This window comes from Euprymna scolopes, chromosome 2 (assembly GCF_053919585.1).
Source record: "Euprymna scolopes isolate OS-2025 chromosome 2, ASM5391958v1, whole genome shotgun sequence".
Lineage (NCBI taxonomy): Eukaryota > Metazoa > Mollusca > Cephalopoda > Sepiida > Sepiolidae > Euprymna > Euprymna scolopes.
The window spans coordinates 154,167,212-154,239,300 of NC_136483.1; the positions used below are offsets into that span (position 1 = coordinate 154,167,212).

The window sequence follows — 72,089 nt, forward strand, 5'->3', positions numbered from 1 at the left end:
AAGTAATCTGCTAGGTAATTCCCCAACTACCTTATTAAGGATAATTCAGTAGTCACAGCAAGCAGCGATATTAGGAGGCATTTCGCTCTTGAAGATTATCAAAAAATTGTTTTCAATAATTATTATATGATTTATAATCACACTTGCGGCACATCCATAGACAGACTAGTCTCAAATCCCCTTTTCTCGGTACATAAGCATACACGTAATGTCATGCACTATGACCTGACGTCTCTTTGTTTTACTGTACTTTTTGTCTCGTTAACTTTAGGTGATATTTTGCTGCATATTTCTTGAGAATTCGTTTCCCAAACTGCGTATATCTTCGATTTGCACTTAGTTTGATCCTTATCAAAATTAATATTACCTTATATAATTACATAGGGTTATCCATTATGTACAGTTTGTCCAAAAAGTCACTGAAGGGTTTAGAACTTAAATAACTTCTTTATTTTTGATGATATCATTTTGCAATTTAAAAATCCTCTGACAAAGAAATTGGGAAATTAAGGAAATGCAAAACAAAAACAATGGTTATTAATGAAAAATCATGTTTTTTTAAATTGTGCCCATTTTCATCTTTCCAAAGCATTATTCATGATAGATTGCAGGATCTGTGTATTGCGATTTAACCCCCTTATTTCGTCCCTGTTGTTCTCTTTTAATGTTTGCAGGGTTTGGGGTTTGATAACATAGACACTTCCTATAAGATATCCTCACAAGAAAAAGGCGTTTCGGATTGTGTTATGGCATAGGCTATATCTTGCATGACGATGCCGTCGAGAAGCTGTTTGAGTCAAAACAATTGACCCCTGATTTTTGGTGGAACAATTTTAAAACTTACTTCAATGCTATACTTAGCCATAATTTATTTCCAATATATTATCTGTAAAATATCAAAAATTGAGAACAAAATATGATCATGAATTGTGAACAGTTCAGTGGCTCTTTGGATACTGTATAACACTATTTTGGGTTACACATTGAATAATAAAGACGTTCGTTGGGAGTTCAATGTTAACTTGGAGAGAGATAACTTTTCCACCTGTTTTGGTAAATATCAGACAGGATCTTGAACAGAAGCGTGCGTTATATCCCAATCATCATCAATGGACCTGAGTTCATCTCGTCAGCATCAGACAAGGCCAAAGTATTTGTCAAGAACTTTGCAGCTAATTCTATCCTATGCGATAAATCTCATCAATTCCCCGTATTTCCTCCTCTAACAGACAACACCCCATACAACATACAAATATCTGTGCGTGAGGTCGCCAAGCTAATGACGAACCTTGTTTCCACTAAAGCAACTAGCCCCGACGGCATTCCAATTATAGTGTTGAAAAAGCTTCAACCAGAACTTGTCCCCATACTTACAAAACTATTTAAGCGTTGTTTTTAGAAGAAGTGCTTCCCCCACACCATTGAAAACCTCATCAGTATGCCCTGTATTTAAGAATTCAGGTGGTAAGTCATCTCCCTCTCCGTACAGACCAATACGTCTCCTGTGTGTTATGAGGAAGTTGGAGGAATCCATATTAAATAGAGAGGAAGTCAACCACCTCAGCAGAAATAACATTTTTAGTGACATGCAATATGGTTTCCGGTCTGCCAGATCTACAGCAGATGTGCTAACGGTTATATCTCATAGGATTAGTGAATCTCTTGACAAAGGCGCACAGGTCCACTTTGACCCGGAGTGGTAGCGCATGTTAGGGTCCCAACTATGGCTTAAATAGAATACGACTTAGAAAAAAAAGCAAATATACTATATTAAAAAAAAATCTTTCTTCAAAATAACCAGAATCGGCATTAAATAACCTGAAAAGGTTTGATATGCCGTAAAACAAAACAACCAACCAAAGAACAATTTATAGAATGCAGCACGTCACTACTTTTGCCAATCAAATACATCTCTGCACCAACGGCATTTTGACTAGTTCAATCCCTTTTATGCTTTTAAAATATATTGATACCTACATCCCATTCTCGTTTACAATATGCAAATATTTATTTATTCATTTGAAATTAAAAAAATATTTGAATTTTAACGTTTTCCCAAAACAGTCTGTGTGCTTATTCAAATTTGTAAATTTTAATGTTAATTATACTAAAACTCTTACAAATTTTAATGTTATAAACACTACGGCGAACATGCGCCTTAAAAGCTCAACGAAGAGTTCTAATAGAATCAGGTGTGTCACCACCTAGCAAAACAATGATCCAACCACAGGAGAGACAGAAGTATAACTTGTGAGGAAAAAAAAACAAAAAAAACACACAAGAAAAGAACTCTTTCATTCTCTAATGAAATATATAATACTATCCAAAATTAATAAAATGTTTCATTTGATAAAAGTAAGAAAATAAACTATTTGCATCTTACTGTGTTCTAAAAACAGTTTCTTCCAAATTTTTAGTTTATGGTCTGTCATAATTTTAATTTTTTTTACACGGTGGTCACCACTTATCAAGGCCCGGAAGCCACTCAGGGATAAGGGTTATTACAAGTACAGTACGTTAGTGTGGAGATTTGATGAAGGGGCGGTTCATTAGAAATTTGTTTACGTTTGAATTGAAGACATCCAAGTTTTAGTCTGGTGGGAAGCAGGCAGACGGAATAGAGTTCCACAGGCGTGCAGTTTTAAGAAAGAAGCTTTGTTCATGGAATCCACGTTTTGATTTAGGCATAGATAAAGAGTGGGGGAAATTGCTACAATTTCGAATAAAATAAATGGAAATTGATGCTGCCACATATCCTTGTAAAACTATTTGGTTTACTAAATTTAATAGTTGATTGACAGTAAAATATCAATGTTTTAAAATGGGCAAAGGAAACCAATAATATTTTAGAAGTAATTACAATTGCATTAGCGTATTACGTGGAGCTCTGACCAAGTAGATTTTTTGACAATACTCATTTCATCTTCGTGTAGTTGATTCTAAGTAAACTAGAAATATGAACAAGGGTCAAGTACGTAACAGATGAAGTATTTTATAATTTACTGTTAAGTTTCACCTATCTGGAGTTTGAAGGATCATTCTTTATATACAGAGTTGCACTCATGCTTAATGCAAGGCTAGCAATATATCCCCATGGATTAGATAAATGATTTCATTCAACGTTCATATTGCTTTCCAATTCTGATTGGGAGATCTCTGAGTTCGATAGAAATATTTCAGAGCTCGGCAATATATGCGTGGATGAAGTCAGAGGATACATCGATTAAAATGTGAAAAAATGCACTCAAGATATGTAGAGTAATACAAATAATACGCGTTATCAATCCTCATCTCCAAATTTCAGAAATATTATGTTATTTCCAGTCTGCCTATTTTGCTGTGTAAGTTTACATTGTATTAGATATAAGACAAATATAAAGAAATGTAGTAAACAAAACAGATACCAAGGGAAAGAATAATCGCACCCGTGTGTCAGTATGTTGTAATAAAAATGAAATGTGTGTCATAAAAAAATGATGAAGTTAGAAATTTGGTTACAAAAATTCCGGTCATGCATGGATGCCTTTTATAGGTGCAAATTGTAAGAAATTCATCCCAAGCTAAAAGCGGAAGTCTAGCATTTGGTCTAAGGATAACCGCGATTTCTTTTTAGGGTTGGGTTGCAAAATACTTGCTCAGGATACAAGGAACGTGGCAGAGGAAAGCAACAAAGAGAAAATCAAATACGAAGTAAGACATATTGTGTAAAAAATTGTGCATACTTACATAGGTTAGCTTAATCTGGCAAACAGCCACTAATATCTTTGTCTTACATTACCGTTTTTATTCCGATTAACGTAACACTACGAACACACGATATCCGCACAAAGCTATGGCGCAGACGTTGTCTTGGCATATCGCGGTGTTTTCTGTTGCAATCGTGGTTACCGATACTTAGACTAGACGATTGAATAAAAAGAATCGTAGTTGAATAATGTGGAAAACACTGAGATATTATTTTAGCATAACGATAAAATATCCTTCTGATAAACAAAGCGAAAAAACAACAGTATATATATATATATATATATATATATATATATATATATATATATATAGTAATTCATAAAATATATATGGCGATTAAGCTACACTGAATATTCGGCGTTTCATCCACTCTAGGACTCCTCAGGCTTATGCGCGAATTCTGTGGTTGTTTATCGTTTATATATGGTCCTCTTCTATTTAGGATTTAGTTATCCAATCAGCTTTCTAGTATCCACCGCGCCCCTTCCTATCAGCCAATGGGCATGCATTTTATCTGACAAAGGATCTGTTTTAAAACAAGGTTAGGGTTTTTTTTTTAATTGTTAGTTTATATATAAATATATATATATGTGTGTGTGTGTACATACATATATGCACATATATATACACACATATATATACATACAGTTTTAAAACTAACAAAAATAATAGAAAATAAACAAATAAATAAATTAAATAAACGTGAATATACATAAACGATCACGCATATATGTATAAACTTTTTATAATCATTATACCGCAGCAAGTATGTTTAATTGCTTGCGAAATAGATTTTCTTTATAATTTATTTAATATCTTAAATTAAAAATGGTCAAGTTTTACGACGTGATCCAGCGTCGTGTAACCCCTAAAAAAATGGTCAATGTCAATTTATTTTCAACTCCTCAAAAAACTTGAAAATGACGACTTTTAATAGTTTTCGATAGTGCTAAACATATCACATTTAAATTTGGGCCAGATAAGTCGTTTTCATGATATGAAAAATTACTTTTTCAAAAAATGGGGGATCACTTTCCTATATAAAGTTAATATAATATGGGCACTCACTTTCTAACCACCTAATAATTTCTTCATATCATAAAATAAAGTACACCCCCTCACCACAAAACAGTGTAAACATAAAATAACGATAAATTTAATTAATTTTTATGAAACCATTATGTACTTTCACCTAACAATTTTATAAACAGAACGAACCCCAACATATTTTACAATATAGGTACACAATATATTATTTAAACTTTTACAATTTACAAAACTAAACTAACTAGCCTAACTAGTATTGAGGGAGGGGGTGCTCCGCCCTCCTCGTTTAGGTAGAGACAGAATTATGTGTCCTCACGTCATGATGGATCGTGCAGAAAGAGAACACGCTCTAGAAATAGAATCATGGGAAGGCATTTCTTTGTATACTACACCCATAGCCAAATCACCACTCGGCCATGCTGTAGAGTGTGTTAGAGACTGTGGCAATGAGAAATAGTACCACATATATATTAATAAATATATATATATATTTATATATATATAATATATATATATATATATATATATATATATATATATATTTTATGTGTGTTATTGTGAGGTCGTGTGTTTGGGCCTGTGTCTATGTGAATGTGTTTTAGGGGAAAATATACTTCTTTAATTATATTTCATCAAAATTAACTATAACAACAGTATATACAAATGAAGATCACTACAGATTCATTATAAGTTTCAAGTCTTTATTTATTTTACCGTTTATTCCGCAAATTTTACACACCTGTTCCTTACAGGTCGGTTAATACGCTTACATCATTGTTTATACAATAATATAGCCATGCATTGATTTAAGGATCGGTTGGTTGGCTGTTTTTGTTTTACGGCATATCAACCCTTTTCGGGTCATTTAATGCCGAATCCAAAGGTTTTATAAAACAATAACGTTTTAGGGGACATGATAGGGGTCAAAGTTTAACAAAAATGACCGCTTTTTTTTGTTCAACATACAGCTCCAAACACCCGGGCAACGCCGGGATGAAATACTAGTATATATATATATATATATATATATATATATATATATATATATATATATATATATATATGGAGGTGTATGTTGAGAACAAAAAAAAGCGGTCATTTTTATTAAACTTTGACCCCTATCATGGCCCCTTAAACGTTATTGTTTTGGGCTCAAATCAAGTTATTAAGTTAGATCCATGTCCACGTAGCCTATCTCTAAAATTTAAAGTGTTTAGACCCAAAATTGTCGGAGTAGTTTAGTAGAGTTCTCAAAGGTCAAATCGTTGAACTTGGACCCTTTAATAGGAAAATTTCTGACCGAAAACCAATCACAAAGATTTTCCAAAATCTCAGTACGCTGTATCTCAAATTTCGTGTCTGTGGAGTAAAAATTGACAGAGTTACTGAGTTGAGAAATGTACACACAGATACACAGACAGACAGACAGACAGACACACAGACACTTTCACTTTTATAGATATACTAGCATTTCAGCCCGGTGTTGCCCAGGTATTTGGAGGTGTATGTTGAGCAAAAAAAAAAAAAAAGAAGCTGTGAATTTTTTAAGCTTTGCCCCTTATTATGACCCCTTTACCTTTATTGTTTTGGGCTCAAATCAAGTTATTAAGTTAGATCCATGTCCAAGAAACCTATATCTAAAATTTCAAGTTTGTACACCCAAAATTGTCGGATGAGTTTGGTAGAGTTCTCAAATTGTAAAATCCTTGAACTTTGACCCCTTCATCGCAAAATTTCTGTCCGAAAACCGATCACGTAGATTTTCCCAAATCTCAGTACCCTGTATATCAAATTTCGAGTCTGTAGACTAAAAATTGACAGGGTTATTTGATTGGGAAATGTACAGACACAGACACACACATACAGACACTTTCACTTATATATATATATATATATATATATATTTATATATATACTTGTATATATACATATATATATATATATATTCATAAGTTTTAGTTTCGGTTTCGATTACAGATGATGCACCCATGTCATAGGGATATATTTTTTTTTTGAAATTGCAATTGATAATGCATAAAAATCGATATAACATTAACTATAAAATAATATATACGAAATCTGCAGGGCTTAACTGTACGCCGGGCGTCTCTACTACCTTAGATAAAAGCTCCCCTAATATCAAAGCGTCTCCATTTACGCTAAACATCTACAGAATGCCAACATTAATATATTACATACGAATGAGTCCCCTGCGGAATTTCCACAGTTCCCGCTAGTGTATTATTAAATAGTTAGATATCTATTAATGATGGGGCAATTCAATAGTATTTCCGATCCCGATACAATTACCGATTGCCTACTAAATGGTGGTTCTGATATATCACTAAATATTTCACTATAAATTTTTTCCATGGCCGTAAAACACATGTTATATGAGCACATATTGGGTCAAGCGTAAAAATAGACTTGCAGTGGTTGATCTATAGATTTAATTTAAGTCGTAGTAGAAAATCAATAAATATTCATTATTTTAACCTTACTACAAAACGAATAAAACGGACAATTAAAAGAATCGGACAGTCCAACCCCATTTTTCTGTTTCCGATAAGGATCACGATACCCACAAAAGTTCCGATTGTTCTGATTGCTTATTAAGTGTCCCCATAATAATATCTATATTATATTTCTCTTAGTATATATGTCTGAGTAACTTTACCTGGGAGACTATTAGACGTATCTGGTTGAAATTTTGTATGCTTTTCTCTTATGATAAATTACAGCAAACTATGCATTATGGTATCCGGTCGGTGCAAAATTCGGGATTAAAAAAGATTACACACCACAAAACAGGATTTACTTTAGAAGTTTACTCGGAAACTACAGATCCGATCTGACTAAAATTTTTTATTAGTCTTCGTGATGATACGGCTCAGCAAAATAAGTATTATGATATCCGATCGATGCTCAGTTAGAAGGTAATAGGGATTAATCACCACAATACCACACTTACTCTAAACGTTGCTTTGGAAACTACTTAGACAGTCTGACTAAAAGTTTTGATGATCTTTCTGCTTAGAAGGTACAGCGGACTATTTATAATAGTATCCATCAAATTCACAGTTAAGGATTAAAAATAATTAACTGAGCACAAATTGAACCATATTCGACCATGAATTTGGCGTAAAACATATTCTATATGGACAAGCTATAGCTCTTGTCTGTAAAAACGGACAAAAAAGTCTAGTATAAAGACACACCTATAAATATATGTGGGGGTGAGGGGGTGCGTGTGTGTATGTGTCTGTGTGTGCAGGTGTCTGTATGTGTGTGAGCACAGCAGAATCCACTTAATTCTGAACGGCATAGAAGAGGATCACGTTACCAGCAATGTCCATGTTTTCTTGGCATGCCCCCACACGCTAAACGGAATTCGCGCCATGACGTCGAAATCACCTCAGGTATAAATTATAATGAATAGCATCCGCTGCTGCGCTCATAACTTTATTCACACATGGAAATTCCGTTAAATGCCACGGCAGATGAATTTTCCCTGCCAGATTGCCGAAAGGTGAGAGGAAGTAGCTGGAACGGAGCTGGATCTTGGCAAACAAGAATAGAAATTATCAGAATTACAGAAATCCGTGGAAAATTGCGCGGTTACATAATGAACTTTTCTAGGACCGTATCAATATATTTGTATTAAAATTTCAGGAAATTCCAGAGTGTTTTCCCTTTAGTTCACCGTTTTTAAATAAACTCTTCGACTTTGGGGCTTACGCATTTGATATAGATTATGTGCATAGGTTATGCAACGTTCTCTGAAGATGACAGAATCCGAGGGCAAAGCTCGAATATATGAAATGTCTCAAATCAGAATATATCTTGACATTTGAAAATTCGCTAGGATATTTTGATAAATCATGCAATCAGCACAAGCACACCAAGACACACACACATATTTATATATTATCATCCACAGATATTTTCTGAAATCACAGCACATACATGTGGCTATATCAGAACCTATCTCAAGCTCAGGATGAAACCAACTTCTGTGAAATCGCAGCTCAAAGCAGGAGGCAACCAGAACAGGTAGAGCTAGTGAAGATATCTAACAACGTCTTATACAATTAACGATCCCAACTCTTTCTGTGTTGTATGTGTTTATATACGAAAAGATTTGTATTACGCCAAAGTAGTAGCAAATGATATCATTACCAAGGGTGCTCATCCCAAGAACGATGTCTTATATATATATATATTCTAGGGTTGAACAATAAAAAAGACGACTACCTACTAGTTGGCCAGTTTTGTATAAATGCAAAACGCGATAAGAGTTTTCGCTCATGTGTGAAACTGACACAATTTTCAACGAGATACGAGATGACCTGCTGTACACTCATGTTTTCTACCGATCCAAATGATAACAGGGCAACGTCCAGCACCCTTAACCTGCATCGGTGGACTGCCACGAATAACAAGGACGCGCCCGAATTCGGCTTGAAAGACAAAAACCAAAGTTACCTGAATGTGCTGTAGAGTGTTGTTATCACCCGGTGAAATCAGGTGACCGCTGGAAGATCGTAGATGTAGTAGCAAGTCTTGGAACTGGACCACAATACAACGAGACTTAGGTTTGTCTTCAAAAGAAGTGCTACGAATCTGTAGCTCTCTATCACGAGCGAAACTCGCTAGACCACTTCGTTTAGTGATACGTCGAGAATATCACAATTCTGGAAAACGAATTGACCTACTCAGTTATGACTGTATTAGCTTTCTCTTTCCCTTTACATAAAATATTTGAGTCGATTTTTATGAAATTCCAGAAAAAAAGGTACTTTATGTGCCTGGAAATGCTCTTAGATAGGTTTCGTATAAGAATGTGTTCGATAATATCGATAATCGATAATTGAATAATCCGAATTTAAAAAAAAATAATTGAAATAATCCCATGAAAAAAAACAAACCGGCGATTTTAGTCACTGGCAATTCTTCCCTCGTTATCAAAAACATCGCCCCTTGAATGTGAGGACTAAAGGACAAAACATTACAGGAGTCACGCTGCTCCAGAAAGTAAATGAAGGATCCACTTTATACTATCCTTAATCTGTTAATACACACACACACACATATATATATATATATATATATATATATATATATATATATATATATATATATATATATATATATGTGTGTGTGTGTGTGTATGTGTGTGTGTGTGTGTGTGTTTGTTTTTCTGTCTGTGTGTGCTTGTGTGTGTTAGTGTGTACAAAAATGAAATAAAGAGAGAGAAAGACGAAGCACAAAGAAACTAAACAGAAAGATGAAAATCGCATTAACAGGAAATCGTCTGTCGGTCATTATTAAATTGAAAGTCTCTCGGGAAACATATTTTCTCTTTTATTATTAGTTTTCTATTTTGTTTTATTTCAGTTATTTCAGTTAAAGGCGTAAATTAATGTTGACGTAAAAAAAGTGCCGTTCTGATCAGTCAGTGTCTCAGTGGGTGGATTTGCTTTAGATTTGCTGGAGCCGACCTAATCAGTTGGCCGTAGTTTTCAACACTTCTTTGAATAACTCTAGGCCAGTCTATTTCACTAATAATAACCCTTATCTAGAAAATATAATTTATCAAAAACAATACCCAGCTATTAGTCTATCTATATCTCCATCTATTTCATACGGCTATATCTATCTGTCTGTCTGTCTGTCTATTTATCGATCTGCCCTCCTTTTTGATTCTCCCCCTCTCTCTAGAAATGTGTGACGATATCTGCTATAATGTCATATATAGCGTATACTGCAAGGGTAATATATATATATATATATATATATATATATATATATATATATATATATATATATATGCAATGACGTAATATATGTAATGACGTAATATATGATGTATGCGAATAAACTAACAGTGAGAAATAAACCTTTATAATATCTCTCTCTCTCTCTCTCTCTATATATATATATATATATGTATATATATATATATAAATATATATATATATATATATATATATATATATATATATATATATATATATATATATATATATATATATGATTAGGTTTTTTGGGGGAAAAAGAAATCCAGCAGAGTGCTCAGTAAAAAGGAAAATCTGAAAGAAAGAGCGTATTTATATATTGTATTTTGTGTACAGAAAGTTGTTAGATGAGACAAGTCATTGGTACCGTCAGTTTCAAGCCCGAAAATTAGGACCGTTTTAGATATCCACATCAAGCTCTCTTCAGCTAATACTCATCATCAAGAGATGAGTATTGGCTGAAGAGAGCTTGATATGGATATCTAAAACGTTCCTAATTATCGGACTTGAAATCGACGGTACCAATGACTTATCTCATCTTACACTCTTCTGTACACAAAATGCAATATATACATATATATGTATGTATTAGGTTGTCCGGAAAATAATGGCCAATTTTAGAGAAAAAGGATGTATTAATCAAATAGGTGACACTAGACATTGAAATTAGTAAAAGTATGATCGTTGAACAGCCATGCATTTTTGTCATCTATCAACTGGATCATTTATGCCTCGTTGATAAAAAATACTTTGGCTTAGATGCTAAGAAATCTGTGAAAAACGATTCAACCTCTGCATTAGATCTGAAAGATTTGTTGCTTAAAAAAGCGGCTAAATGCTTGAAAAAATAGTAGTCCGTGGGCAAAAGATCTGGAGAATAAGGAGGATGTGGCAAAGTTTCGTATCCTAAGTCTGTGAGTTTCTGCAGTGTCATTCTCGCAACATGAGGCCGTGCATTATCGTGGAACAGGATTGGACCACGCCTATTCACTAATGCAGGTCTCAATTTTTGTAAATGATGATGCATTTCTTCAAGTTGATTGCAGTAAACCTCTGCCGTGATTCTCTGATTAGCATCCAGAAAGCTGTAATGAATAACACCAATTGCACACCACCAAACAGTCAGCATAATCTTCTGTTGGTGAAACTTTGGCTTTGGAAAATGTTTGGGTGGTTCATCACAATCAAGTCATTGACCTGATCGTTTCCGATTATCATAAAGGATCCACTTTTTGTCACAGGTGACTATTCGGTAAAGAAATGGATAATTAATGTTTTGTAAAAAGAGCATCGAACACACTTCAAAACGTCGAGCTTGTTGATTTTCATTGAGCTCATGTGGGACCACTTTGTCGAGCTTTTTCACCTTGCCAATTTGCTTCAGATGGTCCGACACTGTTGAACTGCTGACACCAAGTTCCCGAGACATTTCCCTGACACTTTGCCGTGGGTTTTGCTCAACAATGGCTCTCAAATTTTCATTGTCAAGATTAGATGCCCGTCCTCTACCTTCTTCATCTTTAAGGCTCTCATCACCATTACGAAACTTTTGAAACCACCTTCGTACTGTTCTATCACTTGTGATGCTTTCTCCCCATGCCCTATTGATATTTGCAGTTGTTTGAGAAGCATTGTTACCAAGCTTAAACTCATGCAGGAAAAGTGATCGTAAGTCTTCTTTTCTCATATTCCAAATCATGGGCTCATTCGCTCATAAAACGTTTTCTGAAAGAAAACAGTAAGAAATTATTAAAGAGCACATATAAATCAATAATCATGTTGATGTTTACCTGAAATATAATAAAAATCCTATGATAAAATCAAAACAGACTTCCTGAAATGGCCATTATTTTCCGGACAACCTAATATATATATATATATATATATATATATATATATATATATATATATATATATATATATATATATATATATATATATATATATGAGAGAGAGAGAGAGAGAAAGAGAAAGACAGAGAGACAGAGAAACAGAGGAAAATGAGTTGGAATACTTTTTTGTATGTGGCATGAAAACGTAGGTGTCAGAGTACCTAGTCGAGCAATAAGTGACTCGGATTTCGAATCCTGAATCTGGAATTATCGACTGATAACCCTAAACTAGGTCATCCGAGTCTAGAGCTTCCAATCTGTGTCTCCCATGATTTGTGTGAACTGCAGCGCAGTCTGATCAGATTGTTGAAATATATATATATATAAGAATTCATTTTTCTCCTCTAATTTTGACCTTTATAGATTAAAAATCAAGACATTTCATGCAAATGTAATACACAAAAACTGTAGCACAATATCTGAGGTGTGTTATTGGCCTATTATCTATCAACTTCCTCGATAATCGTAGATTCCTCTATTCTATCTGCTGACAGTTCACAGCAAAAATCGGTTAAGATCAATGGAAGTTGTAAAATCGTTTCTCTCTAACAAATTCCTCCTTCGCCCGCCACCACTTAACACCGTTGCGCGATCGTCCACAATGGACAGTTACGAAGGAACACCGGTTTGAGTTTTCTTTACTTCGTAGTTGCTTAAAAGCCGGGAATGGAATTTTAAATTTCCTGGATGAAACGCACCATGGAGTTAACTGAATCGAAGCGTTATTTATGCCATTTTTTTCGCTTCATTTCGTTTTGAAGTTGATTAAAAAACCTTGAATGGACTGGGTGAAAAGCACCATTGAGTTAACGGAATCGAAGGGTTATTTATGACATTTTTTTTCGCTTTTCGCTGTGGGTTTTTTTTTTTTTGGTTTTTGGTTTTCCAAACACGCCCATCATTTTTCCCTGATTTATGCTTTCTGTTTTCCGATTTCTTTTTTAAAGTAGTTTTACATTTGTTCGCTGTTTTTTTTTTTGTTTTGCCGAATTTTTAAAGAAGTTTAACATCGTTTTTACTTTTATTTTTATTTTTATATTTATTACTTCGCTTATTATTTTCTTTACCTCCCTTACTTATAGACACACCTCCAGACAACGGGCAACGCCAGGTACCGCCGCTAGTATATATATATATATATATATATATTTCTTGTAGATGTTTTAAACGATAATACGGTTATATAGCGTCTTGACCATGAAAATCGTTTTACCCCAAAATCGCCCATATTTTATTTCGACGTAAATAAATAATATTTGGATTATTATTTTTATCATTTAAAAAAAACCCAGTAATCTACGGACATGTACATTCCGAGCTTCTACATCTCCTCAGCGTACCTTGACTGTCTCTTTCAATGAGCGATTTTTTAATTAAAAAGATCTTCAAGGTAAAAACACTACTTAAACGTATTATCATTTAAACAATCAACAAGAAATCTACATGAGTTTATAATCGATTAGCAGTATAATCCGACCTTAAGTATTGTATAAGCAATGTGGTTTTCATAAGGAGTGTTTTGTTTTGATTAGCTAGTCATAGAAAAATCATTTTTGGTAAGTTAATGAAATTGTATTTGTATAAATAAATGTTATTTAAAGTGTTAATTAAAGTCAAGTTAATGAAAAAATGGAAGGACTAGTTTTTCCAATTAACGACACAGCAATAAAAAGTTACGTCGTCAAATAAAAAAGAAAGAAAGAAAAGCATGCTGTAATGGTGGTGTGTGCGTGTGTGCGCGCACTGTAATGTGTGTAGTAGTAGTATTAGTAGTACGAACAGCTCCATCACAGAAATACTGTGTCAGCGTCGGTCTGGCTCGTCGCTAAGCAACGACCTAGAAAAATGGCCGGTCATTTCCATTTGCATACGTATAACAATACATAGCGAATATCTTTTGCCGATATTTGTTGAAAATATTTCGACCCCAAAACCTAGCTTAAAACACCTCCAGGCACACCAAGTACTTTTGGGTGAAATTTCATAAAACTCAGTCCAGCCGTTTTTGAGTCAATAACTCATACACAAACAGACAAAGTTGCATTTATATCATTTTAGAGATAAAGATAAGCAATCATATTATATAGGACTTCGAAGCGTAATGGATAATGTGCCGAACTGTAATGCATATGGTCTGGGTTCGATTTTTAATAAGAGACACTCAAGGAATGATCAGGGTGTGTAGAACTTCAAATCACGCATGTCTGTAGATTACTGTATTTAAAATAATGAACAAATAGATAAAAAAATATTATGTGTTTACGTCCAAACAAACTGTGGGCTATTTTATAAGGAAAAAAAAACAATTTCAATGGGAAAACGCTACTTAACCGTATTACTGTTTTAAAAATCTACAAATGATCTACATATGTTTATAAACGATAAAAAATAAACACTATAATTATCTAGGACATCGTAGCGTAACGGATAACGCACCGGACTGTAATGCATATGGTATGAGATTCGATTCCTTGAGAGAGAGAGAGAGAGAGAGAGAGAGAGAGAGAGAGGGGGCAGTCAAGGTACGCTGATGAGATGTAGCACCTCGAAACATACTTGTCCGTGGATTACCGTGAAAAAATAAATGAAAATAGTATTTGTCTATGTCTATATCTAAATAAAACCTACCAACCCTATGCACGCTGCTATCGTTTCACGTAGACTTACAAAAAATTGGAATGATAATTTAAGTTAGAAATTTTGACGAATTACACCGCTAAACCCATAGAGTTGGATAACCAAATAATCACTTATAACTTGAAATCATGTATACGCTCACACTGTTGGATTTACACGTGTAGAGTTAACAAATATGGCAGGATAATCAACCATGAGTTCCGAGAGGGTTTGACGGTTACACCGTAAACCTTCACCAAAGGAGTAGAGGCCCCAGATGTATCACAAAAATTAGAACGCTATCCTCGCTCACGCCATTTGATGTTGTGCCTTGATAAATCCACCATTCGCGTTCGAAATTGATGCTTCTGATTTGTACTAAAGTGAAAGATATATATGGCATTGGTATTTTTAAACCGTCAGCCAAGCCATTATATACATAATTTTATCAAATCAACAATAGGTTTTCGACAGTGCAATGCGGCCTACTCTGTATTGTGGAATATGTAACTATCTGAAGGCAGATGAAGGTTCCTCCACGTTCACCGCGATGGGTCCCTGGCTATAGCAGATAATCAATCGATTTGATTGAAAATTTCACTGATTTCGATGTAAAAAAAAAAAAACTATTCGAAGTGTCGAACGTTCGTTGATCCTAATTTAAGCTCGGCCAACGCCGAGTATCTCTGCTAATACATATATATATGTGTGTGTGTGTGTGTGTGTGTGTGTGTGTGTGTGTATGCGTGCGTGTGCGTGTGTGTGTGTGTTTGTGTGTGTGTGTTTGGAGGTAAAGACTTATATATAGATTTAAATAAAATATGCGGAAATTTCTCGAGAGCTCTATCGGCTATAATCTCTTCAGGAGAAAATCGATAGCAAGCAGAACCAATAGTATTGACGAAATTAAAGCGCACTAGGGGGAATCTGGATGTGTTAATATTTAAGGAAAAAACGATTAAAAGGAAGATTTTATTCTGTATATACAGCAATTAAAAGCGGCTAAAAATTGGTACAACGAGAGGGCAAAAAAAAAAAAATAAATAAAAAGGGAAAAAGTATCAAAATTCCCTAAATAGAAACAACGTTTTGTTGCTTCCTTTTGCCGGCTTAAAGAAGGTTTTCGAACTGCAATAGAGACAGACTCCAAAGTCTTTAAATGATTTCTGGAGTCTGCACTGTGTAATACCTCAAACCACTCGGCACAGTAAAGATTGTCGACAATATGCTGACCAATAGTCCAAGGATATATATATATATATATATATAGTGAGAGAGAGAGAGAGAAAGAGAGAGAGAGTGAGAGCGAGAGAGAGAAAGTATCAATACAATTAGAAAAACCACAAAATAAAAATATATTCTAATGCATATAGATTTGTTCCTTTATTCTGTAATGATGATGTATAAATTAGGTAGCATATGAAAAGTAAAACTTTTTAGGGCATGGTATTTTGAAGTCTTATGTTTCTCATCAGTAGATGAAAGAGGGTGCTAGGTAACATAATAGGGATGCAACGTCTAGAGATTTCGTTATGAACGAATTAATTGTGCTTTGAGAGATAAATATTGAAATTGTTTGGTGAGGGTATGAGAGAACTAAAGTGATCTCTTTGATAAAGGAGGAATCTAGCGTTTATTATATAATAAAGGTAGGTGCATACCATGTATTCCATAGTGGGTTTAATATATGATGCATATGGCATGTAAATTCTCAGCAAGAATATAGGATTCATAATTAGAAAGTTTATTTAATCATATGTAATTATGGCTTATAACTTGAAAGATTTACTTGAAATAAGGGATGTTTGCAGTATCCGGATATATTAAAAGAAGTATCGGAATTACAACTTAGTATTTAAATTAAGTATTAATTATTATAAAAAAAATAAACAGTATAAAATACAAAGTTTTTATATATAAAAAATAGAAAACTATCTCGATAGGTCTTCTCTAAAAGAATCGATCTTATTCCTAGCTTTTAACTACTCCGTATATATATATATATATATATATATATATATATATATATATATATATATATATATATATATATATATATATATATATATACGTATGCCTACTATTTTTATCGTCTGAAATAAAAATCGAATTTTCCCACAGGTCGATATCCCCGTAAATATCAAGTTTCAAATCTATGAACTTAAAATGAACAGGGTTTGTTAGGGACCGTTCCACAGACAGACAAGTCCACTTATATATATATATATATATATATATATATATATATATATATATATATATATATATATATGTGTGTGTGTGTGTGTGTGTGTGTATACATATATATGCACACTTTTTTTTAAATAATAGTTAAATTATTATTTCCATACACATATGTTTTGTACTTATAGAATAATCAGTGAATGGCCATACAATTTGAAACCTTGATGGCATTAACACATATGGAGGTTTTTGTATGGATAACAGTAAAAACACTTGTGCAATGTTCTTCTCTTCAGAATAATGTAAAACATGGACTACACACCTATACATCTATATATATAAAAATGTAATTTTTGGTTCGTTATAAGTGAATAAAACCATATTTCTACGTTACCAATTTATTTGAAATTTTCAGACAACCAATCTTTAGAGTCGATGGATGTTTTCATGTCATTAAAATAAATTTACCTCGCGAATTATTAAAATAGTAAGTAAAATAAATATATTTTCGTAACCGTTAGTGCGAACCTGTTTTGTTTATAAAACTGAATTCCGGTTCGATTCATTTCACAGCCACGAATTGACGAAACAAAGTGAATTTAATTTTCTGTTTACTCGACAAGTAAAAAAAAAACAAAAGAAAAACATAATTCATTTGTTTATCTTCCAAATTTTTTAATTTAAACATTTTTTCTTTATTATATAAGGCAAAAAAAAGTTTGTCGCTTGCTTATTTGGTGCTAATGCAAAGAGCGGTCCGCGCTATTTTTTAAATCGTATTTCCTGTTTAATTAAAGTTTTATTATATGTTTTTATTCAATTGTAAGGTTAAAATGCAGATTAGGTACAAAACACCCTCGCCTCCCCATGTTAAGAATGGCTTTTTAAATAATAACGTTATTATTTCAGCACGGATCACTCTCTGCATGAATACCGATTAACGTTTTGTTCTTTGCTTTTTTACCGTAATTTTTTGTTTTTTTTTCAAGAAAACCTTTTTTTAACAAAGATTGAAAGTGCACGTTTTTTTTACAGAAGTTGTTTTTATATAAGAAAATATGAATGCTTTTAAAGAAATTGGTTACTCGTGCACTTATTGATCCGTGCTGAAATAATAACGTTATTATTCAAAAAGCCATTCTTAACATTGTGAGAAGAGGGTTTTTTGTACCTATTCTGTACTTTAACCTTACAATTGAATGAAAAAAAAACGGTAAATTTTTAGATTAGGTCCACCTCCACAATTTTCTTTTAAATGACGACTTTTGAAGGTTTTCGACTATGCTGAATACGGAAATCGCATTGAAATTTTGCAGAAATAAGTTGTTATCGAGATATTTAAAATTTGTGTAATGCATTGTAATATCTGGGAGCCGTCTTTTTTTCACGCTTGCGCGTGTCATAAACAAATCTACGCGCGTAACAAAGATGGCCGTCAGAGAATACACTGCATAAAACAACTATCTATATCTCGATAACTACTTATTTCTGCAAAATTTCAATGCGATTTCTGTATTCATCATAGTCGGAAATCTTTAAAATCGTCATATGAAAGAAATTGTGGCGGTGGACCTAATCTAAAAAAAATACCCAAAAAACATACACCTTTAATTAAGCTTGGAAATACGATTTAAAAATATAGCGCGAATCAGTAAGTGCATTAGCACCCATTAATCAACTCACGTGACCTTATTGTCAAATAAAGTCCGGCTACAATGTTGCACGCGCCGTTCACATTGTTTTTTTTTTGTTTTTTTTTCAAGTTAAATTCAACTTTTACAATATCTTTTTATTTTTTTATAATTTCACAATATCTTTTTTAATAATAAATAGTTAGTTAAAAAAGCACAGAATAGTTACAAAATACCATCCCCTCTCTATGGTAAGAATGGCTGAAAAATATTAGGTACTCATGTAGAGAGTGATCCGTGCTGAAATAATAACGTTTTTATTTATAAAGCCATTCTTAACATGGGGAGGGGAGGGTGTTTTGTGTCTATTCTGTACTTTAACCTTACAATTGAATAAAAAAACATATAACACTTTAATTAAACTTGGAAATTTGAAAAATATAAACGGTGATGGACACTGTTGATGATGTTAAGTTTGAGAAAATGATTTAAAACGTAAAAACTATACAAAATACTATCAGAAACCCACCGAATATGTAAGCCTTTGTCACAATAACATATAATCAGTAGGTGTCTGACATTGTTTTGTATAGTTTTTAACTGGTTTTCCCAAACTTTACGTATTCAACAGAGTCCGCGACAATTCGTCTTTTTCAAATACATAGATAAACACTGCATTTTTTTAAGCCGATTAAACATTTTACATTAAATAAAAACACTAAAAAATATCCAGTTAGATAGAAACGTAATTTACCTTACCTTTGTTTTCATTTATTCGTTTTTGAACAACTTTTTCGAATCTGTGTATAGTAACACCCCCCTCCTTACCCAAATATTAATTAAAAACTCACATTTTTTAATACAATAAAAAAGAAAACTATTTAGCGTTTCAATGGTTTAGCAACTTTCGGCTTAATCCACTGAATGTTGGTCGAGCCCAAGCCATGATTGATGGTAACTCCCGAGGATCCGGATCCAATTCTGCAAGAGTACCATATTTTTTTTCATTTTCGCCTTTTCTTTTTACTTTTTGGAGTGGATTGCTGTACTAAGAATATAAGAAACATGCATTTTCTCTTTTTGTTAGAATTTTCCAATACACGAAATTAAGCCAAAGCAACGCGTGGCAGGGTACAGCTAGTATGAATATATATATATATATATATATATATATATATATATATATATATATATAGTGAAAAGAAATCCTATATAAAGCTTCCTAATTAAATCTAAGTTGAACTTAATCATTGCATTAGGCCTAACCCCGATTTCGATATTATTTTCCACTCGGCGACGAGACTTGTAGTAGGATTGCAGCTAATTGGTTGACCAATTTAACATTTCAATTCTCTAATTAATTGGTCGCCATCATCGTCTTGCTACATTTGTTATTTTGCACCACACATTTTAAAAGTTCACTCGAGATTTCTGCACATCATATTTCTTTTTAGCGTTTATGTTTTACGTTTTATATCGTTTTGTTATCCGTCGTTATTTTATTTTTTGTTTTCTTTTTTCTACAGAGTGGGGATATAAAAGAAAAATAATTGGGAAATAGTGATTAATTAGGAAATGTCATTAACCGGATGTCTTTTCACTTGATGAAGGTAGAATATAGTTTTCTTTTTTTTTCTTTTTTTTTTTAAGTTTCGTCTGTGACTGGAAGCAACGGGAAGTAGTTATTTATTCATTAATCCCTCGGCATGGCGGACTTTTATTAAGACTGTCTCAATGAGTTAATAAAAAGATTAGAGTTTTTGTTCATTTGCTATACAAATACACGACCATTGAGAGGTTTATTCTGTAGAAGAAATATATTCTGAAAACACTAAAAAGTCTTACAAAAAAGCAACTTATTTAATATTTAAATTCTGTTTCCAAAAATAATGAATAGCGAATGTACAATGGTGAAAGGACTGTAAGATGTATCCTAAGATGTCGTGCCGCTTACAATTCTGTGATCTTATCGCTTAGAGAAATTGTCTTCTATTTACAATGAAAAGTCACTTTGAAATCTAGTGGGATATGATTTTTTCTTCGTATTATACAAATATTAATTTATTTGTCTGTGTGTTTGGTATCACCAAAAACATTATCATCCTAAACATTTATTAATAAGACACAAATTATCTCCCTTTATATTCGCTCTTTTTCAGTTAAAAATCATTAAAACAATTCACTATCCAAAATATTTAAGTACCATTACTATCTACTTACTGGCATGTGAAAATTAGTACACATTCCAAGGCATTAAAGATGAAAACATTATTATTTACATGTCATGTGGAGATATTTATAATCATATAGTGCTTTTGTTGATTAGGGATCTATTAAACTTACGTATTTAATTATTGTCCACTTACATTTTATATTGAAATAAGTACAAATTGCAACGTATCTTAGGTGAAAACATCATTACCTACTTAAATGTCATATAAAAATAGGTAAACCATGTCGTGCCTTTTTAGAGTAAGGATGTCTTAAACATACACATTTAAGGATAAAACATTATTAATTTAATGTTACATGTAATGTTTAAATTAGCACGAATTTCTACGCATTTTAGGTGAAAACAATTTTACACAGTTAAATGCCATGTCAAATAAGTAAAACTAGAATGTGCTTTTGCTGATTAAATATTTTTAAATCTACAAATTTCAAGTGAAAACATTATTGCCTACTAATGATATGTAATCTATCCCAGTATACGCCGAAATGCTGAAAATCGTATATTTCCTGTGCAAGTTGGTTAGTGTAAAAAGATAATGCCAAACTCTGTAGCTAAGGTTCAGAAATAGCACCTGAAGTAGGCCATTCGGTTTGTGTGAAAGAAAACGTGGGAAAAAGAAAGAGATACATCATGGAAAAAGAGAGGAAGACATTTTATCGCTCGGATGCAAGTGGAGTCTGGCTTCCGATTTTGGGCGAAACAGGCGTCACGAGTAAGAGGCAAAAGTGCGTCGAAGAAAGAAACGCAAATAGGTTTGAGTCAACCATACGATGACTTCCCAGTTCACTCATAGACGAAATAAAGTAATATGGGCCAGAAAATCGGGGTGATGTTTTCGTCTTAGAGTTTTACAGCATCGACCAGTGGTGGGAAGAATCGTATCTCAAAAAGAAGACCAAGAAAACAGAAAAAAGGCATGGTGAGTTTTATCGCGCGCACACACACACACACACACACACTAGATGCATCGCGATCATACTCACCCACACGCACACACACAGACACACATACGGAGACACACACGCAGACACACACGCACATAAAAATATATATATATATATGTATATATATATATATATATATATATATATATATATATATATATACGCCAACACGTAATAATAATGAGACATAATCACAAAAGACAAAATCCCTGCCCTTGGAATGTTACATATATGTTTGGTGCTGCGATGACAATTTTCGTGACTTCATGACACGAATGAACCTGGGAACATGCGAAACAAAATGAAAGAAGAAAACACAGAAAAAAAGAAAATGTGAATATGTCCATATAACTATAAAACACACACACACACAGTTAAGAAAAATATGCGATCAAGGGTATTTAAAAACGCTCCACCGCGTGTTTACACACCCGACTGTATAAACATCTATAAAAGCCAAACTCTTTGCCAAGATCTTTGCAGCTGACTCTGCTCTTTACGCCCAAGGAAGCCAACCCCCAGTATTTCCTCGTAGATCTGAAAACACGCTATACAACATACACATATATGTACGTCATGTTGCCAAGCTAATAAAAAACCTGTCTTTAAGTAAAGCAACTGGCTCTGACAACATTCCAATTATAATGCTCAAAAAGCTTTCGCCAGGACTAGCGCCCATAGTTACAAAGTTATGTAAGCGTTGTCTTAAGGAGAAATGATTCCTAACACCTTGGAAAATCTCATCAGTATGCCCTGTATTATAGAATTCATGTGATCGCTCATCTCCCTGTCAGTTCAGACCAATAAGTCTCCTGTGCATCATGAGTAATCTGCTGGAATCTGTTAAATAGTGAAGTAGTCAACCATCTCAGTAAAAATAACCTTCTTAGTGACGTGCAATATGATTTCCGTACTGCTAGATCTACAGCAAACATAGCAACATATATACATTCCTTTATTTAATTAGTACAAATTCTGACGCATTTCAAGTATATTATAAACTTAACTGTTATGCCAAAATAAGTAAAACCAGTATGTGCTTTTGTTTATTAGGGTTCTTTTAAAATATATATTTCATGAAAAAAAATTATTACTTATTTACATGTCATGTTGAACATAGTATGAATTCCAACACATTTGAGATGAAAACATTATTGCCTCCTTAATTGTTATGCCAAAATAAGTAACATTATAGAGGTTTTTTTATATTGGATCTTTTAAACCTACGCATTTCAGGTGAAAACATTATTACCTACTTATATGTGATGTCGAAATATTCTGGGACACTAAGAGGAAGTTGAGCATCGACATTTACTTTAACAATGTGTTATTACTAGGGCTACGACAACAGCATATACTTTTCCTTGTTTTGATTCTGAGATCTATATCCGTTGATATCTTATATGTTTTTATGTAGAGTAATGTGGTTCTCGATTGATTAATTGTGTCTAACTCTGTCGGATAGATAATCGAGAGTACAAAACAATAAAAATAATATGCTGTTGTCATACTGCTAGTTATAACCGTTGTATGTTTGTGCATTTGGAGAAGCAAAGAAACAGAGAGGGAATTCAAAAGTCTATTATTCTGGACGAATAAACAATTAGAATATAAGATACTCCGGCATCTGCCGACCTCTACAGTTTATGCAAGTCAGGTTGGTCGGGTTGTTTACATAGCGCAGGCTACAGGTGCTATCAGCTCCTAGGGACACATTCTAAGAAAGTATTTTCTAAATAAACACTGAGATGCGACGTTGGGGTGATAGGATAATGGCAAGAACTACGTTGAGTGCAAAACCTATGAGCTTGTAAACTCGTTTTTGAATCCTATCTCATGGAGAGGCTACTTTTTTACGTAGCGGCCTATGTTACAACAATTTTCAATGCACGGAAGAATAGTGGCTTTATAAAGGATATTGCCAGATGTGAGATATTGTACAAGTATAGTCAATTATTTTAACTTAAATATCTGCGCTTCTTCACTGACAGGCAAGACGTATTATCACACAATGTGTGGTTCACAGGTTTATCAGTTATTATTGTATTTTTCTTCGTCTTAAAATTGAACTTTTTTTCACACTACAAAAATACTTGAAAGCATCTCAACTCATTTCCAGCTGGCAAATTCGACCCGATTATTCACCCCGGCCTGATTCTGCTACGTCAAACATGTCGTATTTCCCATAAGCCAGGGACGAATAAGGAATACAATTTATCAACACTAAACCAAGGAACACATACGGTATCATATAATAAGGAAAATATGCCACAAACGCGGAAACACCAACCTTGGAACTAACCGAACCTCTAATCTTTTCATCATTTTTTTTTAGGACAGGTAATGTTTTTGTCCTCCATATCTCTTGATAAAACGAGCTCTTACTTTGAATTTGCAAATCTTTCTCACTACCATTAATAAGAAACTTCACTGAACCGCTACACAGGGAAAACTTGTTTGTCGTTGAACACGAGCCTAAATGCAATCTGTTGTTTGCTTGTTGATAAATAGCTTATGAAACTGGTCCATGCATCCAGGAACTTAAGGACAATAATATTGACACCTGCAATCATTTTCCTGACCTAGAGATTTTATCTTCCGGGATATTGTTTACCGAACTCTCTGTTCTGCTGGCTAAACCTATATATATATTTTATACCTTTGTGCCTCACTTTTGTATTTGTACCCTAGTTCTTCAACTCTGCCCCCATTTAACTACATTTTAGTTTCGTTATTAATTTTTTCATTTTATTTTACTTTTTATTTTTATTTATTTTATCCATTAATTTAATTTATTTATTTACTATTATTATTAATATAAATAGTATATTTCCCTCTATTATCCCACCATGTCATACGTCCATATCCTAATTATTTTTGTCTCTTTATCTACATCTATAAACTTGGCTCCCCTTTTCTTTATACCCCTGCCTTTTACTTCAAACCACTCTATGTACACACAATAACAAGGCAACACTAGGAGTACAGGGTGACCAAAAAAAAACATAGGACATTCAATTGCTTTTCTGAGCATTTTACAGTCAACGGAGAAAAAAAGCCCAAAGACCATAGTGTTTTGATGTGATGTTTTGAATATAATAAACTAGTTATGACCAAAGTTTCATTCGAACAAAACACTAAGAAACGGGGCCTAATAAGAGTTGGGGCCCGTTTTTTAAGGGGGTGTCATCCTTTATTACTACATATTATATAATATATATTATCTTCGGAAATTTATTATTATAATCTTACAACTACCCGCCCATACGCACCTCATCACTTACTCTTTTAACCCACCTCCAGACATTCCCTTGCCTTACAAAATTAAACACCTAATACATGACGATCCATGTAATCCAATCCACTACTTTCATTAATGCTCATAACATCACGCTATAACCATGGGCTTCTCATCAGTAATGCTGTGATAACCGTTACTTTTGTTTAATCCTACTTAATTCATCATCATAATATTTCACCTGAAATTAAACAACATCTCAAAGTGCTGTTGTCATCTCGGTTACATGTGTCGATAAAAAACACCTACATAGATATTATATATCTTATATGCAGAAAGAATAGAACTACCGCCAATTCACCCGTATATTTCCCTTTGAGTTTTAAAACATAAACTACCTACATTATTTTAGACTATGATAGAAACCCTATGCACCATTTTTACATTACACTTTAGCTTAGAATTCAATATAATTCCCCCTAACAATATAAATACTTTTATTGATTTATTTCGTTCCTGATGAATCCCACTCCGGACGTCGCATCCCCAGTATATTATCTAGCATTTTCTCTACTCTTCTGATGAGAGGCATTAAGCTTTGAAATACGTTCGTATAAAGAGTCCCCTATATCCCCTAACTAAATGTTTGTATACGCTTATTTAGTTAATGAATCATTCTATATTTACTAATATATAGTTTTTGTGACTTCAGGTTCCACTTCTATTGTCTCCTATATAAGCTCCAATGAAATTTGTTGAGCTTTATATTATCCTGACTATTCTCTTCTTATAGAGTTGAATTTATTCTCTTTTTCTAACTCACTAAGCTCTCCCCCCTCTCTCTCTCTCTCTATATATATATATATATATATATATATGTGTGTTTGTGTGTGTGTGTGTGTGTGTGACAGACTGAGAGAGTATGTGTGTATGTATGTGTGTAGGTAATAACCAACAATACTTCATACTCCCTAAAAAAGCAAATATTTTGATATGGGCAATAATTTTTTTCATCCATTCCTGTAATAAAACAACAATTATCTATAGAGAATATTATATTGCATAATTGATGCGTGTAAAGAGAGAGATGATCGCAAGGGGAAATAGACGCATGCGGGCAAACAAGTCAAATCTGCCTTATTCAAAATTGCATTTAATGTCTGCTTTTCCATCTACGGTTTTATTTTACACCTACAATTCTATATCTATGATTGTAACATGCACACTCTTTCTTATCCAGGATTGCATTTGGCCCTGTCGGTGGGGCATTAAAATACACCGACTGCCCCCTTGCAGAGGGTAAAAGTCCCTCAATGGGGATCCTGGATATGACCTTAAACTATATCCAGTGGTGAGGCCCCAGCTTGTGGGTTTTGGGGAGTGTGGAGCCACCCTTTAATTACCATTGCTCTCAGGTCCACTCTGACCCGGAGTGGTAGTACCTGTTAAGGTTCCAACTATGGGTTAAATAGAAACCGACTTGAAAACAAAAAATATATTCTATTAAAATTTTTTTCTTCAAAATCTTTGGATTCGGCATTAAATAACCCGAAAAGGGTCGATATGTCGTAAAACAAAAACAACCAACCAACCAACCAACCAGGATTGCATTTAATATCTAACTTTTTTGTTGACGATCATATTTTATATCTACATTTATATTTAGCTTTTTTTCTCCCGCTCTTTTTCTCCTTATATTTTTTGCTCACAGTGTGTTATTAATTTAGTTCGCCTTTAACGTATCACGTTGGTTGTGGTTTCAATTTATTGACCTTTGTTGTTATCCATTGTCTGTCGAAAAGAAAAATCCTTTAAGGAAAATCCAAATAAAATGTAGCTGTTAATCAATCATATTAAACTCTTCTCACCCACTCTCTCACTATCTCTCTCTCTCTATCCCTCTACATACATATATATATATATATATATATTCACGTATGTATATATATATATATATACATGCATATATACAGATACGTATATATATACATATATATATATATATATATATATATGAAGGCTTCCTTCAGTCTTGACAGACTATGGATACCCACTGTAAGGGTGCCTGCGCGTGAAATTTGTGTGGCAAGACTTGCGCAACCTCTAACCACGCCTCTCCTGAGTCAACATTGTTGCATACCAGTGGCAAGTTGAGGTACAAGACGACTGGAAACAATGCCAAGACAAGCGGAGAGCACATGCAGCGCCTAGAATTCCCAAATGGTCACCCATCTGGTATTAGCCAGGCTCAACGTTGCTTAACTTCGGTGATCTGACGAGAACCGGTGTGTCAACGTGATTATGCCATATATATATATATATATATATATATATATATATATATATATATATATATATATATATATATATATATATATATATATATATATATATATATATATATATATATATATATATATATATATATATATATATATATATATATATATATATATATATATATATATATATATATATATATATATATATATATATATATATATATATATATATATATATATATATATATATATCAACGTGATTATGCCGTATATATATATATATATATATATATATATATATATATTAGTTTTTTAATATTTAAATTTCATTCAGAAAAATATAATTTTTAAAACATAATTTCTTCAAAGTATTTTCCTTAACACACGGATTTTCGATGTGTATCCCAGTCAGCTATAGTGTATCGATACACTGTGCGGTGGAGAGGTACATCTGAAGACTTGTTGCATTTCAGTTTTTTCTTAACTGATACAACCGAGTGATCAAAAGATCTCGGACGAGATAAAACGGAACATGAACATAGTTCAGGGGAAGTTGTAAGAAAAAAAGTTCTAGAAGGCTTGCATACTGACTGGTAGTATCTGATACACGGGTGGGTTCGTGAATGATCTGAGTGAGGGGATAAGCAATAGACATGGCATGACGGAACCTCCCTTCATCATCTGTCTTGTCTGAATGGGTCAGCCATTCCCCATTGTGGACATTGAAGTCACCACAGATGTGAATGTTAGCCGAAGGATAAGCAGACAGGATGTGGTCAATTATCTCAGATATGCTCTTAAAGATAGTAACTCCGCTGTTGTGCGGGCGATAGAAGGCAAATATAAATGCAGTGGTCTAAGCAAGTGCAACTCGGAAGCTCATACAAGGTAAATCAGGGTCTTGTCTGGAGATATCCCTACCACCCGGAAAGCCATCTTTAATGTAGGCACAGATTTCATCTTATTAGTTAATATTCGATTGGATTCAAAATACTTTAGCTTCTCAGCACATACAAAGAAAATATATTAAAGATTAAATTATATATATATATATATATATATATATATATATATATATATATACGCCCTAAATATACAATATATATATACGTACATATATATATATAAATATATATATATATATATATATATATATATATATATATATATACACGTCTAAAAGACAGTACTGTTTATCAAGTGGTCTCACGTAGTTCACGTTTATCAGTGACCATGGGTAGTCAGCTTTGGGCTAAGGGCTAAATTGAATAAGTGAAACTTTAGCAGCTAGTGCACATACTCTGCATGTTCTCGTTTTTTCTTTAATGCTCTTGATCATGTTTTTCCAATACACGTATTAACGCATTGAACTTTTCATTCCGGTGACGCCAGGGTGTCCGGTGTGAAAATCCTTGAATGTTTTTTTGGGGGATCGCTGGAACTATTTCGCTCTCCTTATAGCTGGCTGCATGTTAAGAAAACCCCTGCTGCTTCTTACTCAGTCTGTAGTTTTTCATTTGTTTCTCTTATAAAATGGTGGATTTCAACTTCTTTTCTTATATCATCAAGAGTAACGGGAAGTTCCTTCACTCTCTGATCTTAGTGATGCAATCGTCGAGTCTTCAAATGGTTTGCCATTCCTTGGTATTAACGGGTATAGCTCGTCTGCGTGTCCTAAATTTTTTGACGGAAGGAACTTCATAACAAAGTCGTAATTTAAGAGGATTTTTCCCCAATGTGACCAAAAGGGTGTGGCGCCAACATATCGCCGACTCCTAACGTCGTGTGTCGTGGATTTTTCGTTCGATTATTCCTCTTATTGCCGGATCATCATGTCCTCGCTGGCGACTCTCGATGGGAACACCCGTGGTTTCAAAAAGTTAAAAGATAATAAGCCGTGGCACAAAGAAAAGAAAAACAAACGCCAATGTTTTACGTGTAATTGACGGTTGGACTTGTGAGTGTGTGTGTGTTTTCGCCCCCGTTCTATTGATGTTACGCTCCTTTGTCTGTCGCAATTCGTCTCTAATTCTGTTCGCAGTAAACTCTAAAAACTGTCCAATCGTTGTCACAATCAACTCTCGTCCACCGTGAAGGGCATCTACTTGTCACTGACTGTATTCTCCTAGTTGGTATCTGAAGTCTCCCCCACCCTCCTGCCACTGGGAAGCTTCCCTTTTCTTGCTATCTGTAGGCTTGATCTAAAAATGCCTACAGATTCATTGTTTGCTACTTCCAATTTTATTGTTTATTGTAGGACATTTCCTATTCCTTTTTCTACTGCACCCCCTCTTCTCAGCAATTAGTGACTCAAGTCCACCTAAGGTCCACTTTACATTATCACACCAGCTTTAGAGCGTGTTTGCCATATGTGTAGAAAACATTTTTTTTCGATCCAAAGATACAGGCTATCGGCTTGTGGTCAGTGTGAACTTTGAAATGTAATACATTGAGAAATCTGTGAAATCTTATTATCGCGAAAATGATGTTTAAGTATTCTTTCTCTATCTGGGAATAATTCCTATCTGCGGGTAGTAGGTCTCTCGATGTGTGTGCTATCGGTTTCGTAGAACCGTCAAGCATTTTATGCAAGATACACGCGCTGATTCTATATGCAATCGCGTTACTTGCGACGATAATGCAAAACTCTGGATTGTATTAGGTCAGGAATAGTTCTGATGTGAGCACCTCTTTTAGCTTTTCGAACGCCATCTTGCATTCCGTGGTCCAATTCCAAAACGTGTCCTTTCTAAATAGTTCATGTAGAGGTGGTGAAATGTGAGGATATTAGAAATGAAGGTTTGATAGTTATTTGTTTAAGCATATTTTTTTTTATTGCTATGAACTTTTCTGGTTCGGGCCGTCATCCATTCCTATCTATTATCTCCCCAAGGTGTTTTATTTGGCCGAGGAAAAATTCCCATTTAGTGTCTTTAAGTGTGAAGCCGTGTTTTATTGTTGTATCATAAAAGGGTACCGTTTATGATCGTCTTATGTCCTGTCTATTTGTGATATATTCATATCTAATTGTCCATATGCTTGTGTGTGTGTGTGTGTGTGTGTGTGTGGTACATGTATTTTGGACATACCTTACTTCATGCGTCGTTTCTCTTGTCCACCTAGAATTCATCTCGTTCTTTGGAGGGGAGACTGGAAACCTGTTTTGGACGAATATTCATTCACTTCAAGACAATGAAATGATTTTATATAGTTTTTTTTATTCACCTTCTAGATGTCGATCTCATAAGAATGGAAAGTGAATGTCTCCAATTGAATAGGTCTTATTCTCACACACGTCAGCGCCGCCCCCCCCCAGTGAAGGGGAGGGGACGACCTGTTTAGCCGTCTGTTCTTCTCTACGTGCAAACCCAAACTAACTGACTTTAGCTAACCTGATTATATGACTCACACGTAGATCCGATCAGCTGACCCTTACTTCCGGTATAACGCGTCTACAATATGATTTAGCATATTTCTTCCTTATTTTCGATCTATTTCGTAACAGCCGTACTCGTTTATCTTTTTTCGAAAACATCTTAAATGTGTTTTCTATGTTGCTCTATAGATTCGCTTTTCGTTAGAATATCAGCCAGATATCCGAGGACAACATCTGTTGTAAGACAGCTGGTTGACATTGTATCCTGAAAGCTAATCTATTGCATTTTAATCGTCCCTTGTAAGTCGTTATGCATAAGAGCTTGTTTCATTAACAAGAATCTGGATGTACGCTTCGCTCAGATACATTTTTGAGAGTATTTCCCCTCTATTTAGTCCCGTAAACACATTCTCGGGTCTGGGTAGCGGGTAAGGATGATCCTTAAGTGCGGCATTCAACCTAATCGAGAAGTCTGCGGAGACCCTTATATATATATATATATATATATATATATATATATATATATTCTTAAGTAATTGGTTAACGTAACGTTCCGATTATAGTTTGAGTAATAATAAATATACAATTATAAACTGTTTAAAGTTCAACTAGATGATGGATGAGGGAAATAGAGGAAAGTATTTCTGTAGATTGAAATCGGGCGAGCCCAGATTCCCAAATTATACAAAATGCATTAGAGAAAATCAGTTGCTATGATTTTAACACCTAATGTAGAACATTATTCGAATAATATAAATTATCGACCTTTGTCTACGCAATTTCAAACCTAGGAGAGTTTATGTTCGTAATATTGAATTCCAGTAAACATTCCAACTTATATCTAATGTGAGATATTTGTGTAATATGTATATATATATATATATATATATATATATATATATATATATATATATTGTGTATATTTAGGCAGCATTTTCTCATTTAGAAAATATTATTGAATAGCACGGAATTATTCTGTTTTACAAAAAAAAAGAATAGTCCTTTTTGTGTTTTTTTTTTCGAAATTGTATATGCTGGATCCATAATCGCGAGCGCTTTCGACAGAAGTACTTCTATCATCCTCAGGCATATTGTAGAAATGTAGTGTAGGGATTGTTTTTTAATATATATTTGTCTATATATATATATATATATATATATATATATATATATATATATATATATATATATATATATATATATATATATATATATACTAGCATTTCAGCCCGTCGTTGCCCGGGCGTGTGAAGGTGTATGTTGAGCAAAAAGAAAGCATTTATTGTTTGAGGCTCAAATCCAGTTATTCAGTTAGATCCATGTCCAAGAAACTTATATCTAAAATTTAGACCCAAAATTGGCGGAGGATTTCGGTAGAGTTCTCATAGATCAAATCGTTGAACTTTGACCCCTTAACAGCCAGATGTCTGGGCGACAACTGATCACAAATATTTTCAGAAATCTCAGTACCCTGTGTATTAAATTTCGAGTCTGTAGACTGAAAATTGACAGAGTTATTGCGTAGGGAAATGTACACAGAACACACACACAGACACACACAGACATGTTCACTTTTATATATATATATATATATATATATATATATATATATATGCATGTGTATTTATGTATATATACATATATTTATATATATATATGTATCTATCTATCTGTCTGTCTGTATGTCTCTCTCTCTCTCTCTCTTTATATATATATATATATATATATATATATATATATATATATAAGTGTGTGTGTGTGTGCGTGCACCCCCCGGTTCATATAAGAAATTTGATACAGAACGAAGGTAGATTTTAAGGAAGCAATAAAATATGAGTTCATTTTCATAAAATGAATTGGCGTTTATTTAACCACAAGCTGAAAGTATTCCTCTAAAAAATATTTTATTTCCCACTCACCCATTAGTCTGGTAAAATGTGCTTAAATGATGAGATATGGGAAAAAAGCGGTAGGACATATAAAAAATAATTGCGAAACTTACTTTAAAGCGGGAGAACATGAAAAGAAAAGTCGATGTTCCAGAGGTTTTGTTTAGCGTCTACTTAAAAATAAATGTGTCTTCCTCACCTCCATTGGATAGAAAAAATTAATAAGTTTTTAAAACACACACACACACACACATATATGCATATATATATATATATATATATATATATATATATATATATACATTTGAATCATTTTACGTCTTACACGCATTTCGCAGCTAATAACAAAATGGACGTTAGACGTAAAAGTGTAAAACTGTTCACACTGGCCGAGAGAAAAAGAAATAAATCACATAAAATTATGAATGTAGATTGATTTTTTTCCTTTGTCAATAGTAAACAAAATATATGCTCTGAAAACGAAAAAATAACTTTCATTGAGTTTGTTACTTAAGACAATTTTGTCGATATTATAACGGATCAAAGATTATATATATATATATATATATATAAATATATATATATATATATATATATATATATATATATATATATATAAAGTTAAAAAAAATCAAAACGTGCGAGCTTCGGATGTTTTTTTGAATGTTTTTCACTACTTTGTAGCTTGTTCAACATTTGTTTTATCCGATATATCCTTTGTCCGATAAAATGCATGCCCATTGGCTGATAGGAAGCGCATGGTGGATACTAGAAAGCTGATTGGCTAACTAAAATCTCAATAGAAGAGGAGTATATAAAACGATAAACAACCACAGAATTCGTGCATAAGCCTGAAGAGTCCTGGGTGAAACGCGGAATATTCAGTGTAGCTTAATCACCATATATATTTTATAAATTACTATATATATATATATATATATATATATATAAATGAAACAAGTCTATATTCAAAAGTCCATGATGGTGACCATCTTACAAATTATTCCTTTAATTTAGGTTATTTACAATTCTTGACAGTATATGTCAACCAAATTAAAGGAATACATTGTAAGATAGTCAACATGATGAACCTTGGAATAGAGACTCGTTTCATTCATTTATTATATTGCTCTGTAATTATATTGAGCTTCTTTAATAAGGATTGATATAGATTATGAGCCAATTAAGTATATATATATATATATATATATATATATATATATATATATAATGTTGTTGTGGGGAATCACCCTCCACATGGACTGCTCTATCCATTATATAAACCGTAGGCCTTTTGACCACAGGTGTGGATTAAACACCAGAGCGAACCTCGCCTGCTCGGTGACGTTTACTACTCTTTTTAGTTGTAACCTTTTTACATTTTTTTACGTTTTACGTTTAAAAACAGTGTTCTAAAGAACTAAACACAGACGATATTGGATTCAAGGAGCATACTAAAATCCAAACCAGTAACAACACTGCAAAAAAATACTCGCGTTGAAATAGTATTCTAAAAATACTAACGACGTCGGACTCAAATGTTTTCAAGCCTAAGGAAGTGTCTAACATAGCACTTGCAACTGAAAAACACGCAAATCATTAAAGAAACAAAAGAGTTGAAAAGAAACAAGTTCGTCACGACTTTCAAAGATAGCGCTGTACTTTTGCAAAAAGAAAAAAGGTTCGTCGGGACTTACAAAGGGAAATTTTTATACTTTTGGAAAAAGAATTCGTCACTTGTGGTTTCTCTGCTAAAAGCGGGCGTTATTTTTTTTCTCTGGAGAAAAATATACACTTGATTTTTTTTTGCTTTAGACAAGGAACTTTTTATATATCTATGTTTCTTTCTGTTCGTTTGATTGTCTGGAGGAAGAAATAAGAAAAAATAAAACGGTTTTGTAAAATTCAGCGAACGTTTTGAAAATGCTAATGCTGACAAAGCAAAAAGGATTGAAAGTAGCGCTGGAACATTTGACCAACTTACATATCGATGCCGCAAAGCGTCAGTCACAATCAGAAAAAAAAACACTGGACTTAACGTCAAATACGATTCGAGGAACAGCAAAATGAATTTCAAAAACAGCCGAACGTCAATTAGAAGTTCAAAAACAGTTAGCCGAACGTAAATTACGAACAGAGGAATTGATTACAGAATTTGTTAAGAATAATGCGAACGTGGAAAGCAATTCAGCATTTTCTCAGAATACAATATGGACCACGATAGGCAATTTTAAATATGAGGAAGAGGAAAAATCATTCGCAGCGTATTTTCGGCGTTATGAAGATTGAATATTGACTGCAGCAACTGGTCTGATCAAAAGAAAAGCAGACTTCTACGAAAATTGGAAACAGCTGAACATGATAAATTCGTGGATTACATCTTGCTTCGGAAAACATTCATTGAGACTGTAAATTTGTTAACAGAACTTTTTTCGCCGAACACGTGTCTTTTCCATAAGCGTTGGAGATGTTTGAATGTGGTAAATGACGATTTTGCCACCTACACAGCTGTAGTGGACAAACACTGTGATGACTTTAAGTAGCCTGAACTAACAGCAGACAATGTTAAATGTCTTGTGTTTGCGTAAGGGTTAACCTCGGGAAAAGATGCGGAAGAGTCATTACGAAATTAGAAAATGAACCGAACTATATACTCCAAAAATTGACTGAGGATTGTCAAAAAGTAAAAATTATAAAATAAGATACAAAAAAATATCAAAGCAGGCATCGCGAATATAAAAATGTAACTAAGAAAATCCCGTCGAAATGGCACACAGACACTAGCCACCGAAACTCAGAAAAAACTAAAAGCACCGAGCACTTGTTTCAGAATCGGTGGAATACATTGGATAAGGGATTGCCCATTTTTAACAAAAAGATGCCATTCATGCAATAAATGTCAAGATTGGGAGAACTCCATATTACAGCGATCATCTGGTAAGATGCAGCAATCATATATATATATATATATATATATATATATATATATATATATATATATATACATACATTTAAGCACATCTGATTAAACCTGACAGTTATTCTTTTTTCTGGATATCTTTTCGATTCGCCGTGATGTCTTTTTTTTTTATTCCAATCGGCATCTTGTACAGAATAGATCCCAAAAGTTGTTGTTCAGCCAGATTCTACTCAAGCGCTTTTTATCGGTGCGTCCGATTATCATTATTGTTGTTGTTGCCTTTTTCAATTTTTTCTTTTGCGGTTTAGTATATTTATATTTTTTTGCGCTAGTCTGTACAACGTGCTGAAGTAAATTAAAAAGACCACTCGCCGAATCAAAAAGATACCCAGAAAAATCGGAAAAAAAGAATCATCTTCTAGTTCAATCAGATGTGCTTGAAAACAATTTGTTGTCAAAATACACAAATACATATGCATATACATATACATACATACATACATACATACAGGCATATATATACATACATGCATATATATATATATGTATGATAAAAGGTATAGTTATTCTGACAGTTTTCTAACATTTTACCTGCTTGATTATATTAAGAGGCGAAACGCCGATGGGTGGCAGCAAAGACAAAAAATAAATATGGCTAATCTACATAGTGAGAAAATACATAGTAAGTATGCTAATCCAAATTCTAAGCTACCTCCTGACTTTTTACTCGTTAAGGTAAAATAATATATACATAAATAAGATTTTATGAAGGTAGAATGCTTAATATAGTCGCATATAGAAAGGATTGTACTGCTATTTCATTTATATACACGCATACTATTGTAAGGTGATATACTACATTGTGTATCTATTTTCAGCGTTTACTTCCTCTGTTCTCAATATGTGAGTAGAACTCGTTTGTATAAAGAATAAAATATGCCTATGGTTAATAAAGTAAACAGAAGCGCCCATGTTTCATCAGTGCAGGAAATCATCAGTCGAGCTGTCTAGCAATAAAAGTGCTAATGGTTAATTATCTCAATATTTAATAAAATGCAAACAATTTTTCCCGTCTAAAAAAAAAAACAAAAACATTATATTAACATTATATTAACAAGACGGCGCATATAAATATTATATGGTCACACTACCTAAAACTGCTTGCTGAAGGTTTTTCTGATATTATCAGTCCCTTTTTATTCATTAATCCCTATCATATTTCAGAGGAAAATCGCTCTTAAAAACAAATCATATTTACAGATATTGCCAGGATAACTTATTTTTTCTCTCGAACACCCATAGTTCACAGAAGTAAAGAGTCTTCGTTTTTCGCGCTTTATTGTATTTATTATACTATATGGTTATGCGATTTTGTCTTTCGCTTAAAACGCATTTATTATTTAAATAATAACACTCCCGCCATTTTCAGTTTTACGTCTAACGACAATTTCGTTGACTACTCAGACACAAACCGTTATTCTACAGTTTGAATTTAGCGCACATGCCACAATATTGATTTGTGGAATTCAACATGCTATTATTTCCAAATTTAATAAAAAGCAACCAATTCTAAAGAAAGCTTTCCTAGGTTTTTCAACTTTGAAGTCAATAATTGTTAAATTATATTTCGAAATTAAAGAAATCAGAAAGAGAAAGAGTGAAAACACAAACCACGTGTTCCAATGGGTTAAAGAAATTTTTCATAGATTCTAAACCTATAAGTATATAATTTCTATCGTCATAGTCGGTGGTCTGGAATTTTACTTAGATATAAAAACACATATGTGCGTCAGCAAGTACGATATTAAAAGAAAATCTATTTTCATTATTTTTGCGATCGTCGCAGCCGCCATCGTAACCGTTGTCGAAGTCGCTGTATCCAAATTTTACGTAAACTTATCTATAATATGAATATCACCTGTATGTTTAAATGTATGTATGTATGTCTGCCTAAATGTCAGATCATGTCATATGCTACTGGTACCATGTAACGCAGTACTACCTGCTTCATGGTCGGGTCACCGGCGACTAAACTAGTTCCCCTACCAGCCTTGTTTGGTTAGGAAGGTGGCTAGTCTCCCTGAAGGATTTAAAACAAGACCTTCCAAAGGGCGAATGGACCCTTTTCCGAATTCAACGGCCAACTAGCACAGTGTGTGTATGTGTATGTATGTGTGTGTTGGGATGGAGAGGGCTCCCGTAAGCCGTGGTGAAGACAACATTTCTAGGAGAAGCAAATCTCTGATTTAAAAAACCATAAAGCGGGAGACCAGTAACCGCATTAAGCTGGTCTACAGTTTAATTTGTTGCTGGCTATTTTGCTCTGGATCTCAACATTTTGAACTGAGAGAGAGTCTTAGCTGTCGTACAAAGCTGTAATATAATCTGTGTATAAATGCGCCACTTCCGGTTTGGCAATGAACGCAACGGCAATGACGACCCGTTTTTTACATTCTTTTCCCCAATCGCGGTACAGGTTCGAGCCTGCCTGCCTACTACCAAGTTTTTTTTTGTTTTTTTTTTTTTTTGCTCAACACACACCTCCAAAATCCCAGGCTACACTGGGCACCCAGGCTAGTTGAAATATAAAAATATCAATGCGTTATTATGTTATGGAATCGGCGTTAGTGGAGGATCTCCTAGTTTCTATTCCTACAAAATTTATAGGATTAAAACATTGTCCAAAAGCATTATATTTGGGTTATCAGTACATTTCATATTTGTCTTATTTCATTTATGATACATTCACGCGCTTATCAGTTAATAAATCTAGAAATGCAAATCCCGATCTGTGCTAACATAAGAACGTTATTATTTAGAAACCCATTCTTAACGTTAGATGTGGGAGACTTTTGTAACTACTATGTATTTCCAACTAACGTTTTAATATATTAACAATATCGTATGCAGTTAAATTTAACTTTAACATTATATTATACCTATAGCAGGTTCTGTATTCTGCATGAGTATGAAAACACACCTACACAGGCGCAGCAAATCAGGCTAGCTATAACAAAGAACAGGATGCTCCTTGCTTGGCTGAGGCTTCGAACAAAACTCGACATTGTTCATGACTACATTTGATCAACACTTACGGATACTGACGGATATTTTTAAGGTAACCAGTACGTGTAAGTAAACACTTCCAAACATATCATTAATCACCTAAAATTCAGTGTCCGCCAGATTTAGGAAGTGATAGTAACCACTTGAAAAGAGGTCATGAATGATTACCAGGGATTGCGGTTCCCGCCACTTGATGGCAGTGTCCGACAATTGAATACACGTGATTTGCCCTCCAATGCCAGCTCCTGTTCAAAAGTGACAATACTCACCTTGAAAAATCACTGAGCAGCATGTACTGCTAATAACCATCATATGCTCATGTAATCAACAATGCCCGCCAATGAATGACTACACGACAATTAAAACAGGCGATTTCATTTCAAAGCCGTCAAACGGAGACCGAAACTTGTCATGATCTATAGCTGCAGTGGAAGCAAGTGTCCACTAGTAAAGGCAAGTTACTGCCTCAAATCGCCAGTTACTAATTTTCTTCCTGCTTGAAGATAAAGTATTTCATTTCAAAGCAATCCAATATCGGTCAATATTTGTCACGACTGCCAGTAACTAACAGGGAATGTCGGAAACCGACAGTGACAGCTGTATAACCAGCCAGTAACCACCGATAAACGAAAGTAACCGAAAAAAACCTAGCAGTAATCCTGACCACTATTATCACTACCAGCCACTAACTGACACTGTCCGCCACTAGATGATAGGTTATTCTATTTCATAGAAGTTCAATAACAGCTCCGGGTGATCATGATCGACAGTGAACGACAATGAACGACAAATGGAAGCGAGTTTTCTTTAGTAAACGCAAGTAACCGGCTCCAAAATCCAACTAAATAACAATGACTAGCAGACCGACAATTATATATATGTTGGTTTAAATATAATTATATATTTTTTATACTTTTGTCAAATGTGAAGTATTTCCTTTCCGCATCAACATGTCAGTAATCAGTAATGAGAAGACGCTGAACTGAAATACATAAGGCCCGGGGTTCGAATCCTAACAAGAGTAAAGCTACGCTGAAGAGGGGTAGGAGCCCAAAACTGCGCGTGTGCGCAGATTACTGTTTTTAAAAAAATAATAAATAAAAATAGGCGTCTTTCTAAGAAAACACTGGATCTCCAAGGGGGAGTCGTTAACCTTAATATCGTTTAAAAAATCCATACGAAAAACTATATATATATATATATATATATATATATATATATATATATATATATATATATATATATATATATATGATATCTCTTATCCCTGTTCTTATAATTTTTCTTAGTGTTTTGATTAAAAAAAAATGTATGCACTAGTGTACATTTTTGTAGTGTCAAAATTTTTCCTTGTATATGCACATGCATCTATATAAAAAATTGTATAAATAATAATTGAAGTAAATTACATTAAAATAATAAATCCTAAATTTAATTAATAGAAATAATTGGAGGTAAATATAGATTAGGGTCAACCCCTTATGTGCTCACTGCGGAATAAGTTAGAACAAACTGTATGTGACTGTGGGAACACGCTGCGTATATTATTGTAACACCCTATAGGCATAAACAAAAAAAAAAAGAAAAGTGTATTTTGAAAACATCTTACTGTAAAAATTATTCACTATTTATACAGTAAATCTGCATAACGGATTTTTCTATAGAACGCATTATATATGACGGGGTTATATTTTAAATAAAGCTTCCAACATTTCGAATGTATGGGACTGTGGTTAAGAACGATTATCTATAACTTGATGCGACTATTCTCATCCCTGTAATTTCCTTCTGCCCATTTCGTGATTTGGATTAATTTAATGGTATAAGGATAATAGAAAACATATGTAAAAAGTGCTATATATGTAAATACCAGTAATGGGCTTAAACAAATGTGAGAATAAATGATTAATAAAACTGTAACCTTGTGTGGAATGAGTATAACATTTGGCCGTATAAAGTGGTGTGGCGCACACGTACACGCACACACGCACACGCATATATATACACGCATATATAAATATATATATATATATATATATATCTGAGAGTAAACAGTTAATAAAAAATGTTAAAAACACTTGGAAAAAGAGTACAAACATACTTAATCTGAAAAGGAAACACTTGATAAGTGGATAGTCCTTAATCCGCGGAGTTTCGAAGAAATACTTTCCTTCTCAGAGGATAGGAATTAGCAAAATGCAAGATCGGATTTTGCATACAAAAGTATTTGATGAAACTACAAGTAAGTCAAAAATCTTACTTGATAACAAAAAGTGAAGCAGAGGGAATATGGTGAAGAAAAAGGTGACGATAAATTCCAAAAATATAACTCCAAGAAAGTTAATAAAGTTTCCATTTGCACAAGTAAAATCCAAGGAAATCACGTAATTAGAAGATGGTTCAAAATAATATAATCGGCCGAAATCCATGAAATAATTCACAAATATGTACAAAGAAAAGAAAAGGGGAAAAGAAAAATAAGATATGCTTTTTCACCCGACTGCCGATAGATAATAAGAAAGATCAGGGAAGAAGAGTAAAAATTAAATGGTGATAGATTAAATATAAGAGAGAAAATGTTAAAATGACCCAGACAAAAAGGATGTTAAAAGGCGCGAAAAAATATACGGCACAAAATATGTCAACTTATTATTACTTAAGGAAAATGCCAGAAAGAGTTGTTAAAAGACACTAAATGGAAAATAAATAAATTAGTTAATAAATAAATGAAAAAAATTAAATAAATAAATAATAAAAAAAATTAAATAAATAAAGATTAAGGGGAGAGGATGGCCATTATCTGCAAATTCATGATAAAGCAAGTAAGTATGTAAGTAAATGCATATAGTAAAATATAAGTAAATACACATGCAGGATAGAGATGTGTGGGTAGATAGGAATATATAAAGACTAAAACAGAAATTGCAGATAAAAAACGGCCAAACAAAGAAGAAATAAAGAAGTAAAATAAAGGATTATTAAGTTATAAAGTATTAAGAAAGTATGTAGAAAAAACGAAAAGGTTAAAGAAGCATATGTCTATCTGAAAGGTTAAAGTAATAACTATGTAATTTCAAAATTACCATAATTAAAATTGGTCTTATGTTTACAGAAAGAGATCAGTTCGTTTTTAGAATTTATCATATTGTTACTTTGAGGGGAAGTAATTATAGTTATAGCTTCAGTTGTGCAGAGGCGACATGACTTAGAGCCTGGAGTATAAGACTTAAATTTTTTTCATGATAGCCCATTTAATTGAGAATGGGGTATTGTTAGTTAAGTTTTTAATTAAAGTGGTTAGAGAAGTTCCTTGGTTATTATTAGAATTATGGTTGTGAAAAGAAGAAATGTCGTTTGATATTCTTTTCTTAATTAATATTAAAGTAGTGCCGATATATGTATGTACTTTATTAAACGTTTGAGGTCTGATATTAATATTAATTGGCTGATTTGTATGAGTTAAATAATTTGAATTTTGTTCATAGTGTTCAACAAATTGGCGGACAATGATTGTATGAGGACTATTTTGGAGGGGATAATGAGTGTTGGTAGGGTTAGGATGGCTATTGTAACTGCCGACCACTTCAAGGAAAAGAAAACGCCTCGACTGATGTTAATATATTTATTGAACACCGTGAAAACTGAAAAGGAAAATATAGTATTGAACAAATGAAACAAATATCAAATTAACAAGGAAATTCAGTGCGTTTTTGAAATGAAGTGAGAGTGTCACATACCATGTTGTCTCTCCGGGGTCGGCAGTCAAAAGGGGTCTGAAGTAGTTTTTTGCCCCTTTCCCCACTACCGCCTGAGTCCGCAGTAAATAAGGGGACCGCAACAATTGGTCAATAAAGGATTGGAGAAGGGGCTATTAGCGGCAGCTACACTCCCACCAAATTGCCATCGAATATTGATGAGCCGTTACTGAACGATGACAATTTTATTACAATATCAATATAATTGCTACTCTTTTACTATATTCATTGTATTTATGTGTCGTTATTCTCTACTAGCACAACTAACTTATGGATTGGACGATCAATGCAGCTTTCAGCATTCCTTTTTGACCCATCTTGACCCAGTTGGAGTTTAACTTTACGCACCAAACCGTCTTTGTCCTTTGCTGCCTCCACCACCTTAGCCATTTTCCATTCATTCCGAGGGAGATTATCTTCCTTTATGAGTACAATGTCTCCAATTTTTATATTTCTTCTGATTGCATGCCATCGTTGTCTGGTGCTTATGTTAGCCAGGTATTCTTTACGCCATCGGTTCCAGAACTGTTCAACGAGGTACTGAACTCGGCGACATCTCTTCCTAGCATACAAGTCTTCCTTTAAGAAATTACCAGGTGGTGGAAGTGGTTTAGTTGTCTTCATTTGTATTAAATGGTTTGGTGTTAGGGGTTCGAGACTCTTAGGATCATTAATTGTGTCTACTGTGAGTGGACGACTGTTCACTATTGCCATTGCTTCATACATAAATGTTCTTAGGGTGAAATTATCCAGTCTACCCGTGGCTGAAGCTAATACAGTGCTCATTACGCCTTTTACTGTGCGTATTTGGCGCTCCCATACACCACCCATATGGCTAGCCCCAGGCACGTTCATCCTGAAGTCGCATTGCTTCTCAGCGAGAAACCTTGCTACTCTGTCGTGATCCAATTCTGCGATGCCCTTTTCAAGCTGACACTTTCCGCCTACAAAATTGGTTCCTTGGTCGCATCGTATTTGTCTTACTGCACCTCTCAGGGCTATAAAACATCTCAATGCGTTTAGAAAGGCATCAGTAGAGAGGTCCTCGAGCATTTCTAGATGGACGGCTCTGGAACTAAGACATGTGAACAGGAGGCCATACCTCTTTATGTCCTTCCGACCGTGTTTTGTGTAAAAGGGTCCAAAACAGTCCATTCCTATGTACAAGAATGGTGGATGTGGTTCAACTCTTTCAACTGGGAGATCTGCCATGCGTTGTCCTTCCAATGGTCTGCGCATTCTTCGGCAAATCACACAGTTCTTAACATATCTTTCCACTTTCTTGCTGACACCGATAATCCAATAGCCATTGGCCCGGATTTCATTTAGGGTCATTCCCCGACTTTGATGCTGTGTTTTCTTATGACAGAAATCGATGATTAGGTGAGTCACCAAGCTCTCTTTTGGCAATATTATTGGTGTCTTGGCTCGGTAGATGTGGATTCCTTCAAACGCCCTCCCACTCTAAGAAGGCCGTCCTTCATGATAGGGTCAAGTGGGTAAAGCCCACTTTTTTTTGTTAACTGATTGGGAATTTTGTTGAGTGCCCCAAACTCTTCTTCCCACGCTTCCCTTTGTGCTATGCCGATGAGTGCAAAGGAAGCTAATTCTCTTTCTCTTACACTAATGCAACCTGATAGGGATTTATTTGCCAGGCGTTTTATTCGAGCAACAACATTTAGTAGCCTGTTCCAATTTGTCAATCTGGAAAATCTGTCAAGAAAATTCTTTGTTTCAGTGAGCATGGTTTTCAGAACCCTCACTTCCGGATCTCCAATGATGGGTTCAGGACATTGTTTAATGGTGATTAGCTCGCGGTCCCATAAGAATTCTGGTCCCGTAAACCAATTTGAATTAATCAGCTCTCCCACCGTTAGTCCTCTGGATGCATGATCTGCAGGGTTTTGTTTTGTATCAACATATGACCACTGGTTAGGATCAGTACTATCTCTTATTCTCTGGACTCTGTTGGCAACAAAGACATGAAATCGTCTGGCATCATTTTTTATATAACCCAGAACAACTTGTGAATCCGTCCAGAAGTACTCTTTGTCTACCTTTATGTCTAGTTCTTCCTACAGAAAGTTACTTATTGTTGCAGAGACTGTAGCAGCAACTAGTTCGAGACGAGGCACAGTAACAACTTTGATGGGTGCTACTCTGGCTTTACCCATAACTAATGTACAATGCACCTTCTTTGTTGAGACAATTCGCAAATAAGTACATTGGCCATATCCAGTGGTACTAGCGTCAGAAAAATGGTGTAGCTCCATTTTTTCAATGGAGCCGATGTTGTCTGGAATGAAACATCTTTGTATTTGGACTAGTTTGAGGTTGTCTACGTCCTTAATCCATGACTCCCACCTTGGTTTTAGTTCAGAAGGGAGAGGTTCGTCCCAACCAACTCCTTGTTTGCACATCTCTTGCAGCACTCTCTTCCCGGCTAGAAGAAAGGGTGCGATAAATCCCAATGGATCATACACACTGGCCACTGTTGACAGAATTCCACGTCGGGTAGCTGCTCCTGGGTTAAGGGTGACATTGAAAGCAAATGTGTCCATGACTGTGTTCCACTTAACACCCAGTACACTTTGAGTTGGAACGATGTTGTAATTTAGGTCCACTTCTTTTGTTGTAGTGTCGGGTTTGCCTTCCAAAATTGCATCTAAGAGTCCCTTCTTGTTCGACACGAATTTGTGTAAATGTAGTTGACCCTTAGCGCAGATTTCGTTTGCCTCTCTAATCAGCTGTCTTGCCTCCTCTTCTGTCTCAACACTGATAAGCCCGTAATCCACGTAAAAGTTCCTTTGGATAAAGGCTGCAGCGAGGGGATATTTCTCTTGATACTTGTTAGCCAAGTGTTTAAAACCATAATTCGTACAACCGGGAGAAGAAGATGCCCCAAAAATGTGGACTCGCATACGATATTCCCTGGGCTCAGTCCTTGTATCTCCATCCTTCCACCAGAGGAATCTGAGAAAGTCTCTGTCTCCGGGATTGACGTGAAAGCGATGGAACATGCTTTCTACATCACATGTAAGAGCGATGCGATGTTCCCGAAACCTGCACAGCACTCCAGGTAGAGCATTGATTAAATCAGGTCCTGTCAGGAGGTGGTCGTTTAGTGAAGTATTCCTGAATTTAGCAGAACAGTCAAACACAACTCTAATTTTTCCAGGTTTTCTTGAATGATACACTCGATGGTGAGGATATACCATGTGCTGCCATCATTGGATGCATCATAAACTTCTTCTGCATCACCTGCTTCAATAATTTTCTCCATAAATTTGATGTAGTCACTTTCAAATTGTGGATATTTTCTAAATTTGGTTTTGAGGTGTTTGAGACGAACTTCGGCTAGATGCTTATTTTTCGGAAGATGGGGACGTGCACGAAAGGGCAAGGGCATTTCTATATGTCCCTCGTTATTATGTTGAATCTCCTTGCTTAATATTTCAAGAAATTTTATATCTTCCTGAGAAACAGTTCTTTCTTTGGAATTTATATTGCAGAAGTCCATCTCCAAGGCTCTGATTTTTGAGGTAGGTCTGATGGGCGGGATTTCTTTGGAGAAGGTTCGATGACAATACCCCACCGGGTTTCCTGGGCCACTCAAATGTGATGTCGGTCCTACTATACACCACCCAAGATCTGTCCTGACAGCAAACGGATCATTATCTTTACCTGCAATCACCTTCCTAGGTTTTAAGGCTGCTGCGCAGTCATACCCTATTAGCAGTCCAATAGGACAGTCTAACTCTTCCGGCATTTCTTTTGCTATATTAACGAGGTGTTTCCATGCTTCAGCAGTTTTACATGTAGGGATGCTATTTCTTTCCAGAGGAATGTATTCTCGCGTGTAGGTAGGAGGTAGCTCTATTTTCTTTTGTGAGAAATACCCTCTCACTTTAAGACCTGAAATGCGTTGGCAATTTTCAATTGTGTTTTGGCTGGCTATTGTTGACAGCTTCAACCGAACAGGTTCTGAGTCTGCTTTAATTATTTCACAAACATCTCGATTGATGAATGTGTTGCTACTCTGTGTATCCAATAAGGCATACACTAGTACTTCCGGACTTGCTGGATCTGTGCATGAGAGCCAAACTGGTATTATCATGGATGTGTGATTGCTGTTGCTTGCCTTTTTGCAATATAGGCTTGTAGCACTACTATTTTCCCTGGTTATTTCGACTTCTTTCGACCTGGGCTTGTCTTCATGAAGTGGTGTGGGATGGGCCAATCTGCAAATGTTGCAAGTAACCTTCTTCTTACAATCTTTTGCAAAATGTCCCACCCTGAGACAACTAAGGCACATGTTTTTGGTCAGGATGAAACTCCTTCTCTGGTCAAGTGATAGAGCCCGAAACTCCTCGCATTTGTATATGAAGTGGGCGTGCCCACAGAAGTGGCACCGCATAGGCTGTGATGTAGCAATCTCTGGACCATTCGGTTTAGGTTTATCTTGACCTTCCTTGATTTTGGGGTCCTTTCCTTTGGGTGAGATTGTTGATGTTGCTAGTACACTAGCATGCAACCGAGTTTGTGTTCTTTCCGAGCTCCTTTCAGTTTGATTTAAAGCATGAAGGGAGGAAATTGGATTGCATGCTATTCGTGCTTCCTCCGACACAAAATCAGAAAATTCCTTAAAGCTTGGGTATGGCATGTTCTTATCTAGGTCCCTAGTGACATACCTATTTCAACGGTCTGTGACCCAACCAGGAAGTTTACGAAGTAGCTTTTGATTTTCTTCGCAGTCGTTCAGTACTTGCAGACCGGATATGTGTGGCATTGCACTGCTGCATGTTATAAGGAAGTCGCTGAAGTCCCTGAGCTTGAAGGATTCCCTAGGTCCGATTCTTGGCCACCCTTTGGATGACAAAGGGATGCCCATAGCGCTTCTGTAAAATATCCCAAGCTTGAGTATATGCCTCTTCATCTGTCCGATAGAACATACCCTGTAATGCTGAAAAAGTTTCACCGCCCACATATTTTTTTTAATAGAATAATTTATGTGCTGAGCTCTTACAGCTCTCTTCTATCAATGATTTGAAGCTGGTGCTCCATTCAACAAATTCAAGTGGATCTCCTTTAAAAACGGATGGTTCTGGTGTGGGGAGTTTGGATATCAGTAAAGACTCCCTTAATACCTTAACAAGTGCATCCTCTCTTTCAATTTTGGGTGTGATTGGGCCACAGGCTGTCTGGAGGGTCTTACTTCTGGTTTTACTGAGGATAGATTCGTCTACCTGCAAAGCATCTTCCCCTTTGGACTTCTCCAGTATATTGCTGTCATCTGCTTCCGCATAAGCGTTGTACTCTGCCGCAATTATTTCCAGGTCTCTTTGGTTTTCAAGCTCTCTGAGGGTTTCCTTTAATTTGGAAATTTCCTGATTTCGCTGGATTTCCACTTGCTTAGAAGCCAGGCGTGCAGCTGCCTCAGCCTTTCTCAGCGATATTTGTGAACTTTGGCCAGAGCTTCGACTCAGTCTGGAAACAGTGGAGCCATAAACTGACCTAGCATCTTTTCTCTGTAACAAGTTCGAGAGAGATTTTTTAACTCCAGCAGGATCGAACACTTCTTCCGAATACCGTTCCTCAAGAAGTGATATTACTTCAGAGGTTACCGAAGTACATGTGTCCATTTTCCTCCTTATATCTGGAAGTGGTGTAGTTAATTTTCGTACACCTTCATAGGCTTGTTCCACTGTTCTCCTGTTTTCTTCTAAAATCTGGGTGAAATTCTCTAATTGCTGCATTGAGCACTCTGATTTGAGCTTTATCCTGACAAAGCTCACATCGTCCTTAAACCTAGAATAAACATTGATAAACTCCCTTTCTTTCTTAGTTGTTTCCTCTCTTTGGAAATCCATTTTTTTTGTCTGGTATCTTTGTCGTCCAGACCGCCTTACTTCTTGAGATTGTGTCTCCTGGGGATCTGCATTATTGACTTCAGACAGCTTTGAATGTTCCATATTAGAGTTGAGGGGAGTTTAGATGTTGAATGGTTAAAGGGAGAAAACTCACTAATTATTGAAATTAATAAGTGACAAGTGTGCGTCGGTTGATGAAGTCAATCCTTCTAGACTGGGACACCCTTTTTTTCTTTTTTTTTTTTTTTAAACAGGAAGGAAGGAACGACTATGCCAGACTATATAATGATAATCATGGACACAAATATGTCCATATATTTGTTGTTTGCACCCGACGTTGTTATTTATTATTATTATTTATTTTTTTTATTTTTTTATTTTTTTACGTGAAATGAAACCTTTTACGTTTTGACATAACGTTGGCCGTTTGTTCTTTGTCTTGTATTTTCGTTTACAAAACACCGCCGTGTTAACGTCGACGTTGTTGTTATTATTATTTATTTATTAATTATTATTATTATTATTTATTTATTTTTTTTTTTTAACATGAAATTAAGATTTTACGTTTTGACATAACTCGTCGTGTTTTTGTTTTGTTTTATATATATATATATACAATATCGACTACCATGCCGGGCTGTACGTTGATAACCAAACACGCCTTTTTTTTTTTTTTTTTTTTCCGGGAACCGCGTGTCGATAAATTAGTTGTTGTTTGCAAAGGCGACTATCGTTTAACGCCGACGCTGTTATTGTTATTTATTTTCATTTTTTTTTTTTTTTTTTTTTTTTTTGCTTGAAGATTATATATATATATATATATATATATATATATATATATATTTTTTTTTTTTTTTATATAAACAATGAGAACCACAACGCGCCGAATATACACTATATACATTTTCTACAAAGTTCGTTAATATTTTGACGCGGCGTCAACCACGTGTAAATTTTTTTTTTTTTTTTTTTTTTTTTTTTTTTAAATTATGACATTGGATAAACAAATATAATTGTGGCAATTATAGCCTAGAAAATTGCATTTTCCGCCCTGTAGATCCACGAAAGCATGTTTTCACTGTAACTGCCGACCACTTCAAGGAAAAGAAAACGCCTCGACTGATGTTAATATATTTATTGAACACCGTGAAAACTGAAAAGGAAACTATAGTATTGAACAAATGAAACAAATATCAAATTAACAAGGAAATTCAGTGAGTTTTTGAAATGAAGTGAGAGTGTCACATACCATGTTGTCTCTCCGGGGTCGGCAGTCAAAAGGGGTCTGAAGTAGTTTTTTGCCCCTTTCCCCACTACCGCCTGAGTCCGCAGTAAATAAGGGGACCGCAACAATTGGTCAATAAAGGATTGGAGAAGGGGCTATTAGCGGCAGCTACAGCTATTATGAGACATATTATTATTCTCATTATTATATTATTGTAATTATTGCTAGTTGTATGATTGTAGATGGAGGGGCTGCTCGAGTGGTATATTGGATTAGTAAATATGTCAGATGGGGGATGGGAAAAGGATAACTTGAAGACGAAATATTAGTGTCTGTTATTGGAGGATTACGTGGGAGCTCAGTAATTGTGCATGAATATATAACACCTTTATGGATGCAGTCATTATTGAGTGGGCAAAGATGTTTGTTATTAAAATTACAGTTAGTTTTGGGTTTAATTGGGAAAGGGATTTTTTGGGCTGATTTAATTTTTTTTGCTATTAGATATTAAGATTCTTTATGCTAAATTAAGCATTGTTGAATAGGAAATCCTGATGTAGTTTTATTGAAAATAAAAATATATCTGTGTGAGTATTTGAAAGAGTTTTGTACAATGTTGAAGAATTCCTTAGGTATATTAGTTTGGAAATTTATGCTAAATGGGGAATTAAACCAAATATTTTTTTCTTCTAATGCAACTGGGTGGGTTAGATGTATCGCGATTAGTATTTTGGTTTGGATTATATATTTAGACTGGTTCATTGTTATTGATAGCATCAGACCTTGCTATTGTAACTAGTTTCTTCTGAGTCATATTGTGTGTGATTACAGATTTAAGGCGGCCTGCAGGAGGAGCCTAATGGTTGTATTTAATCTTTTCCTTGTGTCCTGAGTTCCTTAAGGCATTATTGAAGAAAGTAACATTTTGATTAAAAGTTTTTAATCAGCAGAAAGAGCAGCAATTCTTCTAGAGACGGATGGTGCTATAGATTTTATAATTGAGTTTGAGTGGTTAGAAGATTTATGGACGTATAAAAGCGTAAAGTTAGGTTTATGATAGGGGCTATGAGTTTCAGTCTTAAGATTAAGTGTAACATCTAGAAAATTTGAAGATTTTTTGAAGTTCTTTTGTTTGGTGCGATGAAGAGTGTTGTGCGTGGCGTCTGTGCGAGCGTTTATGGGGAAATATATTTATCACAAATATATTTCACATTTGTTTCATAGCAATCCTTTTATTTATGAAGCTCAGTGTATGTTAAATATACCTACAGTTTATGTTCCAAATTCCAAGATGTTTTTCATCGTATCGGTTAGTTCATTAAGCACGTTGAAATGTTCAATTATAAACAGCAGCTGTTTCGTTGCGCAGAAACTTTCATACAATTATAACGTAAATTTTTTGCAGATTTTTCCACCCTACCTCACAAGATGAATAAAGCCTGGTTAAATAAAAAGAATATAAGCATGATTCCATAAATCCGAACAGATCGAAAGACCAGTTGCAATTCTGTTTTATGACATATAATTTTCACTTATATTCAATAAGTTCTTAATAAGTTCTGAAATAAATAAACGGTAAAATTAACAGCATCAATGAACAAATTTGGGAAATATACTTTTTGTTACATACACGCACACAGACACACGCACATATATATATATATATATATATATATATATATATATATATATATATATTTTACACAGTGATCACCACTTATCAAGGCCCGGAAGCCACTCAGGGATAAGGGTTATTGCAAGTACATTACGTTAGTGAGGAGATTTGCTGAAATGTTTACTTAAGGGGGCGGTTCATTAGGAATTTGTTAACATTGGACTTGAACACATCCAAGTTGTAGTCCGGAGGGAAGCAGGCAGACGGAACAGAGTTCCACAGGCGTGCAGTTCTAAGAAAGAAGCTTTGTTCATGGAACAATATATATATATATATATATATAATTACATCGGCATCACTACTTATCAAGGTCAAGAGGCCACTCGAGGATAAGGGGTAGAGGGTGTACAGTTGTCAATGGGACAATATCGTATTAATCGTTAGTGGAAATTTGATAAATTAGTTTACATAAGGGGAACGGCTCTCCAAGAACTTGATTTACATTGGACTTGAAGACAATCAAATTGTAGTCAGTTGGAAAACAGACGAACGGAAGAGAATTCCACATGTGTGCAGTTCTAAGAAAGAAGCTTTTTTCATGAAATCTACGTTTAGGTTTAGGCACAGATAAAGAGGAGGAAAAATTATTGATAGTTTTTTCAGCTGGACGAGTTTTCAGGTGTTTTTCGTTATATAACAATTTTCACGTTATATAACGATTGTCTCGTTGTATAACGCTAATGAAATACTTGTCAATTATGAGCATTGTAAAATGAAAATATAACGTCATTCATATTAAGATACAATTTGTCAGACTTCTCCTATACATTATTGGCTCAGTTGGCAGAATCCCAAGCGCACCATGCATCTGTTAATTACTATTGAAATGCTAATAATATGATCATTGGGAAACATAGAACAGTCAACATGGTAGTTTTTAAGTAATACTGCCCTCGACCGGATAATCGGTTTCTACAAACCTAACCTATAATTTCATCTATCTGAAACAGCATCAGAATCACACGCGCATTAGGAAACCTCTTTATCAGCTTATGATGTGTTAATGTTTACTTGAGTCAATTTAAGGTACGGATTCCATTCTTTCTTTCATTACTTTTGGGTCTAAAAAAAATGTTGTTTAAATATTTTCTACTAGACTTTTTTTTTCTTTTTAACGTATATGCGAGGAAGCAAAGCCGACGAATGGCTGAAATTATATAACCTTCGAACACATACCATAACTGCATTGAATGAATGAATGAGTCTGCGAGTCACAGACACATGGACACATAAATCTTATGAAAGCCATTAAAATTCTTTTTACGAATCTCTAAAGGCAAATAACCTAAAACAATGTAGCCAGAGTATTTGTATATAACATACACCTATAAAAAAGAATGATTCCTAGGTAAATTATTTGTTAGTTGGTTGGTTGTTTTTTGTTTTACGGCGGCATATCAACCCTTTTCAGGTTATTTAATGCCAAATCCAGTGATTTTGAAGAAGACATTTTTAATAGAATATATTTGTTTTGTTTTTTTCAAGTCAGTTTCTATTTAATACATAGTTGTTACTAATAGATATTATGATTAAATGAATCGTACAAATACATATATAAAACTCAGGCTCACACCTATATGAAATACTGCTATTTTATAGTTTCTATTTTTATATCTGTAGCTGGAATTAAATTTAATATAACATGCTATGAGAGATAAATATTTGGCATGTCTCAGATTTCTTCTCTTATTCAATACGTTATTATATGTCTATATTATAATGTTTATTTTATTCGAAAACATAGTTTGTAGCATGTTTATAATGTAACGTAGTACACACATTTACACACACGTTAACATGTTGACAACCGGAACTCAACTTGTAGTTACAGATTATGTCATATGGAACATAAGAAAAATAATAACTCGACTCCTTTTTGTAAAAACGACATTTAATTCAGAGTATTTTCTCGAAAAAAAAACGTGATCGTGGTCGTTCTTTCTGAACGCTGTCGTCTTAGAAGTCTCTCGAACGTGCTTTTTTCTATTTTTTGTAGTATTTTTCCATTTTTAATTTCATGAGACGTCATTATGCACGAAGCTCGGTATTTGAATATAACCGCCATACGCGCGTCCGTGCTATGCTACAATGATTTTCACCTGTCTTTGAATGTTTTTACGCATGAATCACAGCTTATTAAGGCCCAGAGGCCACTCGATGACGAGGGTTAGTGTGTATGCATTAGCCAATGTGTTTATAGCATAGTGAACATAAGTAGTGTGATTTTTTGTAAATTGGATTACTTAGGAAGACGGTTCATCAAAAACTTGTTTATGTTGGACTTGAAGACAATCAGATTGTAGTCAGATAGAAAGCAGGAAAACGGAAGAGAGTTCCACAGGAGTGCAGTTCTATAAAAGAAGCTTATTTAATGGAATTTACATTTAGATTTAGGCACATATAAAGAGTGTAGGAAATTGTTGATAATGGTTTTGGATAGACGAGTGTTTTTCGTGAAAGTTGGGCGAAGGGGGACTATAGATTGAAGTTCAGATGAGCACTTGCCATGAAAAAAAAAAACGATAAAGCAGAGACAGGCTTGCAACGTCTATTCTGTGGGAAAGAGGTGGCAGGGAAGAGAAAAGGTCATCCCCCACTAAGCTACGAAATAATTCACAATTCAGAAATTCTGGTTGCATGATTCCTTTCTTTAACTGAGTATAATGCAATATTAGAGAAATGTATTGTAATATTATTGTTGGGTTTGGTATTTTATAGCACTGTTGTATTTATCCGCAATAGATTTTCTTAATACTAAATCCCTATCATCGAAATATGGTCGCTTGATGACTGCTTAAGCTGCATTTCCGTAGATATAACAGTTATCTATTTTTTTGAAAATCTCACTCTCAATTTAGCTATAAGCCTCATTTTTTATTTATTATTTTCCAGTACGAGACACCGCTTTTGTTGTTTGTATTCTTAGTGCACGTAAGTCTTTAAGGGTTTTATTGTTAGATATTTTGTGTAACAGTTAAAATGTCTGTCTACTAAGTGTTAAATCAAGTGTCCTATTTGGATAGTTAGGTGAAAAGTTTTCTCCAAAAAAGTTGTTTTATTATAAAGTGGTTTTGGTTTGCTTCATTGACTGAAATATTATATCTTAAATTCTTTATTAGAAAAAACATTTGTTCAGTTTTATTCTGCTGTTCATATATTTTGTATTTGTTTAATTATACACATTCTATTAATGCATAAATCTGTAAGTTTTCGTTTTAGAAATGTTCAAGTCTTAATTTTGAAGTACATTCTAAACGCTAGGAAATATACTTCATTATAGTGTGTTATATGTTCGATTCAAACACATCCGTAACTAAAATCACTTATAGATATTTTTCTGCATGCTACAAAATTACGTCAGTGTTATTGCTACTATTAGATGGTTATCTTAATCATTATCCTATTTAACTAAATTTTATTCAATTAAAACTGAGAATGGCAAACATGGCTGTATATACCTTCAATTTTAACGGAGTCATAATAACCACTGGAATATCGAAACTACTATTTTGATATTTAGACATGTAGAATAGTTTGTAAGCAGAAATGATTGAAGAACGCAGAAATGATGTACAACTGTCTATCCGCAATATCCACGGAGTTCCTAACACAATTGATACAAGTGAATCTCTGATCTGTGCACCACGATGATTATGAAAGTATACAGAAAATTTAAATATATTAAGATAAATCATTTTACGTTGAACATCAAAAGTAAAAAAACAACATTAAATTGAAAAACATATACGATGAAATGAAATAATGCTTAAAATAACGATTATTTATATATAAGTATGAAGTGTGTAGATTCAAAATGCGATTAAAGACTATTTTCAAAATTACCAAGTCATCATTACAAAACGTGTTCAATTTGCACCATCATCAAAACATGTTTTACGAATCGATATAAATATTAATTGCTTTCCATTAATACAGATTTAGGCACAAAACTAGATTTTATACATTAGTATGCGTATGTATTACTACTCTGTCAATTCGTGTCTGTTCACATTTTCCAAACTTATATTCTTACATACATTAATATAAACATAAACACACCCATCCACACCTACACGCACACACACGCACACACACATACACACACATACACACACACATATATATGTATGCAGAAGAGGTGGATGTACTTTGCTTGAAGCATTGTATAGTATGTAGTAAAATAGAATTGTAGAAGGCGGTATAATGCAGAGGAAACGGAAAGGCACAAGCTGAAGGAAGTGAGAAAGTTTTATTAATACAACTTACAAGTACATGTGTACATATTCATATATTTGTTATACGCATTATATTTATATTTGCGCAGTGGTCACCTAGGAAAGTCGGTCTTGTGGTATATCGGAGTAATATAATATTTCGAGAAATATCTCTTCGTCAGATATATATTTTACTTCGATTCAAACGTGCTGTTGTTTATAATTCTATTCATATATATATATATATATATATATATATATATATATATATATATATAACTACTTCATTTACTCACATAAAATTAATATACGAAAGTATAAATTTATGCGTAAACTTTAAGTATTTACTTCAAAAGTGCTCAATACGTAGGTAGAGCTTGTAAGTAAGTTATAAAATATATATAGCGATTAAGCTACTCTGAATATTCCGCGTTTCATACACTCTAGGACTCTTCAGGCTTATGCGCATAAGCCTGAAGAGTCCTAGAGTGGATGAAACGTGGAATATTCAGTGTAGCTTAATCGCCATATATATATATATTATATATATATATATATATATATATATATATATATATATTATATATATATATATATATATATATATATATATATATATATACATCTTATCCATTGACCGAAATCGGAAACATGAAGTTTATAATAAGAACAGATACTACACTTTGCTCTTAATCAAAATGGTCAATTTTTTTTTTCGTTGGACTAATTAAATTTAAACATTTTTTACAAATATTTCACTCCAAATTAAGCAATATTAAACGAAATACGAGCTTCCGTCACAGCAAATAATTCAGAATAGTTTCCACTTTTTGATCTTATTGCCATCATTCGAGTGATTAAACAGATTTGTATCTATTCAGTGTTTGATGGATATTTATGGTAAAAAGTCTAACACTGTCGTCTATGCCTAGAAAAAAATTGAATGTATTGATTAAAATTAGATTAAAATACTAGTTAGAATCAAATTGGTCTGCTCTTTGATTTCCGGATCCTGCTCAGAATTTTGCCGGATAATTAGTCATTGCAAAGTAAATAACAAAAGCCATTCTTAACATGGAGACAGGGGAAAGCTTTCACATTATCTGATAGAAACATACTCAATTATCAGAAGTGAAAATATAGTGCTTGTTTCCGTTGTCCCATCTAGGGGGCAGAAACCGGAAGTTAAAATAGGAAACAATTTCGACTAAAATCCAATAAATATCTAGGAGGTTTTCGAAAATAAAAGGAATAATACAGTATATCGACGAAAGTAGTAATAATAAGTAGTTTTGATGAAAGAGAGGTCAGAAAGAAGAAGGATGTGTAAATGAAAAGTATAGTGATGAAGGCGTGAGTGAACCGCGCTAAATACAATGGAAAGAGAACAGAGAAAGAACCGTGGACATTGGATATTCATCATCTCTAGTGAGTAGCCAAATTTGGTATGAAAAAATGTTGAAATCATGAAATGAATAAAACCTATAATTATAAAGAGTATAAAACTTGATTCAATGCAGATGTGCGGATATTCTAGTTTTACGCTAATTTTTGTTGTTGTTGTTTTATTTTTAATTGTAGTAAAATGGCAAAACGTTGTAGCAAAGGGCATGATATTTAAAACAGTGAGGCCAACGTTCGCTTAACTTCGTAGCGTGTTTCTAATTTTATGCAAATAATGGCGGGCTAGGTTGGCAAAGATCCACATAGATAAGAAAAATATACGCTGAATCGCATGCCAGCCTGGGTCCGTGTGTTGTTGCGGTGAGCGCAGAGATTATTTTTTTTCATACACATTAAGATACACGCTCACATTTAATACTATAGAGACATACGCTTCTAAATGTAGATAATTTTTAATTACTTGCATATATATATATATATATATATATATATATATATATATATATTTGCTTACTGTATTTTGGGGAAAGAGTTCCGACAAAGTGCTCGATTACAAAGAAAAACTTTTTCGATATAAGAGCTAAATATTTATTTATTAGTTTTACAGAAGTTCAGAAAAACATTGGTACCGTCGGTCTCAAGATGGCTGACGAGAGCCGAACATTGTTTACGTGTTATCATTAACGGTTTCCCGTTGTGTTTGGGCTTGAAACCGACGGAACCAATGTTTTTCTGAACTTCTGTAAAACTAATAAATGTATATATATATATACATATATATATATATATATATATATATATATATATATATGTGTGTGTGTGTGTGTGTGTGTCTGGCTTTCTCAGTGTAATAGAGATGTGTTGTTTGTAAGTAAATGACATAACGTCATATGTTACAAATATATTGTTTCATATTCTGAAATGTTTCTACTTCATCGTCAAACATAGAAAATCACTATCGTGTATCGATCAATCAATATCAGTTACTCTGGTATGATCGACTCCGTTCGATTTCCAAAGACAATGCATAATTCATGCATGTATAAAAGAAAGGTCAGATGTGCGCAATCTTGAACCATATCTCTCCTGAGTGAACATTGCTATATAACAATGCCAATAAGAAATTCAGGTCGAGATCAGCAGAGAACATATACATAGCCACTCATTTTAGTACTAACCAGGCTCACTGTCTCTTAACTTAAGGTTCATTGGTGACCGATATTATGTCTTATTTAATATATATATATATATATATATATATATATATATATATATATATATATATATATATATATATACACTCTCTGACTGACATAAATGAACATTTAAAATTAAAATGTTTTAAATTCGACGTTATTTCACGCGGTTAATGGTAGCCGAATGGATTAGGTCTTCGCTAATCGAGCCAGAGATGTCTCGTGATGCAGGGTTCGAATCGTTCGACTAGTATTAATCGTGAACCCCTGCACTGAAGATTCCCGAAAGGATGAACCACTAGTGTCTGTAGGTATTTAATTATATATATATATATATATATATATATATATATCGGTATTAAAGTTAGTTATATGTGTTCGGATTTTTCTATCTATAACTTAAAAGCATAGCCTAATTAACCGATCATTATTTATTTGCAACAGATTATTTAAGGCTTATAAAGGCATATAGCTATAAATTTATTGAGTTATAGAGCTATAATTTAGTTATTAAGTTTTATTTATTAATTTATATTTAGTTATAAAATATAAAATTATCGGGGTATATCATATTTTGCTCTAAATGCGTTTGTGGCTTCTAGACAATTCACATAGCTTCGTTCTTAGTGAAATGCTACAATAATTATTGAGAATGAATTAATAAGTGTTTTCCAAGGCATAATCTGAGTAAAACATGTCTATTGAAAATAAAAATATTCCTGCTTTGCATTATATTTTTTATCTATCTTTGCATATTCTATTTCTATTATATAATCGATCGATTTGGCATCTCGGGTTCTTTGTTTGTTATTGTGGTCTTTTATATTCTCTAAAACAATGCACATTGATACTGTGACCTTAAGGGATCCAGTGAAGTCGGAACCAGCGTTTGATGGAAATTTTAAATGGGGGATTCACATTGCTTACATTGTATTTTAATGCATGCGTTTATACAGTCGTGTAAATAGAAAGCAGTAAGAGAATATCTAAAACAGATATTTCGAGGTAAGAAGCTATTACTTTAGAAAGCGTCGGTGCATATGGAAACTACCATTATGAAGTGGTGGAAATTTGCTAATTGTGAGTTGGTCGTGGCAATTTACATTGAGGTTAACAAGCGCAGAAAGTTCTTTATCGATGTATGTTGGATTGTATTCATAAGATTTAATACGATAGCAAAAAAGGGGGTAATAAGAATAAAATCACCTCACAGCAAAGTGAGGCCGGTACATTTTGATAAAGGTATGTTAGTGCACCTAAGAGTGAGGTATCCAGAAATTTGCTGGCGTTACGTGGCCGTGACTTAGTCGCAACGTAGTCAGCTCCAAGTACTAATTTATTTAAAGGTTAGATTTGCTCTATTTTAGGCCTATGTTAGAGTTAATTAAAGTACGGTTATAGCTATGGTCACGTTGGGTTAAATACAGGAAAACAAGCTTAGTTCATAATGTGCAGTTTGTTCGGTGAAGTTCGTCAACATTTGTCAGTCCCCGAAGTGTTCAAGTAAACTCGGAATTGATGACGAAAGCAGTTAATTTTTTCGATGCCCACTCCTACAGCGTTGGATGAAAATGTTGTCGCCCTAAAGGATACAACACTACAATTTTCTTTTAAAATTTAATTGAAAAAAATCAGTTTACATAACTTGAATATGTAGTAGAACTGAGATCTGTTCAATGTAGCCACCTTCAGATTATATCATCGTTTCGATACGGGGCCAGACTGGAAGCATGTCTTTTCCACAAGCGTTCGTGGGAGCTCAGCGAATGGCTGCGATAGACATGGTTTTGGTGTTGTAAGAGGTCATATTGGTGATGTTTACAGAGGTATAGAATACTTTCAGGCGTAAGTAGTTTCTAGCAGGGTAGAGAGAGTTCACCTTCTTGCAGCAGCCTTGGCAATGCTCTCAATGTATCTATTCCAACGCATGTTCCCTGTGAACGGTAGGCCGAGGAGTTTAAAAGAAGTACTTTCAGGTAATGTGTTTTTAGCCATTGCTATTAGTGGTAGAGAAGGCCCTTGTAATTATTGAAGGAAACAAGCTTGGTCCTGGCAGCATTGAATGTGACTATACATTTTTGTCCCAATTCCCCTACAGATTGTAGGTCTTCATCTAGTGTTTCTACCATTTACTTAGATATGAGTTCATTTGTTTTGCCCTCGGGCCTGTTATAGCGCGTGATATCATGAGCAAATATACCCATCTCAGACACAATTTTATCAGGGAGTCATTTATGAATATTAGGAATAATAAAGGTGCAAGGATAATCCTCTGAAGTACCCCCACATTTATATTTTATATCATACTAGCAGTTCAGCCCGGCTTTGCTCGGATCCTATGTACAGTTCATACCGCTATGTGCATACACAAACATATATATATATATATATATATATATATATATATATATATATATCAGCTCTTTTAAACTTAGACTCCTTAGAAGCCAAATTCTCGGCGAAAACCGACTAAAAACTGCTCCATGTCTGCATACACTTTATGTAAAATTTTAAATGTTTAGACTAAAAATTGGTTGAGTAATTTGGTAGAGACCGCAGAGATGATATTTAAAAAAAAATTGCCTTCAATTTTGACTCCATAACATTTATTGTTTTGGGATCAAGTCAAATGAAAAGTATTATCCTTGTTCAAGTAACCTACATCTAAAATCTCGAGTGTTTAGACTCAAAATCGGCAAAGGAGTTTGGTAGAGTTTTCAACGGTCAACTCGTTGAACTTTGACCTTTGACAGCAAAATTCCTCTCCGAAAACCGATTAAAAAGATTTTCCCAAATCTCAATAGCCATTATGTCAAATCTCGACTCTGTAAACCAATTGTTTAGATGTACGCCCATCGAAGACAACCTGGATTCTGCTCTTACTTAAGAAGGATTTAATTACGTTATATGTTCTTCCAGTGATACCATATGATCTGGTTTTCCTGAGAAAACCATAGTGTCATACCCTGTCAAAAGCCTTAGATATATATAGGGCAACCGCTCTACCCTCTCCATGCTTTGTCCAGTGAATGGTACATACGTTCAGAGATTACAGTTAGGGTATCTGCTGTTGAACGGGTTTGCCTAAATTCATATTGTTGGTCGGTCATATGTTAAGCAGCTGTTACCTGATGGACTAGAGCTTGATTAATTATGGACTCAAATATTTTGGTGAAAAGGGAGAGGAGACTAATGGGGCGATGATTTAATGGGTCAGTTCTTTCGCCAGAATTTTTGTCAACTGGTACCACAGAAGCAGTTTTCCAGCAGTCAGACATAAATTCTGTAACAGTTATTTAAGAACTTTTCTAATGTTTAAGTTGAATGCATTAATCGATAGTGCAATTATATTTTCTTCGTAATTTTCAGGGTAATCTATTTTCTATGTCATATTAATGTTTTATTTAGAACTGCATCGTTTTATATATTGTATGGTTTGCTTTTGTATGATTGTAAATGTTGTCTTGTATTTTTGTGTTTTATGTTTTGTGAAGGTTTTACTTAACCTATGCATTCATATTTAAATTGTTTTTAAACCTAATGTATGGTATCGTACAGGCATCTATGTAGTTTTCTGATTAATAATTGCATTTTTAATCACTGTTTATAAAGCATTATTACATAGATACGGCAGTTCTTCTTATACAGGGTAAGTTCGCTTATAGATATTCCATAATTCCATGATTTAGTTAACGTTTTTGTGTACATTATATAATTTTTGTTGAAATATTCGCAGAGTTTTGTTTTCCTCAAAAGCGTCCGTTTGCTGTGACTCACCTTGTATCAACAAAATTAAGGTACGTTGAGCGTGGTTAATGCAAGATAAGTGAGCATTTAGGAATAGTGGGCGCAGTATTTAGGAGAAGGATGGCACGTATAAGCGTCGTCAAACTGAAACCTGGGTTTAGCAGATAAAATTGATCAATGGCCAAGGTTGATGTAAGGTAGCAGAGAATACATCCGCCATCTTGAAGATGCTTTCTGAAATGTAAGAGATTGTTTCTAGAAAATGTTAAACACCAGATGGTAAAGTGTTATGCGCTTTATTGCTGTAACTTCACGAGAAAACTATGACATTGTAGGTAAAATGATTAACGCGATTAAAAAAAAAATATTTACATTTTATTTATATTTTTTTCGTGGGATTGAGAGAAATGCAGACGCTTTTCTAATCTGATTTAAAGTGTGTTGCGGTTTGTTTTTTAATTCATACAAATTCATTACGTTATTCGCTTGGTTTAACTATGTTTGAAATAGTTTTATAAATTAAATGGTTGCAATTAAGCATTGTTACATATTAAATATATTATATGTTATGGATGTATTCGAAATATGAAAAAAACACCAAATATGAATAAAAACACGATTCATTTAGCCCGTCGGGTTTGATATTAACGAAGAAACCTACAAAGTAAAAAACGGAGACTCGTACCTGTTTTGTACGTGTGTCTCAGATAAGAAACTCCTTATATGGGCATCATCTGAAAATACTTGTCTAATGAACTTTCAATTGATAGAACGTCAAAAACGTACAAATAACTCTTTACTAAATTTTGTATAATTTCGATTATATATTGACGTATGGCTCGTTAGTCAGGTGGATCACAACGACGTCTATGTTAGGTTTTTCTTTTCTGATGACCAGGTTCAAATCATGATTTACTTTTTTTCATATTTTGTTATTTGTCCCTATCCAGCCCCACGAAGTAAATGCATGTCCAATTTAGTAATGTTTTGCACGCAACAAGTAGTCAAATGCAAAACATGTTGTATACTTCCGTAACTAATATTTCAATAATAAAAATATATAATAGTAAGTATATAAAACACAATAGTTATTTTTACAAAACTGTAATATTTATAAAGTTGATTTGTCGGATTACAAATGTGAACAGGTACAACATAAAACACGATCAATAAAACTTAACTATGAAACGAAGACACTTTGAATTGTTGATTGTAAAATTTTAATTTAATGTTGGAAATGTAGCTTTTGTTGTATGGTAGATGGTATGGTGATGCAACAATTTTTATATTTTAGAACTAACCACAATTTAGCAAAGCCCATCGCTACCATATAGCATCAGATTAATTTCCTACTTATATAACAAACACTCCATCTCTCTACATTCTTAGTTGTTTGTTCATCCCTTTGTTTTATAATTCATATACCTCTCCTCTATATTTTATGTTTAATTTTTAAGGTCATCTTACATTTCGATCTTAGGTACCTAAGCTAGATGTCGCGTTTCCCAATATCTGTTAAATTGCTCCCGTTTCCTCTTCGAAAACGAAGGTTGGGTCTCAGAAATGCCTAGGTATAACCTCCCTTTCTATTGATATTTATTCTTATTGAACTGCAAATAAATTCATATGTACATATACTTACTTTTTTGTCTTGAATTTTATTATATATATATATTTTTTTTTTTCAAACGAGTATTGTTAAATAGCACGGATTGTTCTTGCTTAATAAGCTTTCTTTGTAGTTTTTCAATTTTTCTAATTGTCTTTCTTGTTTCTCGGTTGAATCTGTGTAAGAAAGTTCCGTAGTCGTCTTGGTCCATTTTTTTTCTTTTTGCAAGTACTTTCGACTGAATTTCATCAGTCGTCTTCAGACAGTTTTTTTATTATCGTTTGTTTAAAATCTGAATGCTTTTATATGCTTCAGTAAAAATTATATTTTAATTTCTTGAACTAGTGAAGCGTGTCGTGTGCAAATATATGTAGGATTTTTTCTCACTATCTTTCTTACGTGTGAGGACATGGCTAAAATAAATGTACATTGTTTTTAAAAGTGTAATTTACAATATGTTATAGAATTTACAGTTTTTTTAATTAATTATAATTTATAACTTTACGTTACAATACATATAAAAAAATGGACCAAGACAACTATAGAATTTTCTTAAACAGATTCAACCGAGAAACAAGAGAGGCAATTGGAAAAATTGAAAAGCCACAAAGAAAGCTTATTAAGCAAGTACACTCCGTGCTATTTTACAATACTTGTTTTAATGAAAACTTGCTGTCTAAATACACAATATATATATATATATATATATGTGTGTGTGTGTGTGTGTGTGTGTGTGTGTGTGTGTGTAGTAAGTTATAAAATATATATTGCAATTAAGCTACACGGAATATTCCGCGTTTCAGCCACGCTAGGATTCATCAGTATATTTTATACTTTACTACCTAGCTCTATTAAGTATTGGGCACTATTAGAATAAAAATACTTAAAGTTTACGCATGAATTTATACTTTCGTATATTAATTCATGTGATTGAATTAAAAAATCATATATATATATATATATGTATGCAAACGCATTGCATATATGTATGTATCTTCAGTTTCAAAATTCAATTATCTATTACTTTTGCTCGGCAACAGTGGAACAGATCTATGACAAGTAATAAAAACAATAAAGCCGAATTTCAATCGATCAAAGTGATACTTTCGTCATATACGTTATAAAATATTCACTTTAATCATTTATCTTTTTGCGTATCTTTTAGCCTTCAGAACCTCTTTTTATTCAATGGGGTCACATATTTGATTTCAAGATTTAAACCGCTTATTTCAAACTGTCTACATAAAAAAGATAGCTTTCTTTAAGTGCGTCTTTTTCTCTCTTGCAAAAGCTGTTTCATCAAATTGAATTTATTCTGTTTTTCATGCATGTTCTGCTGTTGGTTTCTCTAACTGTGAGCTACACTAATGTATCACACTTTAAAGATATCACAGAAAATTTACACTTGCAACGAAATATAGACGTCTATTTTCAATCATTTCCTCGAAGAATTCTCAATACATCTCTTCAGTCATTACATAGTTTACCGTTTCTTTTATTTTTCGTTACTATCATTCTATAATCTATAAAGACAACTTGTTGCAATTTGAGTTCAAAGTAACCTTAAATATTTAGAAACACTACCGTGGAAGAAACAATATCTAATTTAGAGGTTATATTAAATTTTACTGACAATTTCAAATGAAACAGTTATGGAGGAACAAACGCAAAAAACACACGTACACGGAAAAATAAACACACACGTACACACGTACACGTACACACACACGTACACGTACACACACGCACACGTACATACACACGCATAAAGAAACAAACAAAGAAGCACACAGACACACGCACAAACACACAAGGAAGCACAAAAAACACACACACCAGAAACGCAAACATGCACACACACACACACACACACACACACACACGCCCGCCAGGCAAACAGGCAAACACACACGCGAATAACACACACACGTAGACACAAATAATACATAAACACTTACGCACATACACACGTAAAAAACACACGGACGTACACATGCACACGCACACGCACAAACCAACTCACGTAGACACAGAAAACACACACGCACAAAACAGAAACGCACACGCACACGCACGCACACACACATGCAGCAACACAGGGACACACCCACGCACGCGCACAGCCAAACTTACGCACACACACACATACACGCACACACTTCGAAAATAGTAAGGAGTAAACAGTTTAAAGGCTTTAAAATCACACATAAGCAAAGTTTGATGTATATAAAATTTTACGGTTTACGATTATTATTAAATGTTAGAGTCAAGCATTATATTTAACTGTGTAAAGAAAAAAAAACAGTTTGTAAAGAGAAAACATAGTCTGTAAAGAAAAAACAAAGTAGCATTGTTGAGTGTCTGGTAAAGAGAATCGATGTAGACAAATAAACAATGCTAACCACAAATGTTATTTTGTTCAAGGATTTTTTAGGGTTATTACAGGAAAGAATTTAAAGTAAAAAAAACAACAATTAATAAACCCGAAAAGTTAAAAACTCGTTACAAAACAAACTAAATTAACAAGACAAAACAAATAGCACCGTTAACTGATTGGTATGGAGAATCGAAGAAAAAACATTGCTAACCGTAAATGTTAATTATGTTTGCATCTTAATTATTTTAACGGGGTTAGTTTGTGTGTAGGTATCGGTAAGGGTATTAATACGAAAAATTACGACTATCAGAGGTTAAGATTTTTCGTAGTTGATTTAATATTTATAAAACGAATGGTTCGTGTAGAGTTAAACGGCATGTTCATGAAGGACTGACGCGTTATTTTTTTTTAATAAGTTGCTTATTTCCGAATAAGAAAGTGAGAAAAGCCCGAAAATTACTAGAGGAGAAATTATTATTTTGTAATCCGTAACTGTAAAGAAACGGGACTGTAGATTTAAAGGGACATACTGCATCGTCAAAAAGATGTTGCGATTGTGATGCTGCTGCTCTAAGGATATAATGTAGGATTTTATTATAACAATCAAATGTGTCTAAAATGGCGTTCTAAAGTTAATTTGATAGTTGCTAATAATCTAGACACAATACATTTGTATGTGGCATATGTTGTTACATACATACGGTATTTTGGAACAGAAGGACATTTCTGTAATCATTTTATTATTTATATGTATAGAGAGAGAGAGAGAGAGAGAGAGAGAGAGAGAGAGAGAGAGAGAGAGAGATACACGCATATATATATATATATATATATATATATATCTTTGGCAAATTTTTCTCTTTTTTTACATGGATAGGCTGATTTTAGCAGCTTCTGCCCAGATGTAGCAGCAGTACTCCATCCTTGGACATACTTGGCTTTTATATAGATAGAGAATTACATCAGCAGTGAGATATCTTCTGGAGCGGTAAAAGGATCACACCATTTTTCCAGCGACGGATTTGATATACGTGTTCCATTTCAGATCAGGAGTAAAGATCACTCCCAGAAGCTTGTCAGCAGATGGAGTCATCCATTTCTATTGATGCCTGATGGGAATCAGAGCGTTCATGAAGATAGGAGCTTGGTTTTAGATGCATTAAAATAACCAGCCACCTCTTTCCCTATTTTACCACGCGCTCAAGATCAGAGGATAGAGAATTAGAGAGAACTTTGTCATTTACGGCCTTAGGTGTGTTGCCATAGACGGTCGTGTCATCAGCATAGATGTCAACGAATGATTTAAGTATGTGTTTTGGGAGATCATTGATGTATGTCAGGAAAAGAGTTGGGCCTAGGATGGACACCTGATGGACTCCACCATTACTACTGTGTGCCTCTGATTTCTGCCGATCAACCACTACACTTATGAGCCTACCAGAGGAAAATGATTTAATAACTGAGAAAACATTTCCAGTTAAACCGTAGCTGGAAATCTTGTGAAGTAGGCCTTCATGCTATACCTTATCAAATACCTTTGATATGTCAAGAGCAATTGCCCTAGAAAGGAAGCCTTCGTCGAGATTCACTAATTCTTTGGGATATAACTGTTAGCACATCTGCTGTAAATCTAGCATAACGGAAACCATATTGCATGTCACTAAGAAGGTTATTTCTGCTGAGGTGGTGGACTATTTAGTATGGATTCCAGCACCTTACGCATTACACACAGAAGACTTATTGGTCTGTCTTGAGAGGGAGATGACCTGTCACCTGAATTCTTAAATGCAGGGCATACTGATGAGGTTTTCAAGTGTATTGGGAAGCAACTCTTCTTAAGACAACAGTTAAACAGTTTTGTAAGTATGGGAGCAAGTTCTGGTTGAGGCTTTTTCAACACTATAATTGAAATGGCCATTTGCTTTGCTGGAATCAAGGTTCTTGATTATCTTGGCGACCTCACGAACAGATATTTCTATGTTGCTTAGTGTGTTGTCTGGTATAGGAGGAAATACGGGCAGGTTGATGGTTTTCGTCGCATAGGAAAGAATTAGCTGCAAAGTTCTTGGCAAATAGTTTGGCCTTGTCCGATGCTGCCGAGATGACCTCAGGTCTATTGATGATGTTTGCGATAGAACGCACGCTTCTGTTCAGGATCCTGTTTGCTATTTGCCAAAATTGGTGGCCACCAAGCCGCTGCTCAGCTACTTTGGATTTAACAAACTGAGCATATAGCTCTCTTGCATTTTCTATTACTCTTTTACAGTGGGTGCTGGCAGTCCTGAAAGCAGCTTTAGTATCAGTACATCTATTACGTTGGTAGCTATGAAAAAAGTGATTTCTGTGCGCAATGGCAGCAGCACATTCTGGGGAGAACCGGCTGTTAGATTTTGTTGGAGTTTTTAGGATTGTATGAATTGGTCTATGCCTACAATTAACCATTCGGTCAGGTCTGATACTATAGAGGACACACCCTTTTTAAACATAGAATTCAGAGGTAGATCAAATATAAATGTCCGGAAGCTATCCCAGTCAGCCATAGAGTACGGATATACTGTACGGTGGAGAGGTAGGTTTGAAGAATTATTACATTTCATTTTTATCGTAACTGATACAACCGAGTGGTCGGAAGATCCCAGAGGAGATAGAATGGAACATGAACATAGCGCAGGGGAAGTTGTGGGAAAAAGGTCTAGAAGGCTTGCATACTGTCCGGTAGTATCGGGCACACGGGTGAGTTCCTGAACAATTAAATGAGGTCATAGGCAATGGCGAAATCATGACAGAACCACCTCATCTGTCTTGTTTGAGTGAGTCAGCCATTCCACATTGTGGACATTGAAGTTACCACAAATGTGAATGTTAGCCAAAGGATGAGTAGACAGGATGTGGTCAATTTTGTCAGATATGCTCTTAAAGATAGTAACGCCGGAGGGAAAATATAAACGCGCTGGTGTAACAAGTGAAATCCGGAAGCAGATATAAGGTAAATCAGGGTCTTCTCTGGAGATATCTCTACCACACGGAAAGCCATCTTTAATGTAGGCACATATTCCATGCCCATGGCAAATCTTGCAGATAATATCTACGATTACTCATCATGTATTTTGTTACGTTGTATTGAGTAATTAATTATTCATATTAGTGGCCCGGCAAGGCGACAGAAAAAGTAACAGAAGCAGCAAAGCAAAATGTAGGCAAATTTGAGCATAATTTATGAGTTTAAAAATATAGTTTTTTTTACAAATTGACACAATTCTTTATCATAGAATATTATTATAATCTTCAAAACGCCTGCTAAAATCTATGGAGTTTTTTCGTCATATAGAACCAAAGATATGAGCATTTCAGTATTCATTTTGGCTACGAATATATATATATATATATATATATATATATATATATTTGTAGTCATCGACATACAGTCCTGTATCGTTGTATCACAACCCATCATTGCCGCTAGACTAGCATCTTTCCCAAGCCAAGGATTGAACCTAGAACCGTCGTGTTGACAGTCGGCAGTTCTCCCACTCGACCATGGAATCGACGCCCGTAAATAACTCGTCGGAATGTCTATTTAAATAGACACCCGCTACCACCTTTATAGTGCTCAAATTGCCTGTTCGTAAACAAGCATATAAGAGAGAGAGAGAGAGAGAGAGAGAGAGAGAGAGAGAGAGAGAGAGAGAGAGCTACCACGTGTTTGACAAATTTATCAGAATTTAACAAATGACGCTTCGTTGGAAGCTAATGGCAAGAATTGTATTGCGTGCGATGTGACATTTGTCTTAACAGAAAACAAACGCCAATAAGAAATAAATCTCCCAATAAAATCGTTGATAAGCATGTAAAACTCTATTTAACCAGACTCCACAATAAAAACATAAACCCTTACCCTAACAAAAATGACCACACCAAAGTATACTATAAAAACCAACTACACACTAACTATAAAACAGATAAAAATAATAACAAACCTAATAAAAGTATACACCAGATCCACCGACCAGAAACAAAAAAGATTAAATTAATAATATATTACTAAATTTAAAATCTTCAATTTAATAATTAAAAACAATAACAATACAAACACCATATTTAACCACATTAATGCAGCGTATGAATTTATTTTCCCCTTTGAAGAATGTCTCCGAACCCACTCTAAAAACTCATACAACGCATACATAGGCCACATAACAACAACACACTCCCAATAACTAACCTATCATTTAGCTGACAATAGTGGCATGAAACAACACCTAACATCCCATGATGAAAAATCCAGTGGTCAGACGTCTTAACTAACAATACTAAAATTCGATACGTTAACAACTGAACAGGCCGGCTAAAATTACTAGAAGAAATACTTTAAAAAAACTATAGACCCTTTCTAACCGGATCACATTTAAAAGCGGGACAAATACACTAAGAGTATTTAATAGCTAACAAGAAAGTAAATAAATAAACTATGAAATAAGATATTCGAAATTAAAAATAAAAATCGTCCCTAACATTCCTGCATCCACCTGAAGAACCAGTTAAAAAATAAACTATAAATACAACAAGCCTCACAGGAAATTTGATCATATATATATATATATATATATATATATATATATATATATATATATATATATATATATATATATATATATATATATATTGTATATGTAATGTAACTACTACGGGTAATAATTATATATGAATGAATAACAGCTCTTTTAGATAGCTGAATAGTGCGATACGAGCATTATAAATATTTTTTCTTAAAGATACCACGTTAAATGAAATAAATAACACACGTATTTACTCATTATTACACTGCAAGTGTGTTTAATCTAACTATATGGCAAAGCCCGCTTTACAGTTTATATATCCGTTTTCGATAAACAATAATGCTTTATTAACAATAAAAATCCTATTCGTGGCCTGTGGACCTTTTGAAAAATTGATTTTTCTTGTTCGAACTGATGAAGCCCAATTTTTGCAAATTATAATTAATTTACGGGAGCTGGGTAATTCTACTATAGGTCTTAACAATAAGAGGTAAACATTTTGAAAATGAATAAAAGTGTGTGCCTACCTCTTTGAAAGTGGTATATGTGACGGTCCGTTTTAAGAGTACGTGTTTCTGAAGCATCTTAACGAGCGTATAAACTGTTCGTTTTAATCACAGATGGAAATTAGCATGTAATTCCACAAGTGTAATGCGTATACTGGCATTGCTTCAGGTATATTTACTTCAGAAACGCATTATCACAAACAATTGATTGCAACACATTTCATACTCGGATAAGAATATTTTTTTCTCAAAAGAAAAAAAAAGAAACTGCTGCTACAATTTTCGAAAACATTCGTAAAGTGTAAGATGGCAATGCTTATGGAAAATCGATTGTTTGGCAAGGATTTTCAAAAAAATTTAAACATAAAACATAAGCCTTGAAGGTGACACTGGCAGCGGAAGACCTTCAAAATTTTATCTTCATACTTTAAAGTCTAAAATTGAAGCAAATCCTAATATCACAACCCAGACTCTTGTGAAACATTTGGAAGTTTAAAAAAAGTCCAGTTCATTACATTTTTAGTGAATACACACGGCTAGGAAAGACGAAATCTACATATTTCCATCCGTTTGTGGGCCTACAAAACTCACGAACCACTTCAGACAACCTAATACATTGTGACTTATCTATCATTTTAATTGATGTTTCAAATATTGTAGAAAAATTGTCACAGCATATGCGCTGCTTAATTGAAGTGTTTTACCATGTATCTTTCTTATCTGTCAACATCTATTATCTTTATTTCTTTCTATAAGAATATGTGGTTCCGCTTTTCGCTCAATGTGTGGTCGGCCATTGTTTGTTGAGTCGCTCTTGAATACTGCTCTGATATTATATCGGCTGAATAGTTGCAAAAAGAACACTCAAGATGAGAACAGTAGTTTACATAATCCCAGTAATTCCAACGGAACGTCGTTTTATTTAGAGTGTTTGCTGAAGTTATTTAAGCTTAAATAATAAAGGAGTGTAAGCGATATAATCTTAAATGTTTCATTTATATTTTCATCATTGAACAACAAACTCTCATTTTGTCTGTTGGTTCCATGAAATTTATTGTTTAACACTTTACATTTGTTTAACACTTTACTATT

At 34.1% G+C, this 72,089-nt stretch overlaps 3 protein-coding genes and 1 pseudogene across 3 annotated transcripts; all 4 read right to left on the reverse strand.

The window, feature by feature from the left end:
* Nucleotides 1-27,525: 27,525 nt before the first annotated feature.
* LOC145241680 (5S ribosomal RNA) lies at nucleotides 27,526-27,642 on the reverse strand (annotated as a pseudogene).
* A 15,210-nt stretch (nucleotides 27,643-42,852) lies between these two features.
* Nucleotides 42,853-43,953, reverse strand: LOC145240715 (uncharacterized). The gene has a single exon (XM_080103989.1). The coding sequence runs from the start codon at nucleotides 43,951-43,953 to the stop codon at nucleotides 42,853-42,855; it is 1,101 nt and encodes a 366-aa protein (XP_079960115.1).
* A 740-nt stretch (nucleotides 43,954-44,693) lies between these two features.
* On the reverse strand, nucleotides 44,694-45,638 carry LOC145240731 (uncharacterized). The gene has a single exon (XM_080103990.1). It carries the CDS (start codon nucleotides 45,636-45,638, stop codon nucleotides 44,694-44,696), a length of 945 nt encoding a protein of 314 aa, XP_079960116.1.
* Nucleotides 45,639-45,739: 101 nt separating this feature from the next.
* LOC145240747 (uncharacterized) lies at nucleotides 45,740-47,281 on the reverse strand. The gene has a single exon (XM_080103991.1). It carries the CDS (start codon nucleotides 47,279-47,281, stop codon nucleotides 45,740-45,742), a length of 1,542 nt encoding a protein of 513 aa, XP_079960117.1.
* Between the last annotated feature and the right edge of the window lie 24,808 nt (nucleotides 47,282-72,089).

Coding starts and splice junctions, on each gene's coding strand:
- LOC145240715 (XM_080103989.1), bottom strand. CDS start 43,953: ATGACCCTAAATGAAATCCGGGCCAATGGCTATTGGATTATCGGTGTC.
- LOC145240731 (XM_080103990.1), bottom strand. CDS start 45,638: ATGTTCCATCGCTTTCACGTCAATCCCGGAGACAGAGACTTTCTCAGA.
- LOC145240747 (XM_080103991.1), bottom strand. CDS start 47,281: ATGCCATACCCAAGCTTTAAGGAATTTTCTGATTTTGTGTCGGAGGAA.